Here is a 68,777-nt window from a genome sequence, read left to right on the forward strand (position 1 = left end):
GCCGCTGTGAATTGATCACATGGTTATTTTGAACTAGGAATTGCCAGCCTGCCCTCATCATTGCTCTCTAAGTGAGAGGTATGAGTCACCATAGTACAGGTGGCTCCTTCCTCACTCCCCAATTTTTCACAGGTAACACATTTTTAAAGTTAGCTTGAAAAATTGGTTCAAAGGAAACTTGTTACCATGGTAACATACCTGTGCCTGGATTCCCATCTTGAGGGCTGCTGGCCTGGCCTCTATCACCCACGGCTCTGATGCTGGCTTAGCTTTGGAGTCTCACCTCCCGAAACTTCCCTCCACACTGCTTCATTGAATGGACGTTACCTTGGACAGCGATCCCCACTTCCCAGTTCTTGCTAGTCAGCGGGAGAGTTTGGTGTGAGTTCCCAGGGAGAGTGTTGCTCAAGCGTTAACCATTTTGTATGGCTATCGACCAAAACCTTTGCACAGAAGATCATTTTATTATTGTTGTTGTTGCCTAGTTGTTTTCAGTCAAATCAGACTCTCCGTGACGCCTGAGGAAAAAACATCCATTTTTATAGATTGAATGATTTAGTGGATTTGGTGGCTGGAGGAAGCACTTTTTCTAGATTCAGAAAACCTGGGTTCAAAAAAATCTTTTGAATACTATCAGTGTTCCTTTGGCTAATCCTTCAACTTTTTCATCTTTAAAATTAAAAGTGGAATATGATGATTTCTGAGGTCTTCTGATTTTAGATCTGTGATTTTTTGGTTCTATAGTCTCATGATCTCCCATCCTAGCAGAAGGGGCATGGCACTTCACAATTAGTGTTGGTGCTGTCTGGTCTTCATATTTGATACTATCAGGTATCATGCATTTCATCAGATTAGATCTGCTAAACTGTGGGGGAAGAGCCACACCTTCAGAAAGAGCGAAAGGTGAAAACCTGGATTTCTCAATCAACAAGCTGTGTGTACACCTAAAGGTAGGGCATTTTCTTTGTGGCAGGACTTTTTGGCACCCTCAGGAATTAAGGAAATAAGAGAACTAACAGCAAACACCTGGAGGCTGGAAATACAGGAGCTAAGGGGAAAGAGAGGAAGAGGGAGAGAGACAGAGAGAGAGAGAAAGAGACAGAGAGATAGAGAAACTTTAGAAATCCCCTAAACCCAGAATTAGAACCCAGCTTCTCTGCCAACCCCAGATTAGTTGAGCCTCTGGATTGGGAAGAAAAGCATATCATTCCTATCCTGTGGTAGTCTGTAATGTTTTCTTCTCTAAAATATAATGTTCTCTGGGAACAGGGTTCTTGGGGGGCTTCTGGAGGCAGCCTTCCTTTCAGTTCAATAGTTACCCCAAATGCAGCCAGGAGTTAAAATCCAAATCCTTTATTTTCTCTTTCAAGTACTGTCTCCTTCCTTGGGCCTGGTTAGCTTTCTTAGAGACCTATCTCTCTCCTTGGTTCCGAGAGCTCTTGCCTCTAGTCCTTTGCCTCTCCAGCTTCTGCCTCTAACTCCCTCCAAATGTCTCCAGTCAGCACAAAGGTGGAAGAAGGAATGACTTCTGAATGTCACAGATTGAATCCTGGTTGAGGCTCCTAGCTCTCTTAAAGGTGTGAATTTTGTAGAACTATAGTAAGTACTAAGTACATTAGTGAACAAGAGAACTGTTAAATTAGGCTAAATTAGATAATTGACTTATTAGCATCTTGTAAGAATCCTCACAGTAGTCTAAGGAGACTCCTGGGATCTTTTAGTTTTTTATTCTTTCTCTTCCCTTTACTTTAATGAAGTCACTTCCTCCAGAACAACAGAAGGCTAGTCAAGGAGTGGGGAAGACCTGGGTTCAAATTTTTTCTTTGCCACAAACTTTCTGACTCTGGAAAAGTTAATTGATTCCTCTGAGCCTCAGTCTCACCATCTGTGAAGTGAGGAAATTGGACTAGATGTTTTGCTTCATTTTCCTGTTCTACAAAAGTGAGGCACTGGGCAAAAATCTTTAAGGTATCGATGAGCACTAAAGCTGACTCCTTGATGTAACTTTTCTCCTTCAGTCTCCAAGTAAGTCCCTAGTAAAGACCAATATGCCCTTACAGGATACACAAACAACAGTGTGTTATGTTTATTAAATATTGACTTTTCCCACCATCCCTGACTGGTTATTTCCTTGTTGTAAAAAACTCTTACCAAAAATAATTTTGGATTGAGGGAAAAAATCACAAAAACAATTCTGTAGTAGAAAGTCACTTTGGGAGTATATTGTATTTTAAACATTCCAAGGAAGAATAATCAGGGTTTTCTTTGGTCTAGATGATAAACTACATTTATCCCCATTATACTTTTTTCTCCCCTACCTCTTATATTTTCTGTTCCCAGCAAACATTGGGTATATTTGGCACATGTCTGTATCACCATTTCCATAAAGTTCCCTGGAAAGAACAGTGGAAACACTGGTTTTTTTGAGGCTCTCCCTTTATTGCCTTGTGCACTAGAACTTCCGCCAAAACTATTAGGCAATTTTCTCAATGGCTTCTTAAGCATAGTAGGGAGAATCTCAAGAAATCTATTCAGCACATTTTAGACAATCTCCCAAACAATAACTGTTGTTGTTTTTTGGGAGGGGGTTGTGTCTACTTATCACCCAGGCCAGAAGTATAGCAGCCCCTTGGAATTCTGGATCCCAATTCTAATGTTCAAAGAATCTTTAATCTGGGCATTTGTGGTCCTTCTGTGAGAAATAAACAGGCATTTGATTTCCCCTGAGTTACAAAAATTAAACTGGAAAAATGAAATTTAAATTACAAAATTGAAACCCACGAGGACGTCAAAGAATAATGCAGGGTAAAGGTTTTAGATTTGCACAGGAGTTCTTTGAACTTTGCCTCCATAAGAATGTAAGCTCCTTGTGGGAAGGGACTGACTATGTAAAGAGAGGGAGAGATTCACATTTTTTAATTTCTGTAGCACCCAATTAATGGAGAATTGGAGAAAGTGCTCTTCGGGATTGGAAATAAAACACAGCCTTTGCAGTTCCAATGTATATCCACTAACCTAGGCACCCATTCTTGCAAGAATGTAAAATAAATCTTTTCTGCATTCATCAATGAGTCAGTGAAATTCTTAGTAAAATATTTTGTTGCTATATGTCTTAGGCATCCTGGGGGTTCTTTGTCCAGTAGAAACCATGCTATTAGTGGGGGAATCCCAAGTTTGCCTTTAAGCCTTCTTTTAGCTTTAAACTCCTGAACTCAAGTGATCCACCATACTCATTTCCTAGCAGCAGAAAAATATAATCACCCTTGGTTATGGCTAGAAATGCACAGTCTTGAGGAAGGGGCCACACCTTTAACAGCTGGTAGATTTAGAGATTCGAATCATCCCTAAATATGGAGGATTTTGTTTTGAAAGAGGAATTGTGATTCTATCCTTTACTTCTCTCTCCTGTCTGGCTCTGTCTCTGATGGCTTATTCATCCACTCACTCCTAAAATACAAAGTTATACAAAGCCAAAAAACAAGGGATGTTTTGAAAGTTTTATTCTATTACTATGCCTAGTGCTCATAAGGGACTTTTCCCAATGAAAGTAATTGTAAAGGGAAACAAATGAAATTAAGCAAAAAGTAAAAAAAAAAAAAATTAACCAAAAAGGAAAAGGAAAAAATGTTGTCAAAAAGAGAAAGGAAAAACCTAATCTTCTACTCTCAGAGAATTTGCTAGTTTTGGATATCTATTTTTTTTAAAGAACTTATTGAGTGCTCCTAGTAGGGAATTTGGAATTTGGCATATACTGGAAATTGCCCCCTGTGTAGGATGGGGTGCTAGATGCCCCTTACCCAAACTGACTACTTGGAGGCATCTCCAGATACAAAGAGAAAGTTTTAATTTAGTTCTTGCAGGAAGAAGACTGGCATATTGTCTGAGCAGTTCAGAATAGAGCAGCACGTAGTGAGGACAGGAAAGCAATTCTATTGCACAAAGATGCAAATATGCTCCCCTTCCTGTTGATTTTTAAATTCCCTGGATGAACTGAAAAGGAAGTAACTATTGACTAATGGTCAACAATGCTGTCTACTTCCCCCGGGTCATGTAACTTTCTGAAGCTCAGACCTAGAGTCTGACCTTTTCTGCCCCACAGTCCTCTGAGAATTGGAATTACTTCCTGAAACTTAGGCGTGGGCTCTTACAGCCTCTAAGAAATCTTCACCTGCTCCCATTTGGTCCCTCTTCTTTACTTGGTACCTTTGAAGAGTTCCCACACCAATCCTGATGCATTTCTTCCACTAGGACATCTTCTTTATCTGGGCCTGAAGGCTCGTCTCTCTCTTCAATATTGACTATAACCCACCCTCTGACTCCTGCACATCAGTGGAAGCTTTCAGGAACCAAGACCCTGCTCCCACCAAATCCCACCATTTCCTTTGGATCTGGCAGCCAGTGTTATCCATGGAACTAGAGCACTGTGGAGGCCCCGGGGGCCTCAGGCCCATTATCCCATCATTCCCACCTCAAGCAGTCCAGATCCAGACTCATTTGGGACAAAGGGACTGAGGTCTCATTTTCTGGAGCTGCTTCAGGCTGATGAGGGGCGTAGAGCTGTCCCTGCCCAGCGGAGTCCAGACTGAGGAGAAGAGACAAGTGACTCATAGGCGGTCAGCAGCAGGGGGTGCTGAATGTCTGAATCAAGTCTCAGGTGATTTCAGGTTGATCAAGTAGTTGGAATTCCATGACTGAGTCTGGAAGAAACAACTGTCACAAGTAGATTAAAAATGCAAGGAACAAATATGAGCAAAAAAAGAATAAACAAAAGTGAAGCTAGGATTGGTGTTACTAAAGAACCTCAGGAACCCCACCCAGAGGAAGACTGGGGGGAGGAGATGAGGCTATCATGAATGTCTCTCAGACAGCTTTTCCAGGATAAATCCCAAAGAACATTTTCCCCAAATCTTGCTTTTGTTTCCTCAAAGGAGTAGGAACAATGGGTGGAACGGTGTGACCTGAATTGAGTATGATCTCCTTTGGCAAAACTTCTAGAGCCTTTCAGTCTTACAAGGGAAACTTTTACCCAATTAATAAAAGGTGCCACAAAACCCAAAAGCAGCCTGAAGCCCCTGCCGGGGGGCATATGTGCAAAATCCATCTGCCAGCCCTTCTCTAAGGATGTACCTCTCCTCTAGATAGGCTCTTTTTTAACAGTCCTTTCAGAATTTTCCTGGGCACAAACTGGGCAGGCCCGACAGATCTGTTTAATTGTTTTTCCTAGCTTGTGACCAGTGAAAAAAAGGTTTCTCAAGGGATTAGAGAACATTTATTTTCCAAATGAGTAGTTTGATGTAGACCAAAAAGAAGTTTCCACTGGCTAGCCTCTGGGATTAGAAGTTGCCTTAAACATGTTTGAAACCTCTCAGAAGAAAAAAGGGGGTACCCTCTTCTTTCCATGTAGCCCCCATGAGCATGCAAAACTTGAAAGGCCTCGTTGAAGTCAGTATAAATATTCACTCTCATTCCTTTCCCCAATTCTAATGGAGCAAAATGCTCCAAATGTGGTGGGAAGTTGGACTCTCCAGTGACTGGCCTATGGGAATTTAGAGGCTTCCTCACTTAGAAAGACTATGGCAGCCACTGCTCTAAGGTGGGAGGGTCACCCAAAGACACCAAAGAGTCTGGGATTGATTCCCAGGGACTAAGTCAAGACCCACTTTTCATCGATATGCAGAGTAAATGGTTTTAGGGAGGGCTAAGGTGGGGAAGAGGTTAGTTTGGCTTTCTTAGGGAAAGGTTCAGGGAGAGATAAGATGGTCTGCTTCCTCTCTGCAGGGAGCAGAAGGAAGATGGGAGTTAATTCATGGCCCAAAACTTGCAGACTGATAAGCAAAGCAGGCCTTCAGACAAAGAAATTCTCACCCCAGGAAGCTAGAAAGTCAAGAGTTTTTATGGCAGCAGTCTGGGAAGCCTCCAGCGCTGGGCTGCAATTCAAGATATCATTTACATACTTGTACTGGGCTCAGAGTTTCTCCTGATCACTTGCTCTGATTACAGAAATTGGCTGTAAGAGGAAAAAGCAGGGACATGATTATAATAACATTAAAACTGATCCTTTAGAGCCTCAGCCTGAGAGCACATACATGACAGGATAAAGCATCCTTAGCTCTGTTTGACAAGCCATCATGCAGTAACAGTTCCACTCATAGCCAGACTCAGGAAACAAAGAAACAGAACTGGGAAACTGAGTCCGAAGGATGCCACCTTCAGCAGAGAGCAAGCTTGCCCTCCCAACTCTTGTCCAGACATCCACCTGTAACAGATCGGGAAGGCATCCCTCTGAGTAACTTAAGGTATTTTCCTCAAGTAGTGGGTTACAGACTTATAGATCCAATAGGCAATCATATCCAAATTCGACACTCAAAACAATATTAGTTACAGTCCCAAGAGATTTCATCTCAGTAGCAAGTTTCACCAGTCAGAGGCTTCAGGTCTCTCTCTTTCTATACAAAAAATTACAAACCATTGTGCATAACCTGTCACATGCACCTGCAAGACACAGTCAAAACCAGTGCAGGGATATCGGATAAAAATTCTGCTTTAGATACTTCAAGAAAAATAGAGATATTCATTAAGCCAGTAGGCCATTATGTACTTAAATAAATATTAAATGATTTTGCTGAAGATAGATGGAGACCTCGGTAGAAAAAATCATTTTCAGAATCTTGCAGTTTTAACAAGCCTCTTAAAAGTTTCTTGCATTGTTAAGTAGTGGAATCTTTGATCAGCATCAAAAATGATTTTGCCTTAAGGCAGCCATAAACTTGAAAAATAAAAAAATCCAGTTATTAACACCATGTAAGTATTAACTATTCCTTTAAATAATGGAAGCAACTAACTGGGGAGGAGGGAGTGGTGAGCTCCAGTGAATGCGTTTGTTTTCTCACTTCTAAGGATTAGCCACATCCAGTGAGGGAAAGGTGAATTGTGTTCACCTTCCCAAGTCAACAGATGGTGCAAATAACTAGTATGCAGTTTTCAATCCAAAATTTTAGATTAATTACCAAAAATCCCAGTCAAAAACCTCCAGAAACCTAAAGGTGAAGAGACTGAAACTAATCTGGAACCAAGTTTTTTTTCAGACCTGGTAAGTTTACAAAGCAGGGAACGGACCCTAGAGCAGGGGCTGAAGTCTACTTTCCCTGCCTGTCTAACCCCACCTTAAAATCCCTGGTTCAGCTCCAGGGTCCCAGCTTCTGGGGAGGTGGTCTGGTCTGTGTAAGTTATGTCAAACTGCTGAGACCACCCTCTGCAGGGGATGTCTTATCCTGCTTGCCCCACCAGAAATTCCAGTCATGTCCTTGGGGCCAATGCTCCCCACAAAATTCTGGGTCCCCCCCATGGTGGATGCCCTCTCCTGGGTTAGCGCACTAAGGACTCCACCTCGGGGTATCCTTCTCCTTCCTCTCTGCCCCAAGGCGTCTCTCCTAACTCCAGGATGCTTTCCGACCCCACTTCTCCTTCATAACTCACTCCTTTAGGGGGCTAAATCTCTCAGGATTTAGCTTGCTAGTTAAGAATATGCACCAACCTCAGGGGATGTTTCCTTTCTCCTGGCAAATGGCGAGTTCCACTGAAGAACTTGCCTGGTGTCTATTCTATCCTTCCATTTTTGGGTCCTGGGACCACACCTTTTGGTACCAGACAACACATCTATGCCCTCACATCTTCTCTTTCTCTCTCTGTCTCTGTCTCTGTCTCTCTCTGTCTCTCTCTCTCTTTCTCTGTCTCTCTGTCTCTCTCTCCCTATCAAATCAATAATTTTATGTTTCAATATTATGACAATAACACCTACTTAATTAACACTTTTACAATTTTCATAAGTGATAGCCAAATAAACATAACAGAGCCTATCACAAAAAGGGATAGCAATCTCATATAATTTACAGTCGTTTCTAATTTTAGCATCCATGCCAATTTAAAAAAAAATTGAAAATCAATATTTACCTTTGTGAAATTCTAACTAGATGTTTCATTTAAACTATCACCTCTTTTTTTAAACTTTAAAATTCACAATATTGCTAATATCTAAATAACTTTGGAGCAAATTTCCTAAAACTTATACATATGTCCAGCAGAGTTGACAAAATTTTGAAGCATAGCTCACAATTTTTAGAAATTACCAATATACATTTCTTAAAATCATTTATTTATTTATTTATTTTTGCTGAGACAATTGGGATTAAGTGACTTGCCCAGGGTCACACAGCCAGGAAGTATTAAGTGTCTGAGGTCAGATTTGAACTCAGGTCCTCCTGACTTCAGGGCTGGTGCTCTATCCAGTATACTAACTATCTGCCCCCCAATATACATTTTAGAAAGCAACAAATTTATCTAATAAGGGGATACCTTTTAACTAAGTTACCAGAACTTTGTTTTAATAATCTATTTTTTAATTTAAAATCAAATCAAATACAAATTTTAAATTCCAGTAGTAATGTTTCAGTATTTGCACACAAATTTCTAAGATCTTGTGCTTAAAGTAAACAAATTCACAATTCTAGAACACATCAGTTAACGGTGATTGTCTCATATAATTGTAATAGTAAGGTATTCATCCTATAAAATCTACAACTCCTCTGGATATCCAAGGGGGTGGCTTTAAACTCCACATTCCTGGTGTAAAAGCCAGTCAATAGAAATTCTTCCTACTTTTCAAAATTGTAGATTATCAGTAAACTCCTTCCTTCTTTGGGACCTATGTAACTCAAACACATTATTTCTCAAGAGATAACAGTCTTGCTCACAGGATAGTTTTAAGAAACCTAACAAACTTACAGTTTAAGAGGAATTCCAGCAAAAGACTCCATTTCCTCTCGCTGAGGCCCCAGACAGTGGAGGGCCTCAAAGAGGACAAAGATATAAAACTCAATTGTCCTGCTGGGAACTCCACTAATTGCATCTGGTTGACTCCCCATCCCTGCTGCGGGCTGGCAGTTTTCTGAGAAGTTAGGGGACATGACAGCCTTTGCCATCTCCCGGACTTGTAAGTACCAAAGTGCCTTGGGAGAGTGAGACAAGCCTGTCCAAGGTTACATGATTGCATTCCGTGGCCGATAATTTAGGATGTATAAGACACGTGATCCCTGGAAGCGTCTGCAAACTCTGACAGAGACATTAGGTTATGACCAATGGCACACAGCCCCTGAGAAAATTCAACAAGAACTTCCATTTCAACATTTAGTATTTACCTTAGGCCACACTTTCGAAAAGAGGAACTGGAAACTCTAAATGATTTCCAAAACTTAACTAGGAACATCGATGATTGTGCCCACATTAGGCAGAACTACAGATCAGGTGAAGCTTTTATATGATGTTCTGAGAGGAGACTCTCAAGTGAGTTCCCCAAGCAACTGACTCCAGATGCAAAACAAGCTCTTGAAGCAATGGAAGCAGCACTTTCCCAAACTACAATTAGAAGAGACCTGGAAAAGCCACAAAAGACACTCCAAGTATTCCTCATTGACAAGGAGTTTGAGAATGGCTACACTCTCCAGCTCAACTTGTCCATGGTTTGGATATCTACCCTGTGCTGGTTGCAAATAGGCTTGAAAAAGCCAAAAAAGAGCTCTGCAATTTTCAGGGATTAGTCCTCATCCCTCATACAGCCCGTACACTTGAGCTCAAATTAATTCCTTTTCGCAAGCATCTCCTGAATGGCAATGTTTGTTAGCTTATGCGCCAAATTTCCATCACCTCTGTGTTTTATATGCAAACTCAGCTCGGGGCCATGGACTTTAGAAACTAAGGCTTCTCAGAGTTCCTACTATATTCACAGATGCCACCAAGAATAACAAAAGTTCTGGTCACAGAATCGGCAGTTATGAAGGTTTATGATACACCATTTACTCGTACCCAACAAAAGGAACTATATGCCTTAATTCTTACTCTGCAATTTGAACCGCATGATTGCAATCTAGTTCCTGACTCAGCTTATGCTGCTGGTATTTTATCAGTTATTTTTATAGCCCAAATAAAGCTTTCTAGCTCTAACATTTATCAGCTTTTTCAACAGCTACAAAACTTTGTTTGATCAAGGTGAGTATTGTGTCCTACATGTACCTTTACCCACATACACAACTACCAGGGCCTATATTTCATGGTAACTCAGTGGTAGATTCTCTCCTGACTGCTGTCAATCCTATTCATCCTTATCTTCAAGCTATTATGTGTTCTCATCCACTATATCATCAATCACTCGGGCTCTTCAGGTTCAGTTTGGTCCGACATAAGAAGGGGCCTATTTGGCATTTGTCCCGTTTCATCCACCATTCTTACCCCCAGGTTATAATCCAAAAAGACACAAGCCTAATGAATTAAGGCAAATGGATGTTGCTCACTACTTCTCTTTTGGGAAACAAAAATATATCCAAGTGATTATTGACACATATTCAGGTTTTACTTTTGCTATGGCTACGGGCAAGGAAACAACAAAGGCAAATGAGCCTTCAGGCTTTCTCCATTATGGTGTTCCCTTAGCCTTTAAAACTGATAATGGCCCATCCAGCATCCGTCTCCAAACATTTTCAAGATTTCTGTGCTCACTTTGATATCAAACTACAGGTGTACTTTTCAGTTCTCAAGGACAAGCTATAGTTGAAAGGAGAAATGGAGTTATCAAAACATTGCTTCAAAAACAAAAGAAAGGGGAAGCTACAGACACCCCTAGGAACTTATTAAGTAGAGTATTTTATACAATAAATTTTTGATCAGAATGGCTTGTCACCTGTGGGTCGGTTCTAGTTTTCCAGACCTGAGAACAAAGAGATAAATCCTTCAGCCCTTACTTATGATGATCAATCAGTAATGTAGAAAGATCCAAAGACAGGGGAGTGGAAAGGTCCATGTAAACTAACAGTGTGGGCAGAGGGTTTGCTTGCACTTCCCCAGATGCTGGGTTCCAGTACACGGTATCCATCGGGATAAGACAGAAAAGAGGCATCCATCAAAATGGAGATGAAGAAGGAAGTGACAGACACCCCTCCCATTTGGTGAGAGAATGTTGCTTCTGAGGCCATGGCTTCTGTGTATGGCAACTGACCACTCTGGGACTAGCTGTTGGACCTATCTTTGGAACAGGTTCTGATACAACTCGTGCTTTTTGCTGGCCCTGCACTGGCAGAATGGCAGCAAAATTCCCTGGTTGGGTTGAGTCAGGCAGTAGCGGACACTGGACCCAGAAACTGCATCCACAAGTAGGGAGTGGACCCCACGATGTAAAGGAGCAAATGGATGGCCGAGCCCATTCACTTCTACTGGACATGCTACTCCCTTGTTCCAGGTACAACCTGAAAAAGACACCTTCCAGTCTGTGCCTTGTTTTGATACAGGAATGCCTTTTTATAACATCATTTACAAGGAATCCCATCAGTTTGGCTCTATATTGATTAGTATGGAAAGAAAGGCACAGATAGGACCTTTTACATATACCTGTGTAGATGGAAATGTCTCTACCTTTTTGACTCAAAACTTGACACACATTATGTGTGACAATGTACAAATTCTGTTGCTTATTTTCATAGAACTGATATTAGCATGTTTGTACCCAATAACTGTAGCTATTGCTTTCCCAATTCCACCGTCCCACATCAAGGGAAAAGGTATGGAAGTTTCACAGGAGAATCCCTTACAGCACACCCTCCTTCCTGGCAAATGTAGCACCAATTGAATTATACAGATTTATATCCTTTTGTATTCCCTGGGAGTAACACATCCACCAAGTGGAGCAAAACCATTGTGATTCTGTTGAAAATCACTCTGTTAAATACTGTGTGTGCCCCATCAGGTTATTTCTTTGTTGGTGTAGACCAGCTGAATCTAGGACTGTATATGAGGCGGGGCCCAATCAATCGCACACTGGGCTATGATAACTACCTTTAAATGCATTTCAACGTCTTAGTCCATATAAGAATGATGGTCAGTGTACGCTGGGTGTAGTTAATCTAGGTATCCAAGTGTATAACACATCAACTGCTCCACAGCAAAACAGACCCTGAAATGGAGTTCATGGGACAGTTTCTTATGGTGGGTCAGAAAAACCACTGCCTTCCTTGTACCTTGGGTGGGTGTGCTGATCGTGAGGCTGTGCTAACCAGTATCAGTAAAACTGCAGAAATCACAGCTAACGAAACTGTGGCAGGTCTCCAGAAATTATGGGACTCATTGGATCTCTTGGCCCTTGAGGTTACAAATAGCAGAATAGCATTGGGCCATCTGCTAGCTACCAGAGGAGGTGTATGTGTGGCTGTGGATTCATCTTGTTGTGTATATATAAACAGATCGCAACAGGTGAATGGTCATCCCCTCCCTGATGTAGCAACAGGTGGAAGACATTAGATCATAACTGCTTTCCTCGCTATCATTACAGGATAAGAGGAAAGCATTTATTGTTCTTGTCTGTTAGTGCTCATCTGTATAATTTCTACACCTTAGAAGTCATCCTTTGCCACTTTCTGGACCTCAGCACTGAACTTACTTACTCCAGTTACAACAAAAGAAGGGGGGAGATGCTGGGGACCTAAGGTACAGACCACCATGTGGTCACTTCTAGAACAGAGAATCTTCCTGAGTGAAGGCAGACTCTGGCTGTACTTATTTATGCAAACCTATGGACTATAAGTGCTTTCAGTTGAACAATACAGTCGACTCCCATTTTCACCCTTCCTGCTGAATCCTGCCTTGCCAATCCTCACCTATGGCAGGACTCCAGGACAGCAGAGAACAGCTTATTCTCTCTGTTTCCTCTCCATGATTGACATGTGCTTTCTTTGTTCTCTATTACCTTCCCCCAATTCAGAGCTGCATATGTTCAGTTCTCTAGCCTTTTAAAGTGCAAACCAGATCCAGACATGTTTTTTTTTTTTTCCCCAAATGCAAACTTTTAGTTACAAGCCAAATCTCAGTCCTATAATTTTAGAAAGAAACCCTTATCTTTTTATCATTTTTGGCAATTCACACAAGTCTTTTTCTCTTTCCTCTGTGAATCGGAAAAGGCCAAGTGCCTGATAGTCAATAGCTTTTCTGTTTTTCCCTAAACTACAATGTTGCTAAAGAAATACAAATGAAAACAAAACTAGATAAATCAGTCAGTGTATGAAGGGACCCTGTGAAAGTTGGGTTCAAGGAGAAATTTTAGCATTCCCAGACAAACCGTCTCTCCTCTTATCCAGGCTTGTTGCTCCTACAGCTCCATTCCCATCGGTTCCAAGCATATTTACTCCCAAAGATTCCTGGCTTCCACTGGCCAACGAGCAAGCTGAAGTAGGGGTTTAGTGCCAAGTCAGAATGCCTGCAGACTGAGTATGGATTAACCAGGCAAGAATGCCAGGGAAAGTATAACTTGGAATACAGCAAGCTATGCACAGGCTAGGTAGGTGTGATTATATCATCAAGCAGGTGTGATTACCTGGGAGATCACAGAAATCAAAACAACTTATAGTCATAGAAATTCTTTAACATTTTTAATGTAATTATTGATTAGAGAACTACAAATTAAAATAATCTTCAGATATCATTTTACACCCACCAGATTAGCTAAAATGATAGAAGGGGAAAGTGATAAATGTTGGAGGGAATTTGAAAAATTAGGACACTAATTCATTGTTGGTGGAATTGTGAAGTGATCCAACCCTATTGTAGAGCAATCTGGAATTATGTCCAACAGGTTATATATCCTTTGACTCAGAAATACCACTACTTTATCTATTTCTGAAGATAATTAAGGGAAAAGGAAAAGAATCTATATATTCTAAAATATTTATAGAAACTCTCTTTGTTGTGGCAAAGAACTGAAAACTGAAGGGATGGGGAATGGCTGAATAAGTTGTGATCTATGTGATGGAATGCTACTGCACTAAAAGAAATAATAAGCTCAATGATTTTAGAAAACTGTGAAAAGACTTGCATGAAATAATGAAGAATGAAATTAACAGAACCAAGAGAACATTGTATATAGTAATAATATTATTGTTTTAAGAACAACTTTGAGCAAATAAGTTATTTTTACTATTATAAATACTCAAATTAAATATAAAGGATCTATGAAGAAAACACTGATAAAAGCATGTATGGAATAATTTAACACACATGCATTCATACATATAGACATACACACACATACCTCCACATCCTCACCCACCTATTTGTGCCTAATGGTAGCCATCTAGTGGAGAGGGAAAGGGAAGAAAGAAAAAAAAAGGAAAAAAAGAAATTTATATGATTATTTTATTGTATATTTGAAAGGAATTATAAGTTGTGCATAGTGAATTTACACTTTAATGCACAATCATGGTTTTTATTGTACTATCTCATAGACATGCTTGTTTTATTCCATAAATTAAAAATAAAATAAAGTTTTACAACTTCCTAAAAATTTCTTTCAGTAAAGGTCTTCAAGGAAGGATTGGATGGAAGGGAACTGGAAAGCCATCAATCTATCTTGAAAAGATACTAATGAAAAGACTTCTGACTTTTTAAAAAAATATGCTTTATTTTTTAATTTATTTAAAATTTTTTGAAAATAGCTTTTTATTTTCAAAATACATGCAATGACAGTTTTCAACATTCACTCTTGCAAAACCTTGCATTACAAATTTTTCTCCCTCCCTTTTTTCCATCGTCCTTTCCTAGTCAGCAAGTAATCGAATATAGAATCTTCTGACTCTTAATCACTATTCATCTAGGAAATAGCCCAGTCACTGGACATCACTTAAGGGAGGTTTTTTTAATCCTCTTGATAAGTTTCTAGAGCTCATGCCTGCCTCCATGAGAGTTACCTTCACACTAAGGTCTATATCATGTCTTCTCATCAAGTTAGTTGAAACTCCGTCAAAATGGTAAAAAAATCCCCTGGTTGAACCTCCATAAGTTTGTCAAGAAACACATGGGGAAGAACTTGCTAACAACAGGAAGGGTCCCAAAGTCAGATGAGTTATTTTGGTAGGGAAGGGATGCTTCATCAGAGAAGGTCTGCAAGGAAAGGCTTGGTTGATGCTTGTCAAGTGAATTGTAGAGAGGATTTTTCTATAGCCATGAGTTGGTCTTTGAGGTCCTTCCAAACCCCAAGATTCTGTCATTCGGGGATTCCAGTCCAAGTATGTGATCCTCCTTCTTGTCCATGGTGCTAAATAGTTGTAAATATGAATATAAGTGATCATGTCTCTCTGAATGACAAGACACCATTAAACTTTGGAGCAGAGAACTGGATGTGAGCAGAGCTTGGATATTAGAGTTGTTTTCCTGAATGTGGGAGGGTTTGGATGGGGAAACAGACAACTCCCTATTTTCCATAGGATAAAAAAATCCTTTTTTAAAAAAAATTTAAGTTCTTTATAGCTCAGTACTTTCTACTTTTTCAGACACCTTAATGCTTTACTCTTCTCCACACATTTATGATCTAACTGCATTGACTTCCTTGTGATTTCTATACTTCTAGGTACCTTGTGCTGGCTGTCCTCCAAGTACACTTTGGACATCCTTGTCCTGATTCCTCCTCCTACTGACAAAGATTGGCTATATTTCCTATTCAGGATGCTCCTAAGAGGCCATGGGTGATTTTCTGATGTTACCAACACTAGTATTCTGCTTCTCTCCCATCCTCCTGTGGGATAATTAGCTGGGCCGTTTAGTAAGCTGTTCTTAATTTGGTTTGTTTTGTTTTTTTTGGAAAGGTATTTATCACAGTGTCCCAGACTTACCATAATTCCTAGTACACAGGAGGTTTTTTCATAAATACTTACTGTTGCGTAAGAACATTTAATACAAAAGCCTCTATCCCTAAATTCTATTCAATTCATTCCAATTCAATACACATGAATACCTATTGACCATGAATATTTGACATTAAGACATCTCTTCCAAAATCTGGAGCAGTTGAGGAGGGAGAGCACTGGAGGCTTGGAGGACAGCCAGGAAATGCTCAGAGCAGGGGGTGGAATGTCTTGTGTGAAGGTTAGTAAGAAGGCCAGATCTCTAAGTCACCAAGTATTCAAGGGACTAAGGTGTAAGGATAGTGGAAAGGAAGGAAACACCCAAGCTACAAAAAGGCTTTCAAAGCCAAACAGAATTTTATATTGGATCCTGGAGCCAATAGAGGATCACTGGAGTTGATTTGGCTTTAAGAGGATCACTCTGGTGGCTGAGGGAGGATACCCTGGAACAGGGGGAGGCTTGAGAGCTTTTATAATCAGTCTGATCTTCTTACACTTATTCTCTTCCATGATAACAAGTGACATGAGTCTTTTTGTTATCCCTCACACAAGACTCCCCATCTCCCTACTGTGGACAATTTCCATGGCTCTCCTTCATGATTGCCATTTTTTTCTTCCCTGTCTTTGCTTTCTAGTTTCCCTGACTTCCTTCAGCTTAAATTCCAACTTCCATAAGATTTTCCCAATCTTCCTTAATTCTAGTACCTTTCCTTTGCTGATTACCTCCAATTTATCTTGCCGATGGCTTTTTTGTACATAAGGATTTCCATGTTCTCGGCTCTATTACAATGTCAACTCCTAGAAGGCAGTTTTTGCCTTTCTTTGCAGTGTCTGGCATATAATAAGTGCTTATAAATGCTGGCTGACTCGGGGTGGGGAGATCAATCAGGAGACTAAGACAGTCACCCATTTATAATGAATTGGTAGTCTGCACAATGTAGTAATGTCTGAGAAAGAAGGGGGTGTCTACAAGCCAAGTGAAAGGAAACTCAATAACCTGGGTAATAGATTGGATATAGGAGTGGGGAAAAAGTGGTGAGTTGATAGTGATTCTTTGCCCGTAAGCCTGGATGACAAGGAGTGTGTCAATAACTCAACAATAATTGATCATCCTCCCTTTTGGGTAAAATCCACAAGTGACCGTGTATGGTGGCTCTTCGAGTCAATTATAATGAGAGTAAGGTTCAAACGACGCCTGCGCCGGCACCCCTATCTTTCTCTCCTCTATGATAGGCCTTTTGCACCTTTTTGAGTATGATAACTTTTCCATTTTCACTTCTAAGTGAAATCCTCCTTTAAAAAAAATATTCCATCAAACCCAATTTATATTCACATCTTCTGTGAGTACACCTACTATCTGCTCTAATACTGATAAAGTTCATGTTTCTTTGTAAGAATATAAACAATTTGATTTTTTGAAATGCTTATGTCTGCTCTTATTTACTTTTTTATATTTCTCTTGAATCTTGTATTTGAAAATCAGATTCTCTGTTTGGTTCTGGTCTTTTTATCAGAAATACTTGAAAGTCCTCTATTTCATTGACTCCTCCAAGGATGATGCTTACTTGGTTGTAATCCACATTCTTTTCCTTTCTGAAATATCACATTCCAAGCCATTGCCAATCTTCCCACCTTCCAATTTTTTTTTAAGGATATGGGATTCGTGGATGTGTTTTATAGGCAACAAGGCTGTAACCAACAGTCCTAGAGGGATTAGTAAGAGAGTAGAGATTTCAGAGAAAGCAATCTGCTGGGGATGGTGGGACAAAATAGTATGAACTGTGCTTGTAGAGAGATTTGCTCATAGGAGAAGGAGAAAGATAAGGGCCCTTTACTCTTCATACGAGACAGGATAAAGGAGGAGATCGTATCCAAAGACATTTGAATGATAGGAGTTGAGAGCAGAAAAAGGGGAGTTCTCAGTGAATGGCCTCCATTTTTCCTAGTAAAATATCAAGACTTGTGAGAAAGTGGTAGGACAAGAAGCTGTGGAAGGTTTGAGGAGGGATGCAAAGGTTTGGAAGGGCTGCTGTGAGAAGTGTATTTACCATTACACTAATATTTACTGATTAACCTGTTGTCATCACGCTTGCTGCAGTGTTTTGAATCAATCTGATTGTAATTAATTTAGTGATTTATAGACTGGGTGGGGCTGAGTGCTTGTCCCACTCTAACATGATTCAGTTCAGAGAATTTTCCCCATTTAGTCTAAAGGTCTCACTTTGTTATCAAAGAAAAAAATGGAGTTCGTTTCAACTCCACCTTTACACATGGAATCCTGTCCTTATTCGCCTCTGCCTTTTACTTTTCCTGACTTCCTTCCAAGTTCAGCTCAAATCTTTCCTTCATGGACCTCACATGCTCGTGTGTTCTCTTCTGAGAGAGAGTATGTTCTGTTCTGTTCTCTTCTCGCATCCACCCTCAATATATCTACTTATTAACTTGTTGCCTTTTCTTCTAAGTTGTAAACTCCATGGGCAAGGATTGTTTACTTTTTTATTTATTTATTTTTTGCATCTCCAACATAGCACAGCGTCTGGTACAGAGAAGGAAGTTTTTAAATACACAAGTTTGGGTTGATTAGTTGTTGTTGGCTTTGTTGGAGGAAAAGTCAGAAGGGGAAGACGATAGCTATCACGTCTAACTAGGACTAAGGTAGGCAGCAGCAGAACAAATGATACCAGGACAGTGAGACAGAGCTGAAGTCCCCTAACTGTGAGTATTTTGCTTGATTTTGTATTCCAGGACAAGAAAAGCCCAGGTGCTTTGAAACTGAAATAGTATTCTTTATAGTCAAACCAATTTGCCAGAGAAAAGATCAGGATGATTTAATAGCCAGAAGAAAGACTAATTATAAGAAAAATATAAAACATAACTTGAAACAATTCATCTCAACGAGTTGGCAAAATTTAAAAGGATGGTTTGTGACCATTTAGAAAGGAGAGTGGTGACCACTAAATAGTGGGCTTCACCAGGTTTATATCATGAAAGATTGACCTTATTTTCCTTTAATACAATGGGTGACTAATATTTTTTTATTTATTTTTAAATACACATTTCTTTATGAATCATGTTGGGAGAGAAAAATCAAAAGAGATAAACCATGAAAAAGAAAAAAACAAACAAAAAAAAAGTGAACATAGCACGTGTTGATTTACATTCATCTGCATCATTCTTTTTCTGGATTCAGATGACATTTTCTGTTCAAAGTTTATTGGGATTTCTTTGGAATAGGATGGGGGACTAATAAATGTTTGATGGATTGAATGGACCTTTAGAGCTTTCTCATAATCACCTGAAAACACTCAGAGGCTATTTAAAAACTCCTCCCCCAGGAACAAGTCCTTGGGCAGAGAACTAACTACATGACAACGGAGTCCTCAGGAAGATCTGCTCTGATGCTATTGATATTTCAGGATTAATGAATGTTGGTTTTTCTCTTTTATTTGGTTCTGCAGATTACAAAGAGGGCACTGCTCGATATCCCTGCTAGGGATAATTTCATAGAGGTTAAATTATAATGTGTTTATAATCATTTAGACTCTGATCCTCGAGACTTTGAACCAGGGCATAGTGTATTGAGTAAATAAATGTCTTTTGCATCTGAGCAAGTTCTAAAAGCTCCCAGTCCTTGGCGCACAGACCGCGCCAAGCCCAGGAACGCTGATCTCAGGACCGTTGGGTCGGGGGAAGCCAAAGCAGAAGAGGCAGAGCTCCTGGACTCGGCTTTTCCCTGGATAAGCTCAAGCTCCTGTTGTAAGGCGCGGGCATTTCCTCTTGCTGCCCAACACTTAGCACAATGTCTGGCATGGAAAAGGTGTTTAATAAAATTTTATTGATTCATTGACTGAGTGGAAGAAATACTGGTTTTGGAGTCAGGACTGGCTTCAAATCATCCAACTGCGTCTGTGGGATTTTGGGCAAGCCCTCAGTTTCCCCTTTTGTCAAATAAAAATGTCGGGCCAAATGGCTTCTGGGATCCTTCTTGGTGCGAGAGCTAGGATTCTTTGATACCATAATCCTGACTCCCTGTCCTTTCCAGTCTTCTTCAGACATGGTTCCTGGGGCATGAAGGCCTATGGCAGAGGAAAATGGGCAAAGGGCTGTGGCAGAGGAAAATGGGCAAAGGGCTGTGGCAGAGGAAAATGGGCCTCCTGGCACCGAGAACATGAAGGTTTCCTTTTGCTCCAGCTCTAGAGGAAGATGCTCCAACCTTCTCCCCTCCCATCCCCCTCCCATCCCCCTCCCATCCCCCTCCCAACCCTGAACACTGGGAAGGACAACTTTTTTTCTAGAGTTAGGAATGAAGGCGGGGCCTGAGGCTTCCAAATCCGCTCTTCCTTTCCAGGCCCGCTGCCAGTGCATCTCCTCCGGCTGCATCGGCTGAGCTGTGGGGAGGAGCCCGAGGCTTCCCTAGGAGGGAAAAGGGAAACCTTGGATTTCTTAATTAGTAACTACAATCACCGGCTGTTGTCCGTAAAACACGTGGTGCTGGAGCCACAGAACCGGGCCTTTTATAAGCCAGGGCAGAATGCTCGGATTCAGAAAGCAAGAGCACTGACAGCCAGCACCTGGAGGCCACCAATACAACAGGTGAGAGAGACAGAGACAGAGAGAGAAAGAGAGACAGAGAGAGACAGAGACAGAGAGACACACACACAGAGAGACAGAGACAGAGAGAGAGAGACAGAGAGACACACAGAGAGAGAGAGAAACAGAGACACACACAGAGAGACAGAGACAGAGAGAGAAAGAGAGACAGAGACAGAGAGAGACACACAGAGAGAGAGAGAAACAGAGACACACACAGAGAGACAGAGACAGAGAGACACACAGAGAGAGAGAAACAGAGACACACACAGAGAGACAGAGACAGAGAGAGAGACACAGAGAGAGAGACACACACACAGAGAGACAGAGAGAGACAGAGACAGAAAGAGAGAAACAGAGAGAGACAGAGAGAGACAAAGAGACAGAGAGAGACAAAGAGACAGAGAGAGAGAAAGAGACAGAGAGAGAGAGAGAAATAGAGACAGAGACAGAGACAAAGAGACAGATAGAGACAGAGAGAGACAAAGAGACAGAGAGACAAAGAAAGACAGAGACAGAGAGAGACAGAGAGACAGAGAGAGACAGAGAAACAGAGAGATAGTCAAGAGGGGAGAGAGAGACAGAGAGAGAGAGAGACCGAGAGAGAAACACACAGAGGGAGAGAAAAGAAGGGAGGAAGCCCAGAACCGGGCCCCGCTTCCCTGCTCTACTAACCCAAGCTTTGCTGAGCCCCGGACTGAGGAGGAGGCGTTTCCTCCCCCTCTCAGAAGTCTAAGGGGACTCCCGGGCTCCTGCAGCCCCTTCTCTCCCGGCCCATCCTCATTTCCTCCAGAGCGGCGGAAGGCTAGACCAGAAGGGGGGTTCAAATCTTTCCTCTGACAAACTCTTCGACCTTGGAAATGTCGGGTGGCCTTTCCGAGCCGCCCCTCCCCCGCTCCCGCCGCCCCTCCCCCCCCACCCCCACCTCCATACCGGGCCGCCGCTCCGAGCTCGGCTTCCTTTTCCGGGGCCGGGCAGAGCCGTCTCTAGGACGGTCCCCTCCCCAGGCCCGTCCCCAGGGGGCTGCTCTCCGCATGGGGAGGGGGCTGGGCAGGCCGCGGGCGGCGGGGGTAACCGGCCTCTCCTCCCCCCCTCCCCTCCCGGGCAGGTGTACTTCCGTTCCCAGGGCATGAAGTGAGCTGCGGGGGGCTCGGCGGCTGCGGGGGACGGCAGGAAGTGCCGCGACCTCGGGGGATCTCTCTGCCGCGGGGTGTCCAGGAGCCAGCCCGGCCCGCCCATGGCCCCCTACCACATCAGGCCCTACCAGGACCAGGACTGGGAGGCCGTGAGGCAGTTGTTCTCCGAGGGCATGCACGGGAACCTGCCCTCCGACTTCCGGGCCCTGCTGAAGAAGCCGCGGGCCCTGCTGGTGCTGCTGGGGGCGCCGCTGGCCCTGCTCTGGGGCTCGGGCTCCCCGCTCCTGGCCCTGCTGGCCTTCGCCGCCGTCCTGGCGGCCCAGTGGCTGACCCTGCGGCACTTCGTCGGGCAGTACGTGAGGAGCTGCTTGCGCGCCGACCTGCTGGACATCCGGAAGGCCTACCTGCGGGGCCGGGGCTGCGGCTTCTGGGTGGCCGAGGCCGAGCGCCGGGTGGTGGGCACCGTGGGCGTGCGCCTGGCCCGGGAGCCGGTGGGCGCAGGGAGCTACCTGGAACTGTTCCGCCTGTCGGTGAAGAGCGCGCTCCGAGGCCGCGGGGTGGCCAGGGCCCTGGTGCAGACCGTGCTGCGCTTCGCCCGCGACCAGGGCTTTGACGGCGTGGTCCTGGAGACCAGCAGCGCCAACCGGCCCGCGCGGCGGCTTTACGAGAGCGCCGGCTTCCGGAAGTCCCGCGAGACCCGGTACTTCTTGGCCTGGTGGTTCGGCTTCTTCACAACCTGCCATTTCCAGTGCGATTTTTCCTCCCCCTCGTGACCCCCCGTGCCCCGCCCCCTCGCAGCCCTCGGGGGGCTCGCGGACGGGTCCGCACAGCGCGTCCCGCCATTAAAGGCTGCCGACTTCCCTCACCCCGCTGGTGGTTTCCTTGTCGCCAAAAGCCTTTGCCCCGAATCCCTTTGGACTGAGGAACATCGCAGAGAAGGCAGTTCTTAGTAAAACCTGTATTTTAAATGTTCCAGTGGAGAAGAGTGAGGGTTTCCCTGGCCTAGGTGGAGACTACATGTATCCCATCCCGCGTTTCCCCTCCCCCTTCTGAGTGTTTCCTGTCCCAGCAGAACATTGGGCACCTTTGGCACAGACGGAGGGCTCCGGAAAGGGCCACAGCCGTCCCTCTAGTGCCCGGGTATTAGAACTTCAACCCAAACGGCTTCTTGTTAAGCTTTTTCTTTTCAGAATCCATGCGTGGCTGTTTTCCCACACTGACCCTTGCACAGCTCGCGCTCCGGGCTTTCTCCTCCTGCCCCCTCCCCTAGAAGCAGCTAGACATGCTAACATATATGTTAAATATTTACACAATTCTCTTGTTGCACAAGAAAAATCAGATCAAAAAGTAAATGAACAAGAAAACAAAATACAAGCAAACAACAAAAAGAGTGAGAATGTTATTGGTGATCCACACGCAGTCCCACAGCCCTTTCTCCCGGTGGGGATGGCTCTTCATCATAAGCTCATTGGCGGCCATCAGAACTGATCGCTGTATAATCTTGCTGTGGCCTGGGCAATGATCTCCTGGCCCTGCTCATTTCCCTCAGCATCGGTTCCTGAGGGCTCTGCAGGCCTAAATCCTCCTGCTGGCCATCTCTTACAGAACAAATCCTCCTGCTGGCCATCTCTTACAGAACAAATCCTCCTGAAGCCATCTCTTACAGAGCAATAACATTCCACACCATCCATACACCATTACCCAGCATTCCCCATGGGCACCACTGTTTCCCCTTCCTCACCACTACAAAAAGGGCCGCTGCGAACGGTTTTTCACACGTGGGACCCTTTCCCTCCTTTAAAATCTCTTTGGGGTACAGGCCCAATGGAGACCCTACTGGAGCAAAGGGTGCGCCTTTGGGCAGAGTTCCAAACTGCTCTCCAGAAGGGCTGAACTCAAGTGATCTAACCTGCTCCTGCTCATTCCCAAACAGCAGAGAATGCAGATATTTCCCATTGAGTATGGCTAGAAATGTACAACCTTCAGGGAAGGGACAGGCCTATCATAGCTGGTAGATCTAGAGATTCGAATCATCCCTAAATATGAAGGCTATTGTTTTGAGAGAGTAATTGTGATTTTATCGTCTTACCTCTTTCTTCTCTGTCTCTGTCTCCATCTCAGGTCTTTATCTCTAAATGTCTCTCTCTCTGTCTTTCTGTTGCTCTGTTGGTTTATTATTCATTCACCCCCTTGCCCAGCCATACGAAGTTACGTAAATTTAAAAAATAAGCGACATTTTGCAAGGCTTATCTTCAGCTACTGTGCCTAGTACTTTTTTTTCATTTTCTTTTTTTTTTAAATATTTTCTTTTATTTTATAATAACTTTATATTGACAGAATCCATGCCAGGGTAATTTGTGCCTAGTACTTTTAAGGGGCCTGTCCCAAAGGAAGCAGCAATAATGAAAATGAAATGAGAAAGACTGAAATTAATCCACAAAAGTAAAAAATATAGTTAAAAGGAAAATCTGAGCTTCTCATCTCAGAGTAAAACTTTATATTCCTAGATAAGGTTTCAGAATCTATGGAGGTAAGTATTCCCAACAGGGAATTGGATCCTGGGACATACTGGAAATTTCTCCCTCATCTCTGGATGAGAACAATTGACTGTTCCTTAATTCCTTTAGCACAAAAGCCAACCTTTTCTATTTCCCGATTCCCTAAAATTGAGCAAATAATCTCTCACAGAAGGACAAGCAGACTCAGCTCAAAAAGGAAGGAAACATTCTTGGTGGGTGCTGAACACGGTTCCTTTCTATCCTCCAAGGGACAGAACCTGAAGAGTTGATTGGAATCCCCCCATTCCACCAGGAAGACCGTGGCTGAGACAGTGAAGAAGTTGGTTAATGGAGGTGGATAGTTGAGTGCCAGGAAGTTTGGGCCCCAAACATGAGAGAAATACAGTCTTCCAGAGGCTAATGGAGACAAAAATAGGTGAAATTGTTGGAAGGACTTTTAGAAGCTGCAGGATAGCTGGAGGAGGGTGTTAGGGTGGTGGAGGGCTGGCTAAAGAAGCTGTGGGAATTTAGCTTAGAGAAGGGAAGAATGATTGGGGGGGATGGCAAATGACTTGCTAGCCTGATTTAAAGCATTGGGTTGGTCCAGGGAGGAGGGACTGGAATACTAGAAGTTGGGCAAAATCAAGAGCTAGGGGTGGGATTTGCAGAGAGCAGCAATACTCTGGAAAACGTCCCACACAATTCAGACCATTTCTCTGATTTCAAGGGAAGCCTGGAGCGGGGAAGGGAAGCCATCAGTCTGTCTGGGGGCCTCACTCTGGACAAACCTCCTGCCTTTTAGGCAGCATCCATCTGGGAAGTGGCCCGGTCACCAGATGCCAATCTTGGCAAGTTTCCAAAGCTTGGGCTACCTCTATCAGAAGTTACCTGAGGTCTTTGTCAGGTCCGCTCATCAGGTTAGGTAGAGATGTCATCAAAATGGCCCCAGAGACCCCTGACGTTCCCTCTTTGTAAAGAGCCACACGGGAAGAACTTGCCAGCAGTGAGAGGCATCCCGGAGTCAGACGAGTTACTTTGGGAAGGAATGGGCTCTCCTCCAGAGAGGATGATGCTTGGATCTTTATAACCAGTGCCTTTTTACCTTTCTATACTTACACTTCATTCTTCTCCACACATTTATGATCCCGCTGCATTGGATTCCTTGTGAGCTCTATCCCACTCTGTACCTCGTGCTGGCTATTTAGTCCACAGCCGGCTAGGATTTATTATGTTCCAAACCCAAAGAAAGGCAAAAACTACCCTCCGCGAACTCACACACTAATAGGGGAGACAGTACACGGACAACACGGCACGAACAAAAGCCACATGAGCATATTGACCTACACGTATAATACACTTGCTGCATTCAGGTGCGCACACACCCACTTGTGCTCGGGTGAAACTGGAGGCGATCTCCAGTGAAGGCAGTAATAGTGAGGGGAGCACTTCTTGCAAAGCTTGCATTCGGGCTGAGATTTAGCCGAGATGGGGAGGGAGAGCGTTGTAGACCTGGGGGACCGCTGGGGAACTGCTCAGGGCAGGGATGGAGTGTCTCATGGGAAGCTCACAAGAAGACCAGTGTCTCTGTCACCAAGTAGTCAGTGGACTGATGTGTTAGGAGGAAAGGGCCAAGCTGTGAAAGGTCTTAAAAGCCAAAGAGAGAGTTTTATGTTGGATCCCGGAGATCCTGGAGTTGATTCGGCTTTAGGAAGGTCACCTTGGTGGCTGAGGGTGGATGCCCTGGAGCAGGGGGAGGCTTAGGGCTTTCATGATCATCATACCTTATGGTATGGAGGTGAAAGTGATGAGGATGCTCCCTAGCCTGGGTGACCTCAACAGTAAGAAGGAAGTTAGGAGGAGGGCGTGTTTTAGGACTAATTTTGGACAAATTGGGTTTAAGCTCTCTGCGGGACATCCAGCTTCATGTCCTGATCCAGCCGTTGGAGAAGTGAAATGGGAGCTCAGCAGAGAGAGTAGGACTGGTTAAATCTGCATAAAGGTGACCCCTAAATACGTGGGAGGTAATGAGGTCACCAAGTAAAATTGCACAGAAGGGGAAAAGAAGAGGGACCGGGGCCTTGGGGACTCCCATGATTGGTGGACATGAGCTGGGTGAAGATCCAGCAAAGAAGCCTGAGGAGAGTTGGGACAGGGAAGGGGCAGGAGAGAGTATGGAGGAGAAGAGAGGGATTGATTGTCTCTTTCTGCTTGTATGGGCATTCCTAGTAGCTGACACAGTGCCTGCTTATGGCAAGTGCTTAATAAATCTAGCTGACTTGGTTAAGAGCATGGTGTTAGGGAACATTAGGGTGGAGGTGGATTTTGGAAATTATTCAGTCCAACCCTTTCATTCGATGATTTGTTGCAGGTCGCTGAGCTCCTAAGTAACTAAGCTCTAATGAGGGTCAGGTCTTCCGGCGACAAGTCCAGGACTCTCTCCAACACGTAAGTGGAGAATGGATCCTAGTGTCTCATTAACTTGGGGGTCTTAGTTCCCATGCTGGACAGTCAGTCAGCAGACAAGTCACGCAGAGCTAAGAACAGACCCAGGAGGGAGTTTCAAAAGATGCGTAAAAAGCCAAGACTTGAGAAAGGGAAAGAGCTTTATGAGGTTTGAATCTGTGTGACTATAAATGGGGAGGGTTTGATTTAATCTGAGATCATGGACAAGAGTTGGAGAGAAGTCAAGCCTCACTCCCTCATTTTACAGGAGGAGAAACTGAGGCACAGAAAAGTGAAATGTGTCAAACAGGATTGTAGCCAATGTCTGAGGCAAGATTCAAATTCAGATCCTAATGACTCCAGGGTCAACATCCCTAGAATTTAGATGGCTCTTAGGTTTTTAAGAAGAAGTCAAAACTCTTGATTCCTCCTCTGTTCCTCTAGTGGGGCAAGAGATTTGGTAGGTTCTTCTTGCAGATCCAGGGGAAGGGTTTTTCACATATTATGTCATTCCACTTCTCCGTGGAGTGGACACAGTCTTCTTGTACCCCATTACCATAGTTCCAGTTGTCTGGTTGATTCTTGTTCCAAAACCTGAAAAGACGAAGTAGAAGAATTAGGGTTACTTGTAACTGAATTGAAAGTGCTTCGTTTGCCCCCTCCTCCCCCATTCTCTCCTCTTCCCCTCTCTCTTCTCCCATCCTTCTTGCCCTCCCCTCCCCTTCCTTCCCTTCCTTCTTCTCCTCTCCTATCACCTTAAATTCAGCTTCCAGGGACCAGTTGGGCTTTAGGGAGCCATGTCCTTAAAGAAGGGCTTAAATGTGGGCCTGACCACAAGGATCAGGGAGCAGGCCCCGAGCCTGGAAGATTAAGGGTGGGGCTCTCCTGGTGACCCCCATCACATACAGGCCATCACTCCTCCCTCTCCTCTTATTTTATGGATGAACAAGCACATTCAGAGACATAAACTGATGCGTTGAGAGTCACGACCCTGGAACAACTTGGCCCCAGATATCCTGAGTCCCTGCCCAGAACATATTGTCCCGCAGGGTCTCTGGGAAGGTCAGATGCTCAGATGGAGTCAGACCAAGCAGGAAGGTTCCAAGATTTCCCCAGAAAATAAATTTTGCCCTAAGCGCCTTCCCTGTTCGGAGATAACATGTCATGGATTCCCCCTCGTGCTTTATCTGGCCTTGATCTGCCTGGAACAAGCATACGGCGCTCTCTGTGCGCTCACCTTTTGCTCTTGACGCTGTTAAAAGGAGTCCCATCCACCCAGCGCCAGTTGCCTTCAGTCCCTTTGTCTGTCAGGCCTATCCAGTGATAAACTCCATTCGTTGCCTTTCCCAGAAACGCCTAGGGAGAGGAATTCAGGTTTAGGGCTGGAACAGCTGACCCCCACCTGACACGACTATTCACTATTTACTTTGAATACACAGCCACCCACCCACAGATAATCTTTCTACATATTGATTCCCCCCCCCCCCTAAAACATAAAATCCACCTCAATTCTAATGCTCTATAACATCATGCTCTTAACTAGATTTGTTAATTAATTTATTAATTATATAAAAATTTTATTTATAAAAAACAAATTTGTCTTCAGTATATAATGTGATCTCTAGGACTTAACAAATGTTTGTTGCAGGAATAAAATATATTTATGCATATGTGTGTGTGTAGATGTATGTGTGTGGAGGAGGTGGGAGGGAAGGTTTGAATCTATGAAACTATAAATGTGTGTGTGTGAGTGTGTGTGTAAGTGAGTGTGAGTGAGTGTGAGTGTGTGTGAATGTGTATGAGTGTGTGTGTCTGTGTGAGTGTGAGTGTGAGAGTGTGTGAATGTGTATGAGTGTGTGTGTCTGTGTGAGTGTGAGTGTGAGAGTGTGTGAATGTGTATGAGTGTGTGTGTCTGTGTGAGTGTGAGTGTGAGAGTGTGTGAATGTGTATGAGTGTGTCTGTGTGAGTGTGAGTGTGAGAGTGTGTGAATGTGTATGAGTGTGTGTGTGTGTGTGTCTGTGTGAGTGTGAGTGTGAGAGTGTGTGAATGTGTATGAGTGTGTGTGTCTGTGTGAGTGTGAGTGAGTGTGAATGTGTGAGTGTGAGTGTGAATGTGTGGGAGTGTGTCTGTGTGTGTGAGTGTGAGTGAGTGCATGAGAGTCTGTGTGTGTGTGAGTGTGTGACTGTGTGTGTGTGAGATTTCCCACTCCCTGACCCTCACACTTGAGGGAACACTGCCTGGGATGTCCCTTTGTGATGCCCCAGACCTCAGGGATGGAGGACCCGCTCCCTTTTACTGGCTGGACTCTTAGCTCCTGCTCTCAGTCTGGCCCGAGCCAGAGCCCAGAGCCCCCTCTTTAAAGAGTCCGGCCTTTTCCCTTTCAGGGAGGCCTGACCCCTCTTGGAGGGCCTGGCAGTCCCAGTGCCGCTGGCCTTGTCTCCCTCCTGTCCCCTCAGTGCTAAGACTCCTCCAGGACTCGGAACGTCAGAGCCGGAAGGGCCCCAGGGGAGCCGGGGAGTGGCCGGCGGGCTCCCTCACACTTGGGCCTGGAAGCGGGGACCCTCTGGGGGCACAGACCTGCTCTTCTTCGGAGGTCACCGAGGCCAGGTGGGAGTCTTGGGCCACGCAGAACTCCTCGGCTTCGCTCCAGGTCTTTCTGGCGCTTGAGAAGTAATAGGCTTTCCCCTGGTGGAAGCGCCAGCCTTGGATGACGAGCTGCAGAAGGCTGGCTACATAAAACAGGCGGGAAGAGAGCAGGCGGCTGAGGGTGAGCGCCCTGCGGCTTCCTGGGTCCTGCCTCCTCCGGCAGCTTCAGCATCTGGTCCTCTCCATCCTTGTCAGCCCGAGGAAAGCCCCACCCCCCTCCCGTGGGTGAGGGTGGCAAGGGCTCGGGAGGCAAAGGAGGCGTCTGGAGACCCCTCCCCTCTCCTCCCCCTGACTGCTCTGAGCCCCTCTGGGCCCCGTGCGCCCCCGTTCCCCACCTTGCACCGCTTGCTGCTGCCGGGTCACCGCCTCCAGCTGGCTCTTTAACTTCTGGATTTCCGCGTCCGGAGCCGGGAGAGCGGCCAGCCTCTCCCTCAACGTCCGTATCTCCCCCCTGGCCCCGTCCAGGCCAGTCCTCAGCGCCGGGATCTGGCTCACCGTCCCTAAGGCCGCCTTCAGGCCCTGGATCTCGCGCGCGCGGCCCGGGCCAGCCCTTCGGCCAACGTCCGGGCCTGGGAGGCCGCGGCGCTGCTCTCCTTCAGGCCCTCCTTCAGCGTCTGCAGCTCGGCCTCGGCCCTGGCCAGCTGACTCTTCAGCAGCCGGACCTCGGCCCCCACGGCGCGGGCAGAGCCCAGCTCGCCTTGGAGCATCTGGATCTGAGCGCTGTTGTTCCGCAGGCCCCCGGCGGCCGCCTCCGCTTGGCGGGCGGCCCCTCCCAGCCCCGCTTTGAGCAGCGCGAGCTCTGCCTCGGTCTTTTCCAGCTGCCCGCTCAGCCCCCGGACCTCGGCCCTGGTGCTCTCCAAGCTGCTCCCCAGCAGCCGGGCCCGGGCCTGCAGAGCCGCAGCCTCCGGCAAAGCTTTTTTCAGGGTTTGCAGCTCGGCGTCGGTCCTCTGCAGCCGGCCCTGGAGCCCTTGGACCTGGGAGCCCAGGGTGCCGTTGCCCCCCACGTTAGCCGCCAGCCTCTGGATGTCGGCGTCGGCGAGTTCCAGGCGCCTCTGGAGCTCCCGGGCCAGGGAGTGGAGAGCGCTGGCGTTGCGCAGCTCTCCCTGGAGCGCCTTTATCTCTCCGCCGGCCTGGTCCAGGTCCCGCCTCAGCGCCCCGGCCTGCGCCGCTAAGGAATCCACGCTCTGCAGGCTCCCTTTCATGGCCTGGATCTCGGCGCTGGCGTTTCCCAGGCGGCCGCCCAGCCTCCGGGCCTGGGACTCCAAGGAGCTCAGCTTCGCCAGCTCTTCTCTGAGCGTCTGGATCTGGGCGCTGGCGCGGTCCCCGGCCAGCCGGGCCTGCGCGCGGGCCTCCCTCAGGCCCTCCTTCAGCAGCCGGATCTCAGCACTGGCGTTGCCCGGACCGCCTCCGGCGCCCGGGGAACCCGAGGCGTTCTCCAGGTAGTTTGTCAGCATCTGGGGTTCGGAATTCTGGGCGCTGATATTCTTAGAACCGGGCTTGACTATTTGGACATCTGGAGAGGGCAAGATTACAACATTAGTGCCCTCTCTCCCTCCTTCCTTTTCTTCCTCTTTCTCTCTCTGTCTCTGTCTCTGTCTCTCTGTGTGTCTCTCTGTCTCTCTGTCTCTATCTTTCTGTCTCAGTCTTTTTCTGTCTCTGTCGCTCTCTGTCTCTGTTTCTCTGTCTCTGTCTCTCTCTGTCTCCACCTCTGTCTTTCTGTTTTGCTCTGTCTCCCTCACAGTCTCTGTCTCTGGCTGTTCTTCTCTGTCTCTATCTTTTTCTGTCTCTCATTGTCTTTCTGTGTCTCTCTCTGTCTTGCTGTCTCACTGTCTCTCCCTGTCTCTGTCCATCTCTGTCTCCTTCTGTCTCTCTCTGTCTCTGTTTCCCTGTCTCTGTCTCTCTCTGTTTCTGTCCATCTCTCTCTGTCTCTCTTTTGTCCGATGCGCTTGGTTCTGGCTACAGAGACACCGCTGCCACCTGGTGGCAGTACACACAACTTCAGGATGACACAAGTTGGAATCGGCTTCCCAGAGCCTAAGGCCCCATGGGTACAGAGTAGGTGCCCGGGCTGAGTGGGTGAATCCCCCTCGGGTCAGGTCCAGCCTCTGTTGTCTGCTCACCGCTTGGCCTCCCCCCAGGTCATCCAGCTGACGTCATGCTCACGCCCCCTCCTCTTTCCTCTCCCCCCCCCCCCCCCCACACACACTCTGCTAGTGAGGAAAGGAAGTGTTTCCCTTGGTCCTTTGCCTGGTCCCTTCCAGCTCTGGTGTTAGGGTCAGGGTCAATAATGATGAAGGCAGAAGCTGGGCCGGATGGTCTTGGGAGGCTCACAGGGTCACAGACAGGGGGCTGGAAGAGATCTTAGAAGCCTCTGAATCCAACCTCCCCATTTTACAGGAGACGAAACTGAGGCACAGAGGCGCAGCGAATGCCAAGGGAATGGAGGGACCAACCGTTGAAGGCCATAACTGCCTCCTTTCTCCCCTCAGTGATGCAGCCATTCATCTCATTCAGAGCGGGGCTCCTTAAACGTTCCCCACCCATCGCCCCTTTTTGCCTGAGAGAGGCCTTTTTAGCGCCTCTGGGCTTAGGGACGTATGAAACAGGTGCACAAACCAAGCATTTACTGGTAACAAGTCACAACTTTACGGCCCCCTTTTAGCATTTGGGGTGTGATTCAGGGCATGGCCGTTGCTATGGGTCCCCTATGACCTGGGACTCTTCAAGGACTACTCTCGCTGAAAATCTGAAACACCGTTTTTTTCAATCATCATTCTGCCGGTTCTAAGAGTTGTAGGCAGGGGGCAGCAGCTGTTCCAGCCCTGGCAAGGATTGGAGAGAGGAATGAGACAGAGAGATGTCTTCCAAAAAAGGGGCTGATGTTTCCATCGCGCTTCTCATATATTGTTTCATCTGAGCTTCACAACAGTTCTGTGAAATGGGTATAATTATGATCTCCGCTTCCCATACAAAGCAGCTGAGGCACAGAAAAGCTGGAGCCTTGATGAGGACCATTTGTGGGGGCACGGTTTGAAATGAGCCGTTTTAGACTCTGTGTTTACCTAGAGCCACTAATGCAAATATTGAGCCCGGGCCCTCCAGGTCTCAGGGGAAATGGGAAACGTACTTGTGGTACCTTTGGGGGGGCACAGACCCTTCAGAGCCGGCTCGTGGCCCAGGGCGAGAGCTGCGGCGGAAGGTTCTCCCAGGCTGGACAAGACCCCCCTCGGGAAGAAGGTGGGAGGTTTACAGGACAGAGGGAAAGGGAGGGTGGGCAGGGCCCAAGGCCGAAGCTCCGAGACACTCACACACCACAGCAGCCACCAGAGCCAGGATCAGACAGATGAACATCACTGAGACGACCTTTAGTGTCCTGAGCGCTGAGGGCTCCTTGGAGAGCAGACCTGGGGAAAGAGAGCGCGTGGTCTCAGAAAAGCCTCAGGAAGCCCTCACTTTCCCCCGATGCAGGATGGAGATGAGAGCATCCCTACTCACTTCTCCACTGGGGGGAGCAAATCACTCTTTGAAAAATAATCCTGGACTTGGACACTTCCGGTAGCTCTGGAAGGAGACACTGCAGGTCGTCACTGATTTTATACATGAAGGAACTGAGACTCGGAGTCTCAGTGGATAATTTGTCCGGTCCCACAGCAAGTTTGTGTTGGAGGCAGAAAGTGAATGGAGGTGTCTTTGGCTCCCTGGCTAATGCATTAGTTACTGTGCCGTACTGCTTCTCACTTATACAATCAAGAAAAACCATCTTATTGGTTCCAACAGAGCTGGAAAGGTCAATCAACATTTATTGAGCACCTACTGTATGCCTGAAAATGTGTTAAATACTGGGATTATAAAAGAAGATAAAACCGGTTCTTGTTTCTCAAGGAACCAGAGGATTTTGTATTTGGCTCTGGAGATGAGAGGGAGCCCCCTGGATTTGTGGAGTAGGGGGTGATACGGCTGGACCTGAGCTTTAGGAAAATACATTAGTAGGGGCAGTAAGTGGGGCAGTGGATAGAGCACAAGCCCTGAAGTCAGGAGGACCTGTGTTCAAATCTGACCCCAGACACAACACTTCCTGGCTGTGTCACAAGTCACTGAACCCCAACTGCCTCAGCAAAAACAAACAAACAAACAAAGAAAATACATTAGCAGTTGAGAGGCAGCCATTACTATTGAAGTAATCCAGACATGAGGTGATGAAGGTCTACCCTGGGGTGGGGACAGTGTCCCAGGAGAGAAGGAAGTGTATCTGAGAGCTGCTGCAAGGGCAGAGTCAACAAGATCTGCAAATGGGGAAGCAGAGAGTAGGAGATAGATATTATCTCCATTTTACCCCTGAGGAACCCAGGGAGGAGCTTCTGAGAGCATCTAGATTGTAAGCCCAGAACTGGGAAGTGGCAACGCCCTTGACAATAATGGGGGAGTCTGGGAGGAAGGATAATGATTCGCTTTTGGTGATGTCTACAGCAGCCAGAGCTGTGGGACTGGAGATCAGAAGCGGATCGGAGAACCTTCAGCATAAGGATGCGCATAGAATCCACGGGAGCTGCTGAGGTGACTGAGTGGGTAGCAATGAGGGGGAAGAGAACGCCCCGGAACAGAATCCTGCGGGACGCTCTTGTTTACTGACATGAACTGGGTGAAAACCCAGCCAAGGAGCCGGAGAAGGAGTGGGCAGGTAGGGAGGAGGAGAACCAGGAGAGAGGACTTTCAGATACCCCGAAGAGCAAATATTTTGGGTGAGGGCAAGATTAAGAGTGTGACAATAATAACAATTATTATTGTCATTTAAATATCCCTTTAAGGTTTGTAAAAACACTTTACGTGATATTTCATCTTATTTTGTTCTCATAAAAACTCTGGGAAACAGGTGCTGCTGTTTCCCCCGTTTTGCACTTGAGAGAGTTGAGTGATCCAGGACCACACAGCTGCCTGTGGCTACATTTGCCCTTAGGCCTTCTTGAATCCAAGCCTTTACAGGGTTCCTCAAACTACGACCCACCCAGATGCGGCAGCTGAGGACGATTATCCCCCTCCCCCAGGGCTAGGAAGTTTCTTTATTTAAAGGCCCACAAAACAAAGTTTTTGTTTTTACTATAGTCTGGCCCTCCAACAGTCTGAGGGACAGTGAACTAGCCCCCTATTTAAAAAGTTTGAGGACCCCTGCCTACAGTCTACATGCTGGGCTGTCCAGCTGCCCCTGACCTTCTCTGGAAATAGCTGAGGTGTAGGGTAAGGGGCTAGACCATGGGAAATGAGTGAACTGGGGAATGGGGAGATGAGGGGGTTTGAGGGAATATCATTATGAACTTCATGAACTTCAATAGGAACATAATGCCTCTTTATTTTCATGAAACCCGAACTCAATTTTAGCATTTCTTTCAATTATGAATGTAGAAAAAAAAGCCTGCCTCTGAGGAGTTCATAGGCTTTATCCACTTGCCAAAGGGGTATCTGACACAAAGTAAGCTGAGAGCCCCTGATTTAGAGCCTTCGTTTTACAGAAAAGGAAACTGAGGTTCAAGAGGAAGGGACTCGTCCACATACAGGTAGTAGGAGAGACAAAGCTGAGATCTGAATCCAAGTCCTTTGACTTAACATTGAAATCATCGCTTTTTCTACTTTGGAACATCCTGACCTGGTGAAGGGGGGCCCACATCTGGAAGAGTTTGCCTTGAAGGAGGAAGGAGGAAAGGTCTTTGGCAGGCAGCCCAGGAGTAAAGAAGCAGAGGCCGGGTGGGGAGAAGAGAAGGAAGAGAAGGCAAAGCTGCAGAGAGTCCCCACCTCCCACCCCCGTTGTGCTTGAGAGCAGAGGAGGATGGGAAAGAAGGTGGGATGGAGGGACACTGGGAGCCCAAAAGAGGAAGAGGCTTTCTCCGAGGTCAGTAACCTTACAGAAAGTCAGCCAGTGAACGAGCAAATATGAAGTGCCAATCAATCGGTAAGCATTCATTCAGCTTTTCCTCTGCCCTGGGCACTGGGTGAAGCCGTGGGAGTACAAAAAAGGCAAAAACAATTCCTGACTTTGGGGAGGTCACAGAAAAATAGGACAAGGGAGGGAAAGTGGGGGAAAGGATTGGGGAGGAATGTGTGAATTAGTGTGTGTGTGAGAGAGAGTGAGTGTGTATGAGAGTGAGTGTGTATGTGAGTGTGTGGTGAGTGAATGTGTATGTGACTGTGAGTGTGTGTGTGAGTGTGTGTGAGTGAGTGTGTGTGTGTGTGTGTGTGTGTGTGAGAGTGTGAGTGAGTGTGTATGTGATTGTGTGTGAGAGTGTGTGTGAGTGTGTGTGTGTGAGTGTGTGTGAGTGTGTGTGTGAGAGTGTGAGTGAGTGTGTATGTGACTGTGTGTGAGAGTGTGTGTGAGTGTGTTTGTGTGTGTGTGTGAGAGAGTGTGTATGAGAGTGAGTGTGTATGTGAGTGTGTGTGAGTGAATGTGTATGTGACTGTGTGTGAGAGTGTGAGTGAGTGTGTGTGTGAGTGTGTGTGTGTGTGTGTGTGTGTGAGAGTGTGAGTGAGTGTGTATGTGATTGTGTGTGAGAGTGTGTGTGAGTGTGTGTGTGAGTGTGTGTGTGTGTGTGTGAGAGTGTGAGTGAGTGTGTATGTGATTGTGTGTGAGAGTGTGTGTGAGTGTGTTTGTGTGTGTGTGTGAGAGAGTGTGTATGAGAGTGAGTGTGTATGTGAGTGTGTGGTGAGTGAATGTGTATGTGACTGTGAGTGTGTGTGTGAGTGTGTGTGTGAGTGAGTGTGTGTTCTCCTGAACACACATTTGGAGGCGGCTCACTCTGTGTAAAGAGCCTTGTCCCTGGAGCAAGGGACTTAAGCACCAGCACCTCCCTTTAGGGGAGACTCAACAAATTGCTTCACTTCTGTCTCTCTCTTCCTTACTGGATTTGGACTAAATTGGGTCCTTAATCTCTGTGTATGTCTTGGACCCCTTTGGCAGGAGTCTGGTGAACCCCTGGATGGTCCCCTTATCAGAAGAATGTTTGTAAATGCAGAAAATAAAAATATTCCAGTTAGCTTTTCCTTATCTCCACTTTCCCATCACAGTTTCAAGATAAATAGATCTATCAATCTATCAGTATATCCATCCTTCTTTCTTTCTATCGATCTATCTATGTATCTATCAGTATATCCATCCTTCTTTCTATCAATCATTTATCTATCTATCTATCTATCAATCTATCAGTATATCTATCCTTCTTTCTTTCTATCGATCTATCAGTATATCCATCCTTCTTTCTTTCTATCGATCTATCAATCTATCAGTATATCCATCCTTCTTTCTTTCTATCTATCTATGTATCTATCAGTATATCCATCCTTCTTTCTATCAATCATTTATCTATCTATCTATCTATCTATCTATGTATCTATCAGTATATCCATCCTTCTTTCTTTCTATCGATCTATCAGTATATCCATCCTTCTTTCTTTCTATCGATCTATCAGTATATCCATCCTTCTTTCTTTCTATCTATCTATGTATCTATCAGTATATCCATCCTAGAAATTAAATGGGAATCTTTGGGGAGTTTTGCAGAACTTGCAGATGTCACACAAAATCTAGCAGACAACACAGAAAGAGTTTAGAGACTTAATATACATACATATATCTATAGTATTGTATAATATCAACATATTTTACCTTTTAGTTCCATATAATTCAGACTTTTTCTATGATACAAAAATTTGACGTGGATTTTCCAGAGTGTGGGGGTGCTGCACCCCAACCCCTGGGATGTGGAAGGAATAACCGTATATTGGAATATAGTTATTTAAGGAGTAGAAAACCAGTTCTCAGACCACTGGTCACTCCATGGATCTCAACGTCCTTTTGTTTCCTAAATGTCCGATCCCACAAAACAGACTCCCCGGCAATGCAAAATGCACGGGCAGGAAAGAGGGAAGAGTTTTCTGAAGGCCTGAGTGTGGATCGTGTGTGATGCTACTGACACCTGACTTAGATCAAGAAGGGAAATGAGGCTGGGGGTGTATTTAGGAGAGGGGCTGTAAAAAAGCACCAGGGCCAATATCCAAAAAAAGGACCAGAGACCTTGAGAAATCACTGGGTCCAGCCCCTTATCCTCAGGAGGATTTTTCTCTGAACCATGAGTTTTTTATAGCCTGGATCTATCCATTTGTTTGTTTCTTGAGAGAGGCAGGTAAGTGGTCCAGTGGAAGCAAGAAGACCCGAGTTCAAATCTGTTCAAGGACACTTACAAACTGTGTGTGGGTGAGTCACTTAATCTCTTCCTGCCTCAGTTTCCCCAGTTCTAAAATGGGGATAATGAGTGCTAGATTTGTCCTCCTGTACTTCCCAGGGCTGTTGTGAAAAGCAAATGAGACAGTATTTATAAAGCATTTAACATGGGGGTAGGCACATAGTAGGTCCTTAATAAATGCTTTTCCCCTCCCCTTTATAATATCACATATTTTATTTTATGAGTTAATTTTTTTCTGAAAAAAGGTTCCTTAGACTTCTGAAAAGGGGTCACACCAGACTGTCCACAAGATCCAGGACCCAAAAAAAGGCTAAGAACCCTTGTTCTAAACTCTCTGGGAGAATTGTTCTTTAAGATGTTGTATAAAATATGTTCTATACCGTAATATAAAAAGTCAGGGCTGGGTTTGCCATTGCTGGGCTCGGTAATAATTTAGAGGAGCGTAGAGTTAGAGCTGAAAGAGACATTGGGAGCCGATGTTCTCTTTTTACACCCAAGGGAATTGAGTCTCAAAGAAATAAAAGACTTGCTGGGTGCTAACAAGTCTGGCACCCTAGGTACTAGAAACCTCTGGGTACAAAAACAAATTAAAAATCCATCCTCCAGACTCTTGCTTCCGTATCCCAGCTACCTTCTCTTGGTGAGATGGGAGGGGACGGGGGTCCACAGTGGCTCACCTGGAGGCGTCAGCTTGACGTGCTGGTGAGCTGCATTGAAGTGAGCCCCTGAGCTGGTGAGCTCGCTCTCCTCCTTCACGGGCTGATCCCCCATGTCCGGCCTATCATCCAAGTGCAATCCTTCGAGAGATTTTTGTCCAGAGAGAACAAGGGGAAATAAAACTAGTGTAATTCTGGGGCCTTTATAGGTGGATGACCTGGCTCTGTCCCAATTTACCCCTAAGCCCTCAGTTCTTTTGACTCAGCAGAACTGGTCAGCAGCCATTGGATTAGGTTGACGTTCTAACTTGGGGGCTCTCAGTTCTTCACCAGCCCCTGTACCCGAGAGGAACCCTGTTCTCTGCCTCAGAACTCTGCTTAAGCTCCGTCCAGATGTCCATCGTTAATCCTGGCCAGAGACTGACAGCCCCAGTAGAGCTTCTCTCTGACCCTGACCTCAGTCCCCCTTGGGCAAGTGCCCTGAGAGCCTGAAGCTGAGGCAGAGAAACCTGAAGGGCTTGGGAGGGACCTGAACAAGAACCCCTGCACTTGTAGCTTTTGCTTGAGGACTGCCAGTGAGCGAGGAGCCCATCGGGGTGACAAGGGTGAAGCATTTTGTGGTAGTGGGAAAGTGCCAGACTCCCAACCTCATTGTCATCCTGGACTCCTCATTCCCATCCACTCCATCTTTCCATGTTATTGTCAAGTCCTCATTGGGTGACATGGTGGGGTTGGGGCAGGGCCAAGGACCGGAGAGTCTGAATTTGGATTCTGCCTTGGCTGACTTAATATAGTGACCGTCATTTGTCTCTGCTTGAGCTTCCTCTTGCAGTAAAAGGGGTCAGAGCAAACCTGAAGGGCCTGGAGTTTTAGGGTCCCTCCAGCTCTTCAGCCTCCATGAAAGAGGGCAATTGGACGAGCTGGCCCTCTGAGAAGCTCTGAAAGTGGGACGGGGGAAGGAAAGGGGGAAAGGGAAGCTCCTCAAGGAGGATCTGGATGGAAGGGACGCTTCCACATGGGCGCCGGGCGTCTGCAGGAGAGTCAGTGAAAGGGGGGAAATGCTGACCTTAACTTTCCGTTTCTCATACCCCTTCCACCCCCCCTCCTTCTTATTCCTGGAGGGGAAATTCTGAGGCAGGACCTCAGGGAGTATTCCATTTAAAATGGAACACAGTATTACTGCACTTCTGTGGTACTTTCCTGTTCTACAGAAGAAATGAGATCAGGCAGGAAGGAGCCTCCAGAAGGGAGAGGATGGTAAAATTTAGCACAGGAAGAATGGGGGAGACCACCTAGTATAATCATAGTTCCCTGTCCTCCTCTCAGGCTTTTTTTTTGGCTGGATCACCGTCTATGTTTTGTCCTTTTATGTGTATCTGCCTTGGAATTCTATCCTGGATTCTTTCTTCCCCTCCCCTTCTCTCCTCCTCTCCTCTCTTCTCCTCTCCTTTCCTCTCCTCTCCTCTTCTCTTTCCTTCTCTTCCCCTCTCTTGCCTTCTCTTCTCCCTGTCTTTCTTCTTGTTTCTTCTCTTCCTTCTCTTTTCTTTTTTCTCATTTCTTCTATTCATTCTCTTCTCTTTCCTCTTTTCCTTATTTTTCTTTTTTTTCTATTTTTCTCCTTCTTTTCTCTTTTCTTCTCTACTCTTTTTCTTGTTTCTTTTCTTCTCTTCCTTCTTTTTTCTCTTTTCTCATTTCTTCTCTTCTCTTTCTCCTCTTCTTTTTCCTCTTCTCTTCTCTTCCTTCTTCTTCTCTTCCCTTCCTTCTTTTTTATTTCTTCTTGCTTCTTCTCTTTTCTTTCTTTTCTTCCTTCTTTTCTCTTTCTCATCTTCTCTTTCTCTATAGTTTCTGGTGACTCCATCAGCTCTTATGAATCAATTATTATCTATATGCAGAAGATTTCTAGCCCTCACCTGTTTCCTGATGTCCAATTCCATAACTCCAACTGCCCACAGGATACCTGCACCTGGATGTCCCATAGACAACAAAGCCTCAACTTACCTAAAATAGAATTAATTATATCCCCTATTCCCTCCCCCAATACACTTTTCTGTTGCTGTGAAAGTTTCTACCTTTCTTTCACTGACTCAGGTTGTCAACCTCCTGATATCCTCAGTTTCTCACTTTTACTAGTCATCATCCCAAGCCTTCTACCCCTTCCCCAGAATGTGACCTCTCCACTCTCATCATTATCCTACAATTCAGGTTCACATTATTCCCTGCCTAGATTAATGTTGGTTCTTTAATCCATCCTCCACAAAGCAGCCAGTTTTTGTCTAAAGCAAAAATTAGATTGTGCACTTTTCTGCTCAAGAAGCTTCAATGATTCCCTGTCATCTCTAGGATAAGCTATGAACTTCTCAAGCTTCTGAGGAAGTGAATTGGGAAAGCAAGTCAGGAAGGCTGAATTCAGATTCTCTCTCTCTCTCTCTCTCTCTCTCTCTCTCTCTCTCTCTCTCTCTCTCTCTCTCTCTGTGTGTGTGTGTGTGTGTATTAGAAGGTTCCTAGCTGCAAATTTTTCTGTTTGCCTCAGTTTCCTCATTTGTAATGATGATAATAATATCTACCTCCCAAGGTGGTTGTGAAGAGTAAATGATGTATTTGGCACACAATAGGCGCTTAATAAATAGGTAATGAATTGGAATGAAATTGACCCTTCCATCTTACAGAGCATGAATTATAATGGAAAGGACTCTTGATTTGGAGGAAAAGGATTTGGGCTGTGTTGCTATATGACCTTGGGCAAATTACTAATAATAGACTCAAATAATTTACCTGTCACATTTATGGAGAAGGGAAGAATCTATGACCAAACAAGAGATAGAGAACATGATGAAATACAAAATGGATAATTTTGAGTATATTAAAAAGTTTTTGCACAAACAGAGCCAATGCAACCAAGATTATAAGAGAAGCAGAAAGCTGGGAAACAATTTTTGCAACCAGTGTTTATGATAAATATCTCATTTCTAAAATATGTAGAGAAGTCAAATTTATAAGAATACAAGTCATTCACCAGTTGATAAATGGTCAAAGGATGTGAACAGGCAGTTTCAGATGAAGAAATCAAATCCATCTGTGATCATATAAAAAAGCTCTAAAAGCTATTGATGAGAGAAATGCAAATTAAAACATCTCTGATCTATCACTTCATATCTATCAGACTATACAACAGAAAAGGAAAAATGGCAAATATTGGAGAGGCTTGGGGGAAAATTGGAAAATAAATACATTATTGGTGGAGTTGTGAACTGATTCAACCAAAGTAAAAAATAATTTCAAACTATGTCCTCCCAAATTATTTAAAAACATACATGTCCTTTGAGCCGGAAATCTCACTATTAGGTCTGTATACCAAAGAGGTCCCAAAAAAGGGAAAAGGACCCACATGTACAAACACGTTTATAACAGCTCTCTTTCTAGTAGCAAGGAACTGGAAATCAAGGAGATTTCCATCAAGTGACAAATGGCTGAACAAGTTGTGGTATATTAATGTAATACTCTTATTGTTCTATAAGAAATAATGATCGGGTAGATTTCAAAAAACCTGGAAAGACTTACATGAACTGGTGCAGAGTGAAGTGAGCAGAACCAGGAGAACATTGTACACAGCAACAGCAAGGTTATGTGACGATCAACAATGAGAGACTTGTTCTCAGCAGTAATTCTAGACAATTCCAAAAGATTCATGATTGAAAATGTCATCCACATCCAGAGAAAGAACTATGGAGTCTGAAACGCAGATGGAAACATACAATTTTCGTTTGTTGTGTGTGTGTTTTTTTCCCTTTCTTGTGGTTTTTCTTTTTTGTTCTGATTTTTCTTTTACAACAGGACTAACGTGAAAATATGTTTAATATGATTGTAAATGTAGTTTAAATCATGTTGCTTGCTGTCCTGGAGAGGGGGGAGGAGAGGGAAGAAGGGAGAAAAAATGGAAATCAAAATCTCAAAAGTAAATGATGAAAACTTTTAAAAATAAATAAATAAGAATATAAAAAAGTCCAAAAGTATTTCAACATCTCTGTGACCTTATTACTGCAGACACAAGTGAATATCCACATGGGGACAAGAAGAGGATGTCACTAAGTCCCTATGATAGCCTCATCTCAGCCATGGCATTGGCTGATACCTATAATCACTAAAATCATAATTTACCAAGTGTTTGGATTAGCTCAGAGTGTAATGTTGGAGGTGGCCACCAGGTGGAATTCTACTCGAATTATTCATCTAAGTACCAAGTGAGTCAGACTTTGGGATCCCATTGGGGGTTTTCTTGGCAAAGACACTGAAGTGATTTGCCATTTCCTTCTCTAGCCCATTTTACAGATGAGTAAATTGAGGCGAACAGGATTGAGTGATAATAGCACCAATTAGCATAACCACCAGAGCTGTCACGAGGAGCTAATGAAATAGTATTTGCAAAGCACTTGCATGAAGATCTCCCTTCTTAGCCGATGCCTCTCCCTTCCTATGAGGTAGCTGGGGGGTCTGAAGTTAAGAGGATCTGAGTTCAAATCTGGTCACAGATATTTAATTAGCTCAGACACTCAGTTTCTTCAGCTGTAAAATGGGGAGAACTTGTAGAGGAAAGTTTAACTCAATGTCAAGAAAAACTCCCCAAAGCTTAGATTTATTTCAAAATGGAGTCAGTTTCCTAGGGAGGAAGTAGGTCCCCCCTCATTGGATGTCTTCCAGCAGAGGCAAGCTGAAAAGGGACTCTTGTTGGGGTTCAGGGACCGCGGTCCCTCGTGCCTCTGAAATGCTGACGTTGACAACATGAAGCAAGAGTCGGAAAGCCCAGAGCACGATGGAGATAGGTAACGGGGGGCGATGACACTAAATGTGAAGGTTCTGGGATCTCCTCTGTCACTGCTTCCTGCTGCCCCTTTCCCTCTGGGATCCACTGCCCCGGCTTCTCCTCCCTCCTCCTCCTTTCTCCGCTCAGCTCTCGGGTCCCTGTGTACGCACTCGCCTTGGGTGCACCTTGTTCCCTGGCCGTGGGAAAGGAACAGCTGAGTGCCTTGGGGACGAGACCCTCCTGAGCTCCTCACTGGGAGAATCATGACCTGGCTCTGCTGGGAAGCGAGGGCTCTCCTGCCAGCACCTCCCCTTTCTGGGAAGAGACGGTCCTCACTCACGGCCATCCCTTCCTCCCCTTTCCATTCCCTCCTCTTTTATTCCTGCCCCAGACTCCCACCTCTGCCCCCTATAAAGGCTCATGTAGGCCCCTGCGGGACATATTGATCCAGACCAGCCAGAGGGTAAGTGGGGAACCTACAGGGGAGGACCATTGGAGGAGCAGGGACCTGCCACCCCTTCTTAGGCAAGGAGCCCCTCCTACTAAGGTCCCCGCAGCTCGGGAGCTTCTCCGAGGGCTCCGGGACCCTCCGTTCTCCGGAAACCACAAAACGTCCAGATTTCCTCATATTCAGGGAGGAGGAGGCAGAACTTGGGGAGTTAGAGGGGTGGGAGGGCAGGATGGACCCACTGCCGAGAACAGGGAGGAGGGAGGAGAATCCCACCGAACTCTCTTTTTTCCCTGTTTTTCCCTGGCTCCATCTCAGCCTGGGATCAGAAGCCGATGCTGTCCAGGGTTTCAGGGTCTTCCCCCTCCCACAGATGTAATGTTGCCCTCCAGCCTCTCCAAGTGGCTCTTCTACTGCCTGCTGCTCCCAGATCTGGTCCTGGGTGAGTCACCCCTGTCCAGGGTGCATGTCCCCGGCATCCCGCTGTGTGACCTTAGATAAAGCCCCTCTCTCTCTGATCCTACTCCCCAGAGAGGGGAGAAGTCCGACCGCATGGGTGGGATTCCTTCTGATCCCACCTGCCTCCCATAGCAAGACCCCGGGTTTCTCACTTTGCTTCTTTTATCCGACTTGCCCTCAGGCCAGATTACCAAATGGATCACTCCTCCCCAGATCTCCTGCCCAGAAGGATCCAAGATCTATGGCTCCCACTGCTACGCAGTATTCCAGGAACCCCAAACCTGGACCGCTGCAGAGGTGCTTGGTTATAGGCCACCCGGTATGGGTTTGCAGGGGAGGCGTGTTTGCCATTTGATTTCAGGGCTCCTTGGGTCGATGCCACGGGATGGGAACGGGACTGCACCTTCATTGCCCCCTAAGCTGACCCAGACGTCACTCGTGCTTTCCCCCTCCCACCTGGATCCTCAATCCTCCCCCAGCAGCAACCCCCCCCCCCCGTGGCTCTCCCTGGGTCAGTTTCCCTGTCTGTAAGGAGAGACCCTCCCCAAGTGCCTCAGTCCTTGCCTTTTCTGATAGCGCTCCCTTCCTCCCCTGCCCTCTCACTGCAGACCCTCCCTGGGCAGCATAGCCTTTACCCCCTACAATGTCCCTTCTCCTCTTTTCCTCAGCTGAAGTGTCAAATGCTGACCTCCGGCCATCTCCTGTCCTTGATGAATGAGTCCGAAGCCTCCTTTGCGGCCGCTCTGGCCACCCAGAGTCTCGGACACAACCGGAGTTACCTCTGGATCGGCCTTCACGACCCCTCCCAGGTTTTTCCACTCCCCCACCCCCCACCCCCCAGTCCATCTCCTCTGTCTGAATTCTGGGGCTGAGGGGGTGGAAGGGGAAATAGGGGGAGGAGAGAGCTATGGAGAAGAGAAGTCCACTCTTGCCTCCCCATCCCCACGATCAGTTTTCTTACCTATCCTCAGTCTTCCCCTTGCAGCCATCCATGCAGAGACCCATTCTTAAACACAAATCATTTCTCTGAGAGGAGAGGGGAATGGAAATGCATGGGCCGCCTCCAGCCCCCTTCACTCAACTAGAGGCTGGGAAGGGTCAGAGTATAAGGAAGAACTCAGAGGTCCTGGGTTCCAATCCCAGCTTTGCCCGTGTGATTTGGGGCAAGTTCCAAAAGTGTGTAAAGGGAGGGGGTAGCTTAGGTGACCTTTCAACTTGGAATCAATGATAATAATGATAGCTAGCATTGACAACCACTTTAAGGTTTGCACAGTGCTTTCTGTACTGTGCTCAATAAGCTCCTTACAACAGCCTTTGGAGGGAGGGGCCACCATGATCGCTGTTTTAGAGATGGGGAAACTGAGGCAGACAGAAGCCGAATGTTTGTGCAAAGCAACATAGCTGGGACGATTGAAGCAGGAATCAGATCCGGTTCTTTCGGGCCCAGCATTCTCCCCACTATGTTTATGGTGATACTCTTTGTTGGGTGATTTCTAGGGGGGATTTTTACACAGACGCGGGTGGAACTCAATGTCTTCTGAGGTTCCTTCCAATACTGAGCAGCCTCTGGCCTTCCCCAGAACCGCCGCTGGCACTGGAGCGACAATGCCATGCTTACCTTAAATACCTGGGAGAAAGGAGCCCCCGCGAAAACCACCCTCAGGTTCTGCGTGAGTCTGTCCCCACGCTCAGGTGAGAGAGGAAAACCCTTCTCTTCAGTCCTATCTCCATCCCTGCCCGAGTCAAGCGGGACCTCGGGGAGCCGGGGCTGCCCTCTTCCTCTTGCTCTTTTCTTCTTTTATTCCCCTCTCTCCTCAATTCTTTCTTTTCCAGGCCATAAATCCCTATCTCACCTATGGGGTTGGGCAGCTCCTGCCTGAGCTCAGAGCCTACAGTGGAGACTTTTCCTTTTCTTTTTGTCTTCAGAGTACCTACTGTGGAAGGATCAACACTGCAACGAGGAGCTTCCCTTTATCTGCAAGTTCTCAGTCTAGAGGACTTAAGAGCACCTGGAGGCTGAAGAGAGCAGGGAACTGAGTATGAAATCACCATGGAGCTAGGAATGGACTCAGGAGACCAGGAGTCCAGCCTCCCAAAGAAACTTCTCCTCCTCTTCCTTGCCTTCCTTTCCTCTTTGTCTCTTCCTTCCCCTTATTCTCTCTTCTTCGCTCTTTCTTTTTCTTCTCTCACCTCCTCCTTCCATTTCTTCTTCTCTCTTCTTGCCTACCCTTTCCTTTCTCTCATTCCTTCCTCTTCCTTCCCTTTCCTACTCCTCTTCCTTCCCTCCTCTTCCCCTCTTTTCTTCTTCTCCTCTTCCTTCTCCTCCCCTCTTTTTCTTTTCCTTCCTTTCCTCCTCTTCCTTTTTATGTTCCCCAATTTCTCCCCTCCCTTCTTTCCTCATCCAAATTTCTATATGGATTTTATGGCCCTAACCCTAACCCTAACTCTAAAAACATCAAAATAAAATTTTGTCTTCTTCAACTGTCTCCTGTGTTTATTTTGTTTGAATAAAAAAAGATATTCTTAAAAAAAAACTTTTTAAAATGGTATTTTATTTTTTCCCCCAATTCCATGTCAAGACAATTTTTAGCATTCAGTTTTACAAGATTTTGACTTCCAAATTTCTCTCTCTCTTTCCTGATAGGCAATTCGATTGAGGTCATACATGTGAGGTCATGTAAAATATATTTTTAAAATAGTCACCATTATGAAAGAAGAAACAGAGTAAAAGGGAAAAAATCATGAAGAAGAATAACATTAGTTAAAAAAAAAGTATAGTTCAATCTGCATTCACAATCCATCATTCTTTATCCTGAATGGCATTTTCTTTCATGAATTCTTTGTAGTTGTGGATCATTGTGTAGCTGAGAAGAGCTTGAGTCATTAATAGTTGATCCTCTTACAATGTTTTTGATACTGTATATAAAATTTTCCTGATTCTACTCATTCCCTTTACATCAGTTTGTATAAGTCTTTCCATTTTTTTCTGAAACCTTCCTGCTTTTTCTTTCTTTCTTTTAAAAATAATAATAGCTTTTTATTTTTCAAAATTCATGCAAAGATAGTTTTCAACATTCACCCTTACAAAACTTTGTGTTCCAGATTTTTCTCTCTCTTTCCTCCACTCCCCTAGACAGCAACCAATCCAATATAGGTTAAACATGTACAATTCCTCTAAACATATTTCCACATTTGTCATTTTGTGCAAAAAAAATAAGCTCAAAATGGAGAAAAAACATAAGAAAAAACAAGCAAACAGCAACAACAAAGATGAAAATACAATGCTTTGATCAGTCTCCATACTTCTCTCTCTGGATGCAGATGACATTTTCCATCACAAGTCTATGGAATTGTCCTGAATCACCTCATTATTGAAAAGAGCCACGTCCATCATGCTCACAATCATCTCACAATCTTGTTGCTGTGTACAATGATCTCCTGGTTCTGCTCATTTCACTCAGCATCAGTTCATGTCAGTCTCTCCAGGCCTCCCTGAAATCATCCTAGTGATCATTTCTTACAGAACAATAATATTCCTTAACATTCATATACCACAATTTATTCATCCACTGATGGGCATCCACTCCCTTTCCAGTTTCTGGCCACTACAAAGAGACCTGCTACAAACGTTTTTGCACATGGGGGTCCCTTTTCCCTCCTTTAAGATCTCTTTGGGATACAGACCCAATAAGAGACACTGCTGGATCAAAGGGTCTGCACAGTTTGATCTCCCTTTGGGCACAGTTCCAACTGCTCTCCATGATGTTTGGATCGGTTCACAACTCTACCAACAATGTTCCAGTTTTCCCACATCCCCTCCAACATTTATCATTATGGAAGGGGATTTGGGTGATCAAGAAAGGCTTCTGGTAGAGAAAATGGGGCTTGTGGTATTTAAAGTCAGGAAGATCAGAGTTTAAATCTGGCCTCGGATATTTACTGCTGTTGCAGTGGTTTGGAACACCCCTGGATCACCCAAGACAGAGTTATCGAAGACGTTTGGGACCTGGGAGATGAGACTGACACTGACACAGGTGTAGACATTCTGGGTTAAGAGCATCCTCTTTCCATTGGCTGCTCCATTATTCAATGGAACTTTAGGGAGCACCTCGAGGCCCAGAATGCCTAATACAGTGTCGTGTGCTTTCTAAAGATTTGAATTGAACTCAAGGAAATCATGACCCTAGACTAGCAATACTGAGTGGGACGGATCGATACCATTCTACTTGGCTACCCCGATGACGATGCTTTTGCTCTTTCCCAGTCACCAATGGAGTGAAGCAAGGCTGGGTGCTTGTTCCCACGCTTTCTAGAGTGATGTTATCCGATGTCTTCAACAATGATGAAAACTGCATCCAGGTCATCTAACCACATCGTAGAAGGCAGAGATCACCCCAGAATATCTGCAAACCTTGACATTGAAATAACCCTAAGGCTGCCATAATGTTCTGAAATAAAAAATGGACATAATAAATGAAAAGTAAAAGATAGTAATAAAAATGTCTTTTTAAAAAGTGTCATAGAGCCCTTCTAGAAAGCAATTTGGAATTTCAGCTCAGAAGTCACTAAGCCCTTCGAGCCCTTTTATTCATCCACATCAGTCCCTGGCATTTACTCCACTTTGATTAATCAGAGAGAGCTGCCCCGTGAATATGACGGGCATTTTGAGATACCAGTGTGTGACTTTGTTTTGCTTGGCAATATTGCTTTGATAAAAGGAAGGGCTTTCAAAGTATGGGAATTAGTGTGTAAAGAGAATGGTAATAACAAAAGAAAAGGCAAAAGGATCTTCTTGGGATGCTAATGATATATTATTACATTACATATTAACATATATAATATAGAAATAATATATTGTTGATTATATTAATTAGTGATATTATTAATATAACATAACATATAATTTAGATATCAATTATATGTTATATTAATATTATTATATAATATATTGCATATATTATATATAACATGTTGTAATATTACATTATATATATGTATATATGTTCTGAAAGGAATAGGAGGAAGTATAGATGGAAGTCCAAATGACCAGGACAGTATTGGCGCTGTCATATTGATTTTAATATGCATTCAAAATAAACCATAGGTGATCCAAGTTCATATTTTATACATAATCCACTTGATCTCTTCTTGGTAATTGGAAAAGTTGGTATTAGTTTAAGTCTGACAAGCACGTATTTAAAAAAGATAGGAAAAGCAAGCTTTAAGATTGCTGGTCCAGTGCTGGTGATGAACGAGCCTTGCCAAAACTTCTCAGATTTCTTTCTTGTTTTAGAGATTCCAGGAAGTTCTGTTAAGGGGTGTGTGTGGCCAAGACCTCGTGTCCCCTTGCTACCTTTGGCTGCAGTTCCCTTCTCCCAGCCCTTTCCTAGACTCCTTCCTTCCACAGCAGGGTGCTGCTGGAAGCTCCCTCATCCTAGCGTAAGCTCCCTCCTCCTCCTCCTCCTCATCCCATCTCAGGTTTCCCAAGGCTGTGGGAAGGGGGCAGCTGGTCACCATGGCAGAAGGGACTCACCCCCTGCCCCGGCCTGGAGAAACGATTGTTCCTCTGTGCCAGAAAGAAGGTATTTCCTGGCCCAGCTCCCGCACCCTCCCATCCCTGCCTTCATCCCCTTCTCTTCTACCCCGGCCCATGTTCACTCCCCTTTGGGCTCTGCTTATAAAGGGTCCTGTCCCCGCTGGGTCGGACACACAGTGGGGCCAGTCTGGTGAGTGAGAGAGAAGGGCCCGGGCAGGGCTTGGTCACTTCACACATGAGGTTATTCCCTTTTCAGAGGCAGGAAGGAGGCGTCTCACTTTGGGAAGGGAGCAGGGTTAGAGGGAAATGAAAGCAAAGATTCTTCCTGAGCCTCTATGAGAGGGAAGGGTCTGTTTCCTCAGGCCCAGCTTTGGTCCAGCCCCAGAATCCCAGGAAAGGGGAGGTGGAAGGGGCCCCCAGCCTCAGCTCAGGGAAGCCAGAAGGATCTGAGCCCCGACCCCAGCTGCCCTCAGGGCTGGGGGGGCAGGGGGCTCAGGTCTCTCTCTGTGTCCTCAGACTCCAAAGGATGCTGCCCCTCACTTTCTCCGAGCTGCTCTTCGCCTGCCTGATCCTCCCAGGTCTGGCACAAGGTGAGAGCTTCCCCTGGACCTGGACCAGCCCTCGGGAGGAAAGGAGGGGGCCGGAGCAAAGGGATGTGGGAAGGACGAAGCCATGCCGGCAGCAGGGATCTCTGGGACTTCAGGCAGAAGCTGAGGCTCCCACTTGTCTTCCTTCCCCCAGGCCTGGAGGACCCCTCGGATGCTCCCTCAGCCAGGAGCTCCTGCCCCGAAGGCTTCCTTTGGTTTGATTCCAACTGCTATGGTTTAGTACGCTACGAAGAGACTTGGAGCTTCGCGGAAGTTGGTTGGGGAAAGGGATCCTTGAGGGAGGGGAGAGGGGGACCCCCGGTGGGTGAGCTCTAGGACCTGGAGGAAGTCCCGCCCTCCTCACCTAGCTCCGCCCTTCTGCCAAGGAGCACGCCCGACCCTCACCCTCTTTTAGACTCATTGGCTGCCCTGCCCTTGCTAGTGCTCCCCATCCCCGTTCTCCTCCCCCCTGACGCTCGCCCCCCTGCTTTCCCCCACAGCTGCTGTGCCAGAACTACCCCTCAGGCCACCTTGTGTCCCTGCACAGCGAGGCTGAGAAACGCTTCGTGGCCACCGTGATTACTGAGAATGGGGGCAGCCAGAAGCCCATTTGGATCGGTCTCTATGACCCCCAGGAGGTGAGACCCCAAAGCGCCCCCCTCTCTCTGCCCAAGACGAAGGGGGGAGCGGGGGCTTGTGCCAGTCATCCTGGCTCGGGATCTTTCTCGCCTCTCCAGAATAAGGGTCCGGAGCCGTGGAAAAGGGAAAGAAAGGGAAAAGAAACCTGGAGACAGCTGCAAAGTGGACATTTAGAAATGGGGGTGGGGCAAACCCAAGTGACTTGCCCAGGGTCCCACAGCCAGGAAGTATCTGAGACCAGATTTGAACCCGGCTCCTCCTGACTTCAGGGCTGGTTCTCTATCCACTGTCCCACCCAGCTGCCCCTTCCCATTGCTTTTGGTTCAACTAGCACGCACAGTGTGCTCAGCCTGAGCTTCCCTAGAAACTGTGATAAGAGCCGAGCTTACAAAAAAGTAAAAACAATCTGTCCCCCCAGAACCCCGCCCCCAACCTCACATTCTAACGGATGGGGCAACAAATAACTGAGTCCATGCAAGAGCTATCGGGGCAGATAGCTCTGTCTCTGTGTGTGTCTCTCTCTTTCTCTGTGTGTCTCTGTTTCTCTTTCTCCCTTTCTCTGTCTCTCTGTGTGTCTTGGTGTTTTTCTGTCTCTGTCTCTCTCTCTCTGTGTCTCTGTCTCTCTGTGTCTATCTCTGTCTCTTTCTCTGTCTCCCTGTCTGTCTCTGTCTCTCTGTGTGTCTCTCTGTCTCTTTCTGTGTCTTCGTCTGTCTTAATCTATCTCTGTCCCTCTCCCCCTGTCTATCCTTTTCTCTCTATCTCCCTCACAAATTAGAGAGGAGAGAATATATGGAAGGAGACACTTGCTGTCGGTCCTTCATTCTTGGAGGACCCCTGACATCAGGAAGAGGATGTGTTGACTTGCAGGTGACGAGGACCTACGTGAGACAGGGCCATGCAAAGTCACCAACCTCACTTTCTCCTCTAGTCATCTGGGTCCAGTAGCAAGACATAGGTCAGGATGACCGGAGATGGCGCTGGAGAGAGGGAGAAAATGGACTGAGAAAAAGCCAATAACCCGGGGAATTCAGGCTCACTGATGACTTAGGGGCTGTTTTCTGTGGGCTGGGAGACAAGGATCAGGCCAGCCTAAAGCTGGTTAAGGAGAAAGTGAGAGTGGAGAAAGTAGACTGTGGTCACAAAGAGGAAAGCTTGGATTTAGGGATCGGTTTGTGACTTGGGGGTCCCTAAGGTTATGGGACTGGCTGGGCCAGGACGAGGAGGGTCAGAGATAGAGGAGTCTGAGACCCAGAAATTATAGAAGGGTCCCTGGTCAGGGCAGGGCTCTGAGTGGATGAAGGGGGATGGCTCAAGAATTGCAGCTGGACTAGCAACAGCAGCATCTGGAAAGGCTTAGAGGGCAGAGCCATCCCAACATGTTCTGGGGGAACCCAGGGAAGGTTCATAAACATCTGGTCTACAAGAATGGGAGGGGAGGGGATCGGGGTGTCTCACTCTTTACTAACCACTGCATTATCTGACCCCTCCCCCAGAACCGCAGGTGGCGCTGGTCCAGCGGTGGCCTTTTTGTCTTTCAATCCTGGGATAAGGGAGCCCCCAGTCAAACCAACCCAAACTATTGCGTAATCCTGACCCAGGATTCAGGTGAGAAAGAGAGAAACACCAATAATTCTGGCAATAGCCAGGCACATCTGTGTTTGCTAAAGCCCTGGATTCACAGGGGTCCCTAGAACATGAGCTCTGCTGTGTCCCTCCTCTCCCTCTTTTCTCCTTTCCTCTCCTCTTTCTTTTCTTTTCCCTTCCCTTCCTTTTCCTTCCCTTCCCTTTCCTTCCTTTCCCTTTCTATTTCCTTCCCTTTCCACTTCCATCCCTTTCCTTTCCTTCCCTTCCCTTTTTTCCCCTCCCCTCCCTTCTTTTCCTTTTGTTCTCTTTCTCCTCTCCTCACTTCTCCCTTTACCTCTCATTTCTTTATTTCTCTCCTTTTTTAGCCACAATGTCATAGCTGTGTTGCCCACAATCTGAGCTCATTCTTCCAATCCCCACTGACACTGGCAGGTTAGGTTCCAGAGGAAGACTACTCCCTCTCTCCTCAGGATTCTCAAAGTAAACTTAGATCTACACCCGACAGGGTTTCCAGAAGCCATTTACTTCCATGCTTTTATTGGATTATTGGATAGGCAAGGAGACTGAAACTCTGAGAACTTGCAAAAGTTTACATGTGTCTATCTGAGGGACTGATTTTATAATTAGCCTTTACTGGTATACTTTCCCCAGTAATTATCAGTTCACATTAATTAAACATTCAGACTTGGAATCATACTCTAGAATTAAAAAAATTCCATTGGGATAGAAAGAATAGCTCTCACAACCCCTCCTCCACAGAAAAAATCCCAAGGGTACGTACTTTCTCCCCCAAACACATGCAGAGACAAGAAAAAAGAGGTCTCAAACTGGGAAATCCCATGGAGCGACATCCTTAGTATCCAATGCTATTCCAAGCAGCAAGATGGGCAGTGGATAGGGTTTCTCCCAATGCACCTTCTGTTCAGCGTCATTCCATTTCTTTCCATGGATTTTACATCACTCAAATGATCAAGGACTTTTCAGTTTCAGTCTAATGCACTAGACTGAGCCATTGATTCAATTAAAATAATTGCTTTAAGCTGCCTAGACTGTTTCATTTGATACAATGACTCCCACTCTCAAACACAAATGAATGGAAGGAAAAGGCCAAGGTCATCAGAACAGGGACCTTCAGACCCAGTCTAGCCAGACAAACATAACCTATACTCTTTCTCTCTAGGATTCCAAGCATGGAAGGATGAGCTGTGTAAAGTAAAGCTCCCCTACGTCTGCAAGTTCAAGGCCTAGAAGTGGTGAATCAGAAGAATGAATTAAGGTTCTTCAACCCCTGATTCAAATGGACTTTCAGAGGGTCCTGGGTGTATTTTCTCTGCCCTATCAGAGAACCTTCATTCCACCCACCTCCCCACACATGAACCGTTCTCCCCTTGTCATGGCCCTCCTGTACCCCTTTCTCCCTCCCCTCCCCTTTTCCTTCCATCATTACCCTTATGCTCATTACCTTTGATTCAGAGCACTGACCATGAAGAATAAACTGTCCTTCTCCCTACCTTGATGCCTCATGTTCTCTGTATGATTCTTCAAATATAGATTATTGTGTGTATTTACACGGATACATATTTTGTGGGGTACTGACCAACTTCTCTCCGCTCTAGCCTATTCAGCGAGGCTATTGATTTATTCGTGAAGACTTTATCGAATAAATAGTAAGTGACCTACTTGTTGCTGAGACTCCTGCAGATTGTGGGAAAGGCAAACTATGTCCCCCATTCTTTGGGGGTTCAGTTTTAACTGAAAGTAAAGACACAATATGTGACATAGATGATAGAATTCCAGACCCACAGAATTTCAGAATTGAAAAGAACTGGACCCCAATCTCGTTTAAGCCGCGTTCCCAAACTAGTACAAATTGCGGTCTAATTCCCCCTTTTCAGAGAGGACAAGTCCCTGAAACAGGGCAGGTGGGAGTCAGATCTTCTAATGAAGAACGAGAACATTTCCATCGGTGCCTGAGTGAGAGGACAGGGAGAACCTCCGATCAGATTTCAGAGTCTGGAGATGCATCGGGGAACATCTGGTTGGCTAGGACTCTGAGGCGGGTGGGCTCTTGTCCCTGGAACCATCTCTCTGTCCAGTTTAAGAGGAGAAGAACAGACAGTTCTTGCCCCCTTTCCTGCCCAGAAGACAGTGCAGCAGTGCAGATCTGTGTTCCGGGTGAGGAAGCTGTTCCCCTCCAGGAGCTGTCCATGGTAGCCTTGAACAGAAGCTGGTAGAAATCACATGGCCTCAAACACAACTTTCTTACCCACTTGGGCTGAGATGAGAGTTACTCAGAGTGCACTTTATCAGCCCCAAAGATTGTATTATCCAAAGTTTTTTAAGTCCTTGTTTTTTGTCAGACTTATTGGGGATACAAATAAAAGGGAAAAGAAAGGTATAGTTGATAGTCAAGGAACTTACATGCTAATGGAGAGAAGAAACATGCAAAGGGGAGATGAATGGAGAGAGAAGGTATCTGGGAAGGGGACATGGGGGTGAGGTCTGGAGAGGCAGAAGCACCGAGGAGAATGCTTCTATTCACTCAGGTGAATGGAGGTGAATGAAAAATTGTCCATTTGGGACTTTCTCCAAAATGGAGACCAACAGAAGGCACTTTTCACTGGGGGAAAGGGACTGACATGGCAGAAGGATGTTCCTGCGTGAGAGAGGATAGGCAATCAGGACATGCATTTGGGGGACAAAGAGTCTTCCTACTGTGAAAAGTTTAGTAAGGGATAGTGTAGATCACCTAGAAGGGTTTTAGGTTTGCACAATTTTCTCTATGAAGGTCTTCAAGCCCAGCTTTATATCTGATCCAATGTTAAGCTCTCCAGTAGCCCTGACCGATGTATATTCAGCATGTTCTTGAATACTTTCCTATGATAGGGAGCTCACTGCTCTTTTGGAAGGTCATTTTCATTCTGGATGGATCACCATTATAGCAAATGGTCTCCTTGGTGGACAAAAGCATAATCGTCCCTGTTGTTTCCAGTCATAAGCCTGCTCCAGACAAAGAGATGGAAGCCGATCTCTCTTTAGCTGACAGGATTGATGATGTTAGAATGCTGCCAGTTGTGGCAGGCAGGGCTTTCTACAGCCGAAGGGCTGATAGGAGGCAGTAAGACAGACAATGAGGGAGTGTGCCTCCGGGAGCCCATGATCCTTTGGGTGGCTGGATCCACAAAAGATCTTTGAGTAGCAGGGAGAAATTCCAGTCTGGGATTCTGAATATGCAGATGTCTTTGGGGGTGTGTGGAGATAAACAGCTTGGCCCCAAGGGCCAGCTCCTGTCTCCTATGCCACAGGGCCACACGTCTCTGTAAGGTCCATGAGCACCTCTCACTGCATATCCTGAATCCCTTGTTCCGGCAGGGGGACTGTTCCATGTGGACATCATCACGTGTGCTGGGATGGGTTCATTCTCCAGCCACCTGCTGGGCTTCACCTGGACTCAGCTAAAAGGCTTCTCTTCTTGATTCAGACACGGTTTTCTTTTATTTGAGCCCAGAAACCAAACTTCAGCTCCCTCAGAGACAAAGAAAGGCCTCACACCCCCAGCTGGATGGTGGCTTCCTCTCCGCACAGAGAGGTGACAGCCATGGACCTACGTGTCAGTCTATACCCAAATTTGCATCTTCCATACAAATATCCCAAACTGGGAAAAAATAGGAAAAGAAAATGGGCATTTTTGAAAGTGCCTACAATGTACCAGCACTCTGCCAAGTGATTTACAAATTACCAACTTATTTGATCCTCATTTTATAGATAAGGAAACTGAGGCACAGTAATTTGCTTAGGGTCATAATCATAAGTGTCTGAGGCAGGACTTGAACTCAGGCCTTCCTAACTCAGTCCTAGCATTCTATTCCCTGTACCTAGATTGTGAGGTCCCAGAGGAAAAGTGCCATTGATCTCTGTGCTGCTTCCACCGCACCTGGTGTCTGGTAGAGGGGCACTGATAACATACATCCCACCTGGATGAAGGCCCAGTAGTATAATTATATTATATTATGATAGTGTATCTAATCCGACAACCAGGAACCCATTAGCTAGAATTCCCTCCTAATTTAGTTCTTTTCGGATCCTTGCCTTCTTCACCCAAGTCCTGCTGGGAATTCAGTCTGTGCATATTCCTTACTTTTCGACTCTCCAACCTATCACAGAATGTATTAGGGTTATGGGAAAGAGGCAGCTGCCACCCTTTGGGGAAAGAATTAATCGTGTGTCCCTTCATTAATATTCCAGGAAGAATGAGTTTCTCTTGCCAAGTCCCGACCCTCGCTCAGGAAAGACCACACCCTTTGCTAGGAATCCCCCCCACCCCGACCATCCCAGATGTTCCGGTCCCTACCCTCGGCCTTATCGCTCAGGGACCCTTCCCCCACCTTGCCTTCTCTCCCTATAAAGTCCCTGCCACAGCCTGGCCAGAAACACCTTCCCCAACCTCCCCGGCCTGGTAAGTGAGAAGCGAAGGGCCTGGGGAAGTTGGGTCCCTCCAGACCGATGAGAGCCATCCGATTGCTGGGAGAAGGAGCCCTTTAATCTCAGGGAAGGAGCTACATTCTGGAGAGGTGTCAGTTGGTTCTCAAGCTGGAGCCACTCTGAAGAGCGGGGTTCCCTTCTCCCATCAGGTTCCTCCCAGCCCCAGTTGCCCTATTCCTCAAGAGCCCAGAAGGGAAGAGGTGGGAGGACAGAGTAGGGCTAAGAGGAACAGGTCCGAGCCCCCATCTCTGACCTCGTTGCAGAGCCAAGAGCCCCCGTACCTCACGAGCTGCGCTTGCACCCCTGTCTCCCACGATGTCACCCACCTTCCCAGGAATCCTGGTCACCTGCCTGCTGCTCTCAGGCCTGGCACAAGGTGGGTCCTCCAGCACTTGGCACCTGGGCCTGGCAGGAGAATGGGAGGGGACGGTCAGATGGAAGAGGGGAGATGCAGGGTTTGTGGGGACAGGCTTTGGGTGGGGAGGCCATGAGGCCCTGCTCCCCTCCCCTGTATCTCCTTTCCTCCCTCCCTAGGCCAGGAGGAGGCCCCTGCTCCCCCCCATGCCAGGAGCTCCTGCCCTCAAGGCTCTGCCTTCCATGGCTCCTACTGCTATGGCATACTGTTCACTAACGATACCTGGGACGCTGCCGAGGTTTGTCGGGGAGAGGGAGCCCTGAGGGGGAGAGCCACCTTCCCATGCATTGTCCTCCACATAAACCTTATTCCTTACTTCTAAATCATCTGCTCCTCCACTTTTTATCTCCAGAGCCTTCTCCCTCTGTCTCTCTGGGGGCATCCGGCTTCCCCCAAACCCTCTTCCTCTCCTCCTGCCTTGGCTGACCCCCTCTCACCTCCTTCCCAGACCCTCCTGCAATGACCCCGGCCTCTCCTGCTTCCCCCACAGCTGCTGTGCCAGGACTATTTCTCGGGCCACCTGCTGTCCCTGCTCAATAAGGCCGAGGCCTCCTTCGTGGCCACCATGGTCACCGAGAGCAGGCCTGGTCAGAAGCCTTTTTGGATTGGCCTTCGGGACTACAGTGAGGTAGGACCCGAAGCCCCCCTTCTCTCTGCCCAGGGAGGGATCAGTAGGAAGGGGAGGGTTCTGCTCCTTTTCCATGTCCCCTGGGGGGCCTCTCCACACTTGCTCCAGGGAGCAGGAAGATCTTGGGGGGGGGAGAGTGGCCAAAGCCGGAGAGGCTGCCCTCCTTCCCACTGCCAGCCCCCCTGAGGAATGACCCGACGGGCCATTGAGAGCAGGAATCACATCCGCCACCATCAGGGTGTAAGACCTAGATGAACTGATGCAAAGTGAAGTGAGGGGAAGCAGGAAGTGTAATGATGATCAGCCAGCAAAGACTCAGCTACTCTGAACAATAAAGAGCATCCCAGAGGTCTCATTTCGCACTGACTGTTGCCTTTCCTGGTCCCCCCTCCCCAGAATGGTCGGTGGAAATGGAGCAGCAACACCCTCTTAATCTACCAAGCCTGGGACACTGACGCTCCCAAGAATGACCAACCCAACTTCTGTGCCGTCCTGACTCCTGAATCTGGTGAGAGAATAAAACCCCAGCAGTTCTGATCCACCCAGGCCGAGTCCCCCACTTCTCTGCTGTCTAAACCCCTGGATAACTGGGAGTAACTCAGCATTTAAAATGTGGACGTGTCTCTCCTCTCCACTCCTCTTCTCTTTTTCTTCCCCTTCCCTTTTACTTTCCTTTCCTCCCCTCATCTTTCATTTCTCCCCTTTATCTTCTCTCCTTCAGCTACCCTCTACTCTCCCTTCTCCTTTTCCCAACTCTCTTCCCCCTTCTTTCCTCTCAGTCTCTCAGTCCTTTTTCTCATCCCTTTTACTTCCCACTCCTCCTTTACTCTTCCTTCTACTTTAGTACATGAATGGGTACAGGACCCCTGGGCGTGAGGTCTGAGTCATCCGTCCGGGATGCATTTCTGATGGTTGCCCTGGCCAGCCTAACCTAGGCTATCTCTCTGCAGGATTCCAGAAATGGAGAAATGAATCCTGCGACAAAAAATACAATTTTCTCTGCAAATTCAAAGCCTAGAGGAGATAAGTGTGAACAAAGAGTGAGGATTCTGCAGTCTGGAGCCAAACGTGTACCCTGGGGACCCTGACTGAAGTCTGCCTTCCCAGAAATCCTTCTTCCTCTCCCCTACATCCCTTCTCTCTTTTGAAATGTCCTTCATGTCTTCATTTCTCTTCCTCCTCTCACTTACATTCCTCCTGGGGCTGTCTGGCCTGGGGTCCTGGCAAGAATAAACCATCCTCTCTATTATCCCACTGTCTCTAGTATTTGTTTGGTTTCAAATCTGGAGAGTCGTGAACACACACAATGTGTGTGTATGTGTGTGTGTGGTTGTGTGTGTGTGTGTGTATGTGTGTGTATGGTTGTGTGTGTGTATGTGTAAGTGTGGTTGTTGTGTGTGTATGTGTGTGTGTGGTTGTTGTGTGTGTGTATGTGTGTGTGTGTGTGTGTGTGTATGAATTTCAGCATGAAATAGTCTTTCTTCTCCCCTTCAATCAAAGCCTTTCATTACTCATTCTTTAAATAAGACCAAACCAAAATTGGAGAGTACATCTCCTGAGGACAACAGATAAGGGAAACTTGTAAGTTGTAAAAAAAAATCTACAGGACAGAAACCCAGAACCACAACATTTCAAAGTTGAAAGAGATCTTGGCCATTACATAATACAAGCCATATTCTGAAACCATCCTCAGGGCAATATATAAGATCTTTATTTTAGTCCCTTTCCCTTTTTCAAAGGGGAAAACATTGAAAGGTTTGAGGCAGGTTTGAGTCCCATGGATACCTCCCTCTGGAAAGTTAGGGCATTCTCACTGACATCTGGTCAAGAGGATAAGGCTTCAGAGATGGTGGATGGCTTGGAGGTAACTTGTCGGCCAGGGCTCTAGGGAGAATGGACTCTCATCACAGGGGCCATGTCTCTCTGCCTGCCTGTGAAAGGTGCTTTCAGGCTGTTTTCAAAGTTTTTTCTTTCCCTTTTCCTGTTCAAAAGTCAATGGACACTACACAGCAGACCTGGGTCCTATTATGAGGGAAGCTAAGCTTGTGCATGTATGTAGTTTCCTGCTCCCAGGAACTACTGATGTCTGCCTCGGGGTGGAAGCTCCTGGGTCTTCCATGTGCTCATTCAAAGCTTTCTCACCCCCTTAACTTGAGATGAGCATCATTGATAATGGACTTTTACAAGAAATTACATGGGCCAAGGCCATTTTGAGTCTCTCTAGATAAACACAGCAGAAAGGGACTTGTGCTTGCTGTGGAGCGGTGTCGAAGGATACTGTTCCTTTAGTCAGGAGATTCCTGTATCAGAAAAACAATCTCAGAATCTAAGAATGGAAGCCTTCTGCAACAGCCATCTTTAGGGATTGTCTTTAGAGGCTCCTCAGTTCTGAAAGTTCAGGGATTGGACCTTGCGGAGAAAGAAGTATATTTCCCTAGCTCTGTGTTGGAGACGAGCATGATGGTCCTTGAAACTGGATAGCAAAGCCCCGGCAGGGAGGAATCTCTCCACACCTTTCTGTTTCAGTGAATGATGTGGATTCTGGGGTTCTGATGGGAAGGAAATGCTTGGCTAGCAGCTCCAAAGTGTATTTGCTTTCAGATGGGAGTCTGAGTCCCAGAAAACACTGTGAGGCTGGAAGGAACTATTTTGGATCAATGGGACAACTAGGGATGCAGGAGAAAGGAACGTTGGAAATCATTGCTCACCCCAAGTTTTGCCTTTCAATGGGAACTGCCAATGGATATTGATGCTGATGGGTTTTTTTGGTGTATTTAAGTGTCTTTTAAAATTTTTTTATGAGTTCCCAGAAGTCCTTCACAACTTTTGCATTTTATGTGAAGGCCATTCTCCCTCCAATATACATTTGTTACCTTGAGAGGTATATGGATGAAAACTTGATGAAAACTTACACGTGAGCTCCACTTTGAAATATTCCCAGAGGAAACTGTCAGTGAAGTTGCTATTGAGAAGACTGGCATCTCTTGGTCTCTTTAAGAAATTACATGGGCCAAGACCATTTTGAGTCTCTCTAGATAAACACAGCAGAAAGGGACTTGTACTTGCCCAATTGGCTATGGAAGAGTGTTGAAGGATACTTCACACACTTAGCACAGTGTACTTAGCATAGTGACTGCATGTAGTTAGTGTTTAATAAATGTTTATTGATTGATCTTCTTGATTTTAGAAGGTGATTCTCAGGATCACGTGGACCCAGAGTACCGTTTCTACCCTAAATTTTCATCTGTAGTCTAAATTTTCAGTGATCTTATTACCTGCAGATATTTATCAAGTTATCCATCTATGAGTAATATTCATTAAGCACTTTCTATGTTCCCGGCAGTATGATGGGGATACAGTCCTGAGTTGAAATAGAACTCATTCTAATGGAACAAATGACACATAGGTATTTATGAATGGATCAAATACATACAAAGTAATTAGTAGGGAAGGCTCTAGCCGTTGGGGGAAGAGGAATGGCGAAGGGGATGAAATGGAAAGGCATTAGCTACACCCAAAGAAAGAACACTGGGAAATGAATATAAACTGTTTGCATTTCTGTTTTTCTTCCCGGGTTATTTATGCCTTCTGAATCCAATTCTCCCTGTGCAACAAGAGAACTGTTCGGTTCTGCACACATATATTGTATCTAGGATATACTGTAACCTATTCAACATGTAAAGGACTGCTTGCCATCTGGGGGAGGAGGTGGAGGGAGGGAGGGGAAAAATCGGAACAGAAGTGAGTGCAAGGGATAATGTTGTAAAAAATTACCCTGGCATGGGTTCTGTCAATAAAAAGTTATTTAAAAAAAAGAAATGGAAAGGCATTGTCCGGAAACCAACACTAGATCTACATCTTGAGGGAAGCTTTTCTAAGATCTTTCTAAGATTACCCCAGTCAGTCAAAAAAAAATTAATTAAGGACCTAATATGTGCCAGGTACTATGCTATGAACTAGGCATAAAAAAGAAGCAAAAAAAGTTCCTGGTCTTCAAGAACTTACAATTTAACAGGAAACACAACAAGCCAACAAAATATGCTACAAACAAAATAATCAGGGGATAATCAAGAGATGGAAAGCACAAGATTAAGAAGACGGGGTAAAGGCTTTCTCTAAAATGTGGGATTTTTTTTTTTTTTTTTGCTGATTTAAAGGAAGCCGAGGGATTAGTAAATTGGAATGAGAAGAGAGAAAGTCCCAGATAAGGGGGACAGCCAGAGAAACTGCCTGGAATATAGAAATTGAGCATGTTATTGCTGGACCGGTTAGGAGAGCAGTGTCATTGAGCCAGGGTGTGTGTGTGTGATGTAGAATAAGGTGAAAGGAGACTAGAAAGGCAGGAGAACAGGAGGATTTTGTATTTGATCTTGGAGGTGATGGGGAAGCAATAGTTTATTAAGAAGGGATGTGATGGGCAAGTCACAACCCTAATTGTCTCAGCAAAAAGAAAAAAAAGAAAGGAGGTGACTTGGAAAGATCTGGTCTTTAGGAAACTTGAAGTTAAATGGAGAATAGATCAGCATGGGGAGAGACTAGAGGCAAACGGACTCAAAGCAGGTCATTGCAATATTCTAGGACAGATGAAAAGATGCTGGTTTGGGAAGCCTAGTCCAGAATAAAGGAATTGATGATGCTCCTGACCTCAGGGCTGTTTACATCCTGTCCAGGATGTCATGGGCTGTTCTGGGAACTATACAAAGAGAGAGACATTGGGGTTTAAAATAAGTACCATCCCAGCTGTGATCCAGTCCTCCATTCAGTCCCTGTGGAGTCTGGTCTGGTCTCTGGGAGAGAAAGATTGTCGGGTGTGACACCGAAATCTCCCCTCACGGCCCTCCTGAGACACCAGGAGATTGCCCTTGGTCTGTATTTATTGGCGTATGCTTGATTTAGGGAGTTTTGTTTTGTTCTAATGGTCCTAGCCCTTTGGCAAAGATGGGGCAGTCCTCTTGCATGTTATTTTTGTCTGTGTCTGCATCTTTGTGCAGAATATTTGTTCTGTGAGCTAGATTCTGTTACCTGGAAAGATTTAAAATCCAACAAGCAAGAGAAAAAAAAAACTCCTGTGCTGTAGTTAGAATTCTGGGAAAGATTTTTTAATATCCTTGACTCCCACCTTAAAAGGAACTTTTAAAAAAGCCTCACTTGTTCCTGTGGATCTCAGCTCTGGCCAAACTGGGGACTACAGAAATAAAGTCAGCTAATTAAAATTAAAGTAGCATCTTAGATTTTCTGAGTTTTGAGAACAATGATTAAGGAGTTTGGCAATTAGTCATTTTAAGATTGCAAGAAAAAATTGGGGATAATTCCAGGAATTGACTCCATTCTGAAAGAAAAAACAAAGTAGGTAAAGAGCAATATTTTGCTAAGCCTTCCTTGATTCCTATTTTTCCAGAGTCCCCTCCTGCTCCTTTGGGAAAGCACCCCAGAAAGTATTAAGGGACCCTCTCCACTCCACTCCCCAAAGTGTTGAATGTGGTGATTGCTAACTAGATCTGTATAGCCCTAGAGTTTGCAAACTCCTCTCAAGATTAAGAAAAGAGAATGCTAAAATCTGCCTCTGGAGAAATAAGGGAAGCAGCAACAGCTGTGGGGACCCCACACGACCTCGCCCAAACACCTCCCCAGCCCAGCTAGGGGGAAAGGGGATGTAGTGGGGGTCAGCATTCCCTGAGGCCTGAGCCCAGAACCAGCTACCCCAGCCTTCAGCAAATTCAGCTCCCCAGGAAAAATCCGGGTACCCCTAGTACCACCCAGCATGGCAGTGTGAGGTCAGTCAGCCAGTCAGCCTCTGCATTTGGTCAGTCCATTCTCTACTGAAGATATGTATTAACTATTGTAATGTATTGATTATGTAATTTATGGCAAATTATTTTATTTCTGCCCAGTTTTCTGATTTGTAAAGGGAAATAGTCATGGTTGTTGTGCAGATCACATGATTGCAAAGGTACTTAGCAGAAAACAAACGCTTATGTGAATGTTAGCTGCTTTATTGGATCTCATTGCTTCATATTTGATTTTATTTGAGATACGATAGTAGGGGCAGCTAGAGGGTGCAATGGATAGTGTACCAGTCCTGAAGTCAGGAGGATCTAAATTCAAATTTTAATTTCTAGCTGTGTGACCCTAAGCAAGTCACTTAACCCCAAATGCCGCAGCTAAAAAAAAAAAAGAAAAAAGAAAGAAAAAAAGATATGATAGTAAAAGTAATTTTAAAGGAGCTCTAATCAAAGCTTACTAAAAGAATGTGCAAATTGTAATCTATTTGCACTGACTGTTAACAGAAGATTTAAGAGTTTGAGAACTTTAGGAAAAAATAATAATTCACTGCTACCTTAAAATCTCTGGCAAAGAACAGCCTGCTTTTGAATGATCTCGAGTCAGATTTCTGTCAGTAAAAATTGGCACTTTAACCTGTTCCTGGCTTACAGAAGAGAAATAGTTCATGTGCACTGGAAAATAACCAATGGCAATTGAGTTTGCCTGGAACATTTAATTAGAATTTAGGGAATCTCATGAACTGCAGTCAATTTAAAAATCTGGTCTATCTCAATTTTAAGAATTATCTTGTTTTCTTCCCCAAAAAGGGAAATTTATTTAAGGAAATAAAAATCCTCCTCTCAGGACCCCAAGTGGGTCTTATTGGCTCAGCCGTCCTGCCCCCCTTTCCCTTCAAAGCTAACTGCAGAAGGGTTGAATGGGCTAGACTGACTTGAAAGGGCAGTTTTCTGCCACCTTGAATTTTGGGGCTGTGAATGTTTAAATTGGAATTCTGATTCTTAAATTGTAGGAGATAATTTCTCTTAACTGGTACATGCTAAATTTGTTCTGGGTATAAGATCGGAGAAGTTTGTTCAAATATTGCAGTATTATACTGGAAATTTAAATCTAAATTTGAATTCCAGGAATTAATGGAAAGACAGAGGGTTTTTTCAGGAAAACGTGGCTCCCCTGACTGGAATCCCCTCCTTCTCCAAGGCCAGGCCTCTGACTCTACACCTTTCCCAGCAGGAAGTTCCCCCATTCCTGTGAGTTCCCTCTTCCCCCCATCGCCAACCTTCCCAGAAAGTTCCCCTGGCTGTGGGAACGGGGCAGCTGGGGAGCTTTGGGCAGGAGCCAGTCATGGGTCTCTACCTCACCCTGGGGGAAGAACCCGGGGCTCCTCTCTGCTCCTGACCCCAAAGTGAGGAAGACCTCGCCTCTTCCAGGAAGCCCCTGCCCCTCCCCAGCCCCTGTGCTCGGCCCTCCCTCCTCCCGGCCCTGCCCCCATAGTGGGCCCTGTCCCTATAAAGGTTCCATCCTCTTCTGCTCAGACACAGGATTCCTTCAGGCCGGTAAGTGAGGGGGAGCAGGTCTGGGAGACTGAGCTCTGGAGGCTGGCTCTGGAGACCGTTCCCTTCCCAGGGGGGAAAGGAGGCAGCCGCTCCAGGAGGCCGTTACCTTGGGGGAAAGGCCAGGAGAGGGTCATTTCTAACAGAAGGGTCTCTGCTCACTGGTCCGCCCCTCCAGTAGCTCCCAGATTCTGTCCTGCTCCTGGAGTCTGCAAATTCCCTGAGACCCCAAGAAGGAGAGAGGACAGAAATCATCCCAGCCTGGGCCCAGAGAACAGGAGCAGCACTATGAGTCTATTGAGGAATAGGCTGCCATCCTTGTCCCCTTCTCCCCATGGCCCTTGGGCGGGAGATCAGGGTTTCTCTCGTCTCCTCCCCAGAATCAGATGACGCTCTCTGCCATGATGTCCCCCAGCTTCTCAGGGCTGCTCCTTGCCTGCCTGCTGCTCCCCTGCCTGACACAAGGTGGGTCCCTCAGGCCTCCCTCTGACTGCCCACCTGGCCTAGAACAGGGGCTTGGACATAGAGGGAAAGGGAAGGGGCTGGAGAGCAGCAAGGGGGGCACCGTGGGACAGAGAAGAAGGGGTTGGGGGTCTGTAGGGTTCAAAGCCTGATGTCCAGGGAGCAGGAACCTCAGCTGTGCTCCCCTGCAGCTTCTCTCCTCCCTCCCCAGGCCATCAGGAGGCCCCTGAACCCCCCTCTGCCAGGAGCTCCTGCCCCCAGGGCTTTGGCTTCCATGGCTCCCACTGCTATGGAGTATTGGGTCCTGAGGAGACCTGGAACACTGCCGAGGTGGGTGCTGGACAGGGCCCCTGGGAGGGGGCGGGGTCTGTCTCCCTATCCCAGGTTCCTTGGGGTCATCAGTGTGGCCTCCATGAGTCCCTAAGCCCTCACCCGTGACCCAGACCTTCACTTCTCAGGGGACTCCAGGGCTTTGCTCCCCTTTTTGGTGTTTCTTACCCCCACTTCCCACAAAAAACCCCTGCCCCCCACAGCCATCTCCCCATGGTCCCTTTAGCTTCTTCTCTTCCTCTATTGACCACCCTGTCCCCGAGGCTCCCAGGAGCCTTCTCCTGCCTCCTTCGCCCCCGGCCCCACACATTTACCCAGCCCCGCTCCCTCCCTCCGCAGCTGCTGTGCCAGGGCTACCCCTCGGGCCATCTGGGCTCCCTGCTAAACGAGGCCGAGGCCACCTTCGTGGCCACCATGATCAAGGAGAACGGGGTTGAGGACCCCGTCTGGATCGGTCTGCACGACCCCAACAAGGTATGTCCGAGGGGCTGACCCCGTCCGAGTCCTGGAGAGAAGGACTTTCTCCTTCTCTCCACTATGTGTGTGTGGAGCTGATGGGAAGGTGGTTCATATAGTTCTTGGAGGTTCAGGACTCTGAGAAAAGCACTCGAATTAGGGAAGCAAGTGAGTAGAAAAGGGGCAGGAGCTTGGAGGGTCATGGGGAGAGTCGGCACTGGGTCCTGGGCCGGAGGGAGTCTGCACTTCCACCCCCAGCATTTTATTACTCACCTATGCCTCATCTGAGTCCACTGTCACTGCCCATCCCTTTGGTTCGATGGGAAATTTTTTCTGCCCATTTCTGGGCTGAGTTCCCAGCATCCCCCATATGGGACTTCTCAGTCACCACCCTCATGGAGACCAGGGTCACAATAAGGAAACCTCGCATCGGGGGAACAGCCCAATGCAATCTGGGCCTAAGTCTCCCCAAGAGACCCCTCAGAGAAGGGCCTGGGCCAGAGCCAGGCAGAAGAGTGGCAGGAGTCGGAAGGTTTTCTGGCAGAGGGAGAGAGGGTCTGGGTCTCCCAGAGAGAACGTGATGGACAGGCTGGAGCTGACCAGTGGCAGAAGCAGCAGCCGGGGCCACAGCACCTGGGAAGATTTAGGGAACAGAATGAGCCCGGGTTGGGAGGTCTGGGCTAAATAAGGTGCAGCTGGTCTGTTTATGATAAGGAGTTATTATATACAAGAGGTAGATGGGGGGGTGTCTCACTCTTCCCTAACCGCTCCCTTCCCGATCCTTTCCCCCAGAATCGCAGGTGGAAATGGAGCAGCAACGCCCTTTACCTCTACAAGGCCTGGGGGGAGGGCTTCCCAGTGAACGACGAACCCTACTACTGTGTGAGCCTGACTCCTGAGTCTGGTGAGCTCCAACCCTCCCCTCTGGCAGCTACACAGAAGCATCCTCTTCTCCTTGGATTGTCTGAAAGCCTGGGGGCATAGGGGCACCTCCCTCCAAGAATATGAGAATGACTCCTCTCTTGCCCTCCCCTCTTTTCCTTTTCTCTTTTCTTTCCCCCTAATTTATCATCTTCTTTCCTCTCTTCTCCAATTCCCAACCTTCTTCCATCTTAGCTTTCTTTCCTTTTTCTTCCTCTTCCTCTTCTTCTGCTTCCCTCCTTCCTTGTCTTCTATTTCCCTCTTTTTTTCTATCTTCATTCTCCTTTCTTCTTGTTACCTCAAGAACTGTCTTGAATGAGGAGACCCTGTGGCCTGGAAGCCACAATCACCAGAATGGGGATCTCTTGCCCTACGTTGTCCCTCAGCTGAACCCAGACTCTCTCTCCACAGGATTCCAGAATTGGAAAAATGAAGCTTGTAAGGAGAAGAACATCTACCTCTGCAAGTTCAGACCTTAAAGGGGATCAGACAGAAGAAGAGCTTGGAATTCGGCTGCTTGCATCCAAGCACAGCCGAGGAGGGCCGCGGCCATCATCTCTCTGCCCTCCCAGAGCATCTTCTTTCCATCATCCTTCCTCATCAGCACCACCCTCCCTTCTGTTATCTGACCACTCTCGCCACTTCTCCTGTTCCTGTTCTTCTCTTCACCCTCCACTGCACTCAGCACTACCTGCCCAAGTGCCTTTTATTTTCCATACCACAAATAGCTCAAAGTTGATACAAAACCTAAATATAAATGGTCACACTGTTGTTAAAAAGTAGAAAAGTTCCAGTTTAAGTTCCTTTCAGAAATCTTGGGAATGTGAGAGTTCTCAACCAAGGAGTCAAAGAGATCATTCAAGACAAAAATGTCATCCCTTGAAATTTGAAATCCAAGTTAGATTTTAGGGGATGAATTTCTGCTTTTTTCTGTGTTGTGGGAATGGTAGAGACTGTGGTCTCCTTTGTGATCTTCTTCTCATAATCAAGGTGCTCTGTTTGTGGCTAGTTCTGTTGTAGACATTTCAAATGGTTATGTATCTTTGAATAAACTACTTTCTGACCTGATCCTCTGAATTATTTAAAGACTCACTGGTTTTTAAGCATGATGGCGCTTCATGGTTTATAAAAAACATTGCTCATTTCCATCTTTAATACCATCTCCAATTTTAGTGATGAGGAAAGTGGGGGTGAGAGAGATTCCCAGCATCATAGTTAGGAGGACTTGAACCTCTCTGTCTTTGGATTTCACATCTGGTCAGGTAAGGTGTCAGAGAGGCAGGACCCATCACCTTATTTAAATTCAAGTGAGAGTGGTCCCTTTCATGGATCTTTCTTTACAAAACTCACTTTTTTGGCCTTCTCTCAATGTGTCTTAATCCATGTTGTCCCTGAGATCTCCTTCATTTGAGCCTGCGGTTGCCACAGAACCTTTTGGGGCAGGAGCCCCAGAGTCTGATGTTTTGCACCCAGAAGTCCCTGGCCTGCTTGACCCATAAAGAGTCTTGTATTTGGCTTTATGCCATCTTTTCTTGGTCTTCCCAACTTCGTCCTGCTGGAGGCCTCTGGGATTGATGCATCTGGAGTTTTTATTCTCTTCTCAATCTCTGTACGTGTCACGTTGGAAGGACCACGTGGAGAAGCTGATTGTTGAGGCAGGTTCTCCTCTGAGAAGAAGCAATTTGTGCATTAAGTTACACCTTCACTTTGATCTCTTGATATTCTAAGCTTTCACCTGGATTTAGTCTCAGAATGAGCTAAATGCCCTTGAATTGGGTCCCATTGTCCTGGTCCC

The 68,777-nt window shown here is 46.2% G+C and overlaps 6 protein-coding genes across 7 annotated transcripts; 5 read left to right on the top strand and 1 right to left on the bottom strand.

The window, feature by feature from the left end:
- Positions 1-20,206: 20,206 nt before the first annotated feature.
- LOC127547363 (N-acetyltransferase 8-like) lies at positions 20,207-22,824 on the top strand. The gene is made up of 2 exons (XM_051974245.1): positions 20,207-20,303; positions 21,409-22,824. Exon 2 carries the CDS (start codon positions 21,538-21,540, stop codon positions 22,207-22,209), a length of 672 nt encoding a protein of 223 aa, XP_051830205.1. The 5' UTR covers positions 20,207-20,303; positions 21,409-21,537; the 3' UTR covers positions 22,210-22,824.
- A 3,695-nt stretch (positions 22,825-26,519) lies between these two features.
- LOC127547362 (C-type lectin domain family 4 member F-like) lies at positions 26,520-38,081 on the bottom strand. Its single transcript, XM_051974244.1, is given in 7 exon segments — positions 26,520-26,970; positions 27,614-27,732; positions 28,954-29,105; positions 29,358-29,556; positions 29,559-30,535; positions 32,331-32,426; positions 37,925-38,081. Coding segments are annotated over 7 exon segments (1,791 nt in total). The 5' UTR covers positions 38,019-38,081; the 3' UTR covers positions 26,520-26,816.
- Positions 38,082-42,638: 4,557 nt separating this feature from the next.
- LOC127552330 (lithostathine-2-like) lies at positions 42,639-46,086 on the top strand. 2 transcript variants are annotated; one of them, XM_051982894.1, is made up of 6 exons: positions 42,647-43,164; positions 43,468-43,591; positions 43,790-43,905; positions 44,277-44,417; positions 45,189-45,300; positions 45,535-46,086. In XM_051982894.1, exons 2-6 carry the CDS (start codon positions 43,528-43,530, stop codon positions 45,600-45,602), a joined length of 501 nt encoding a protein of 166 aa, XP_051838854.1. In that variant the 5' UTR covers positions 42,647-43,164; positions 43,468-43,527; the 3' UTR covers positions 45,603-46,086. The 2 variants fall into 2 exon arrangements, with proteins under 2 accessions (XP_051838853.1, XP_051838854.1); XM_051982893.1 differs by lacking the exon at positions 45,535-46,086 and having other exon boundaries at positions 42,639-43,164; positions 45,189-45,515.
- Positions 46,087-49,487: 3,401 nt separating this feature from the next.
- LOC127552331 (lithostathine-like) lies at positions 49,488-53,464 on the top strand. The gene is made up of 5 exons (XM_051982895.1): positions 49,488-49,734; positions 49,886-50,004; positions 50,232-50,369; positions 51,864-51,975; positions 53,135-53,464. The coding sequence occupies exons 1-5, from the start codon at positions 49,671-49,673 to the stop codon at positions 53,200-53,202; spliced, it is 501 nt and encodes a 166-aa protein (XP_051838855.1). The 5' UTR covers positions 49,488-49,670; the 3' UTR covers positions 53,203-53,464.
- A 1,720-nt stretch (positions 53,465-55,184) lies between these two features.
- On the top strand, positions 55,185-58,717 carry LOC127546318 (lithostathine-1-beta-like). The gene is made up of 6 exons (XM_051973507.1): positions 55,185-55,273; positions 56,700-56,812; positions 56,971-57,089; positions 57,342-57,479; positions 57,876-57,987; positions 58,430-58,717. The coding sequence occupies exons 1-6, from the start codon at positions 55,185-55,187 to the stop codon at positions 58,495-58,497; spliced, it is 639 nt and encodes a 212-aa protein (XP_051829467.1). The 3' UTR covers positions 58,498-58,717.
- A 6,481-nt stretch (positions 58,718-65,198) lies between these two features.
- LOC127552334 (lithostathine-1-alpha-like) lies at positions 65,199-68,050 on the top strand. Its single transcript, XM_051982897.1, has 5 exons — positions 65,199-65,278; positions 65,487-65,605; positions 65,945-66,079; positions 66,854-66,965; positions 67,394-68,050. Exons 1-5 carry the CDS (start codon positions 65,200-65,202, stop codon positions 67,459-67,461), a joined length of 513 nt encoding a protein of 170 aa, XP_051838857.1. The 5' UTR covers position 65,199; the 3' UTR covers positions 67,462-68,050.
- Positions 68,051-68,777: the final 727 nt, after the last annotated feature.

The sequence above is a fragment of the Antechinus flavipes genome, chromosome 2, assembly GCF_016432865.1.
Source record: "Antechinus flavipes isolate AdamAnt ecotype Samford, QLD, Australia chromosome 2, AdamAnt_v2, whole genome shotgun sequence".
In the NCBI taxonomy this organism is placed as follows: Eukaryota; Metazoa; Chordata; class Mammalia; order Dasyuromorphia; family Dasyuridae; genus Antechinus; species Antechinus flavipes.

Bases quoted from the DNA above. Each gene is read 5' to 3' on its own strand.
- LOC127547363 (XM_051974245.1), top strand. From the start codon at position 21,538: ATGGCCCCCTACCACATCAGGCCCTACCAGGACCAGGACTGGGAGGCC.
- LOC127552330 (XM_051982893.1), top strand. From the start codon at position 43,528: ATGTTGCCCTCCAGCCTCTCCAAGTGGCTCTTCTACTGCCTGCTGCTC. The intron at 43,906-44,276 runs GTGCTTGGTTAT...TCTTTTCCTCAG, and splicing joins AAACCTGGACCGCTGCAGAG to CTGAAGTGTCAAATGCTGAC. The intron at 44,418-45,188 runs GTTTTTCCACTC...GGCCTTCCCCAG, and splicing joins GCCTTCACGACCCCTCCCAG to AACCGCCGCTGGCACTGGAG.
- LOC127552331 (XM_051982895.1), top strand. From the start codon at position 49,671: ATGCTGCCCCTCACTTTCTCCGAGCTGCTCTTCGCCTGCCTGATCCTC. The intron at 49,735-49,885 runs GTGAGAGCTTCC...TCCTTCCCCCAG, and splicing joins CCTCCCAGGTCTGGCACAAG to GCCTGGAGGACCCCTCGGAT. The intron at 51,976-53,134 runs GTGAGAAAGAGA...CTTTCTCTCTAG, and splicing joins AATCCTGACCCAGGATTCAG to GATTCCAAGCATGGAAGGAT.
- LOC127546318 (XM_051973507.1), top strand. From the start codon at position 55,185: ATGCAGATGTCTTTGGGGGTGTGTGGAGATAAACAGCTTGGCCCCAAG. The intron at 55,274-56,699 runs GTAAGGTCCATG...ACCTCGTTGCAG, and splicing joins CCACAGGGCCACACGTCTCT to AGCCAAGAGCCCCCGTACCT. The intron at 57,090-57,341 runs GTTTGTCGGGGA...CTTCCCCCACAG, and splicing joins ATACCTGGGACGCTGCCGAG to CTGCTGTGCCAGGACTATTT.
- LOC127552334 (XM_051982897.1), top strand. From the start codon at position 65,200: ATGACGCTCTCTGCCATGATGTCCCCCAGCTTCTCAGGGCTGCTCCTT. The intron at 65,279-65,486 runs GTGGGTCCCTCA...CTCCCTCCCCAG, and splicing joins GCTCCCCTGCCTGACACAAG to GCCATCAGGAGGCCCCTGAA. The intron at 66,080-66,853 runs GTATGTCCGAGG...CCTTTCCCCCAG, and splicing joins GTCTGCACGACCCCAACAAG to AATCGCAGGTGGAAATGGAG.